Genomic DNA, 59126 nt, shown 5'->3' with positions numbered 1-59126 from the left:
GTGTTTTCTAGACTTCTCCAGAAGAAGTTCCTGAGAAATCACCTTAGTCTCCGAGAAGAAAGTGGTGAGCTTGCCCTGGTGAGGATGCCCGGGGCTTTAGAATTAGGGTAATGCAGCGAGTATATCTGATGAGAACAGTAACGGGTCCATGTTACACTAACAGTTGCACAGTCTAGAGCAGCAGCCCTTAGCCTGTGGAGAACCCTGGGCGGGAGTGGCGGTGGGGAGTGTTGAATGACCCTTGACCCTTTACAGGGTTTGCATACAGATACTTACATTGATTCATAACAGTAGCAAAATTACAGTTATGAAGTAGCAATGAAGTAATTTTATGGTGGAGGGTCACCACAGCGTGAGGTATTGTACTAAGGGGTCGCAGCATTAGGAAGGTTGAGAACCACTGATCTAGAGACTGGATTTTACCCTATTACAATTCTCCAGAGAAACAGCACCCCCTAAAAGCCAAGTACCCACCTTTTCATTACCCAGCTTAGGCTCACCTCTAACACCTTCCTTCTCTGCCAGCTTTGCTTGGAGGCTCCCCTAGACTGATAATAGTTCAAAGGGCGCAGAAAGTGAGGTCCCAGGGAAGGCCCCCTAGGTGATGACAGGCAGGACAGACAGGCAGAACACGTAATTTGAAGTATTTCTGGTTTTTATATACAGAATACAGGAAAGTTTCTGTAAAGTCTAAAACATTACAATTACTATGTACATTGGTACTAGTTGTGGAGAGGAGGAGGGAAGGAGCTGGGCTGAGCAGTGGCAAGAACAGAAAAGGACACACAACAGGCTTACGACAAAAACGCCTTCGCTACAATAGACATTTGAGAAAAACACTCTACCACATGTACTGTACAGCTTTAAAAACATTGAAAAAATGGCATCACTAGATGTATTTACACAAAATCCAATACACTTTTCCTTATTTGAAATAAAATAGATGGACAGCCAGAAAAGAAAGCATTTCTCATTTGTCCATATACACAGTAGCTACCTGTAGTGCAACCGCTGCAGAAAGGGGACTGGTAGGGTGGGAGCCGTGGAAGGGTGGGTAGCCATCTTTATATTAAATAAAACAATGATATTGTATAGATTTTGCTGTATGAAAACTGTATTTTTTCTTTTAATATAAAACTATTGTCACTGCCACAAAATAGAACAAGTTTCTGATTATTTTACAACAGCAGGCAGGTGGTCGAGGAGGAGGGAGCAGGAGGCGGGTGAGAGGTTGTGCTGGAAGTGTCCAGACCAGGGTCTTCCCCTCCCTGCCCATGCTGTTCCTCAGCTCGTGTCTGCCGCTTTCCCATGAAATGTTGAGTACAAATATATGTGCAAATGCCCCCTAGAACTTGAGAAAAGAAAAAAAGTCTTAAAAAACAGTCAAAAGGTTTTCTTCATTTCATGCAAAGATTGTAGTTGAAGGGTTTCTGGTATAGAAAACGCCCGGGCTTGGTTCGTGTACATTTTTGCATTGCAGGAGTCTTGGATGGGTGTCCAGGCCAATGGCCTAGGGAACGGAGTTGGAGCGCAGCACAGGGCCCTGATGGGGCTTGAGAGATAGCTTCTCGGCCAAAACCCCATCCTGCAGCAGGCTGGCATCGCCTTTGGGCTGTTTGGTCGCAAACTCAGTGATGCTGAAGACGAACTGCAGGCAGCCCAGCTTGATGTAGCTGCCATGGTGCAGTAAGGCTGTGCCCTCCCAGCCAGCCCCACTGCCCCCGATCAAGCTTGAGCTGCTGGCTTTGCAATTGCAGGGTCTCCGCTGTGGCCCCTGGGCCTGGGAACTCATCATGGCTGCCTCCTCACTTGGCTCTTCATCCTGTTTCTGGTGTCGGCGGCGCCCTGGGAAAAAGGGGGATGATCATAGGGGGGAACAGTGAACAGCTGGCCTATCTGGGCTGATTGGCAGGACTGGGCCCCTGCATCTCCCCATTCCATATGCTATATGATCAGGGATGAGGGATGCTCAGAATGGGCTGGTGGAGTCTCAAGTCCCCAGAAAGGTCTGATACATATGTGGGTGTTCAGCACTTGATTCTTGGTGACCTTTCCCAGGCCCACCAACAATGAGCTTGGCCAATGGGACTGGGAAGGCAAAGAACTGTAGGTCACTGACAGCATGGCAGAACCAAGGTGACCACGACCTTAGCTGTGTGGTCACAGGCCTCTGCTCCAACTTACTGATGACATTCTGCACTTTGGCAACAATACTGCTTGGGGGGGTTGGCGGGGTCTTCTCAGAGAAGTCACATGAATACAGCACATTGTCCACCGTTGTCCCGTGCTCACTGTAGTTTAACAGCTCATAATGTTTGGTATTCTGAGGAGGAGGGAGGGGGAGACAGGATGTGTAGTTGCTGTGTGAAGCCTTGGGCGAAGGAGAGAGGACATAGGGCTTGCTGCTCTACCTAGCAAGCTCTCATACTCTTCCTCAGTTACAGTGTGGCTTTCAGAATTCGTCAACTCACCTTTCTGTGAAAGCCTGCCCTACTGACTCCTGATCACCCCTCTCTGCCTCCTCAGCACTGTCCTGTTGATCTGATATTCACTGGCACATAATTATGATGAAACTCAGGGACACATCCTTCTATTTTGGTCCCCTCCCCCGCGTTGAGGCGGCAGCCTCCCTCAGCTGTTCCTATGGGCAACACTAGTTGCAATGACAGCCTGCTCCTGTAAGCAGCTTGTCATGGTGGAATGCCCTTACACAGTCTTTTCTCCAAAGGAAGGAGGACAGGAGAGGTCTCTCACTCTTGTCCCTGCCCCAGAGCCCACGCTAGGAAAGATCTCAGGTTGGGAAAGCTCCCTCCACCCATCTCTGCCCCTCACCTCATCGTAGAATATGCAGGCATGTTTCCCGGACACGTAGTTACAGTGACCATAGTTTGTAAGGCACACATCCATGTCAGCTCCTGCAAGGTGGCAGGAGTCAAGGAAAAGGCAGAGAACAGACTGTAAGGTGTATGTGTGGGGAAGTCAAAGAGAAGGGAGTTAGCTTCTGGGTGGCTGCTAGTAGCAACCTCAAGGTAGCTCAGAGCCCTTTTCTTTCATTTTTCCCCACTTTTTCTATTCTTTTCTTTTTGGTGATGGGGTAGCTTTGAACTCCTGGCCTCTTTGCCTCCGATTCATAAGTACTGGGATTACAGATGTGTGCCACATGTCCCACACTTTCCTTTGTTGTTCTAGAGTTAATCTGCTTTAGAATATGTGGCTGTTATCCAGATGGAGCAGTGAGTCACTGAAGAAGATGGTGCAGCTGAGCGGACACAATAGTGCAGGCTCTTTAAGACCTGTCACTTTAAAGGGCGATTTCCAGGATAAGGGGTGCTCTGGGGTGTGGTGGCCTACACCTGTAGTTTTAGTACTTGAGAGGCTGAGGCAAGAGTGCAGACGTGAATTCAAGGCCAGCCTGAACTAGAGGAGACCCTAACTTAAATCAGCTCAACTGGGTTATATATAAGCCTGTCACTCCCAGGGATAGAAGTGTCCTCTCCTTTTGAAGTCCTTCCCTACAGTGTTTCAGATGCTCCTGAGTAGCAGCAGTTAAAGCAAAAGGCCTGAGCCAAGGAAGTAGCCCACTGGACTCTCTAGGTTCTCAGTCTCTCCTGTCTGGACAACCACTGCTTAGACCCATCAACTCCTGAAAGGGCTTCTGTAAATGTCCGTCAGGCTGAAGATCCAGTGCCCTCCCAGTTTCCTGGCTGGCTCACCTGTCCCGATGTAGAGGGTTCGATAGCACATGTTCACAGCTCCTCCCAACCCTAAGAGGGGGTAGAACACAGCTCGGGCCTGTACCTCCTTTCTTTGCACTACAAGACAAACATAGGGATAGGATCATTCAGAAACTCCAAACCTGTGATCCCAACACACACCCGCAAAATCTGGATCTCTGGCTGGCGGCCTGGAAAAAACCCCACTGGGTGACTCATGTCCACGCCTGACGCAGAGCTGCTTGGGAGGGGGGGCCTTCACCCCACCCACAGTATCCCAACCTGGGTTAGGAAGGGCCTCCACTGGAGACAGTTAGGATATTAGTACTTTAAGTTTCTGGGCTCCTGGTAAGGAACTTAACAGGGATATTTCAACTGATGACAAAAACAGAACATGGAAAAATATAAGGCATAGGTCAGTGTTTCTCAAGCTTTAATGAGCACATCATCTGCCCATGGATTCCGTTAAAAGATATAATTTAGCTGTACAGTACTTGTCCAGTAAGTCAACGGATCTGATCCCTAGGACCACCACCACCACCACCACCACCCATTCACCCACCCACTCACCCACCCACTGATTTTGGATTTGGAATGGGAGGTTCTAGAATTTGCAAATTTGCATTTCATGTGTGCCCATCTACACACATGTGATCACGTATATATGGAAAAAAAACAACAACAAAATAAAACAACAACAACAAAAAAATCACCTTTGGTGTTGTTTCTCATATTCTTTTTTTTTGAGACAGAGTTCCTCACTGGCCTAGAATCTGAGAAGCAGACTAGGCTGGACAGCTAGCATGTCCCGGGGGTCTATCTGTCTCCACTTGCTCAGCTCTGATTATAAGCATGCACCACCATAACTGGCTTTTGTTTTTGTTTTTGTTTTCCAGAGCTGAGGACGAAACCCAGGGCCTAGCAAGCGCTCTACCACTGAGCTAAATCCCCAACCCCATAACTGGCTTTTTAAATGTGGGTTCTAGGAATCAAACTCAGACCTCTCTGCCAACTGAGCTATCCCCGTCTCTAGAATTTGTATTTTTAATAAGCTCTTGCGATTCCGATAATATTGGCATGGTATTTTAAGTTCCAAAGCTCTTAAGGGCTAAGAGCTCAGAGATAACAAAGTAGAATTAGTAGTTGAGAAGAATTTCCAGGAAGCTTACCTACTGTTTTTCTATTTCTCACCTTGAACCTTGCAAAGCCCTTCTAACTCAAATATTATAAAGTAATTGAACGGAAAGCATACAACATACACCCCAAGTACTGGCAGCTGTTCTGCCGTGAATCAAAGTGGACTCGTGTGAAAGGAAGTCCTGGCAAACTCCCCAAGTCTGATCAGAAAGTTGTTGTTCATCTTGTTCTTGCTGATAAAAAAAACATGGTGCTTTATTAAACCCACCAAAGGTACAAAGAGTTTGAGCTACTGAAAGCAGAGGTTCTCCATGGAGCAAGGTGGTCATTCACACACACATCAGACAGGAGATCTGATGGTGTGGTGGCAGGTATGTGCACGCGCACCTTCTGTGTGGTGCCCTCCGGAAGCCAGCGGATGTGTCCCAGCACTGCCCGGTGAAGCTTGGACCCGGGAGGGGAAAAGCTGATGTATTCTCTGCAAGGCCAGAAACTTGATCAACTTCTCATCCAACATATTTATCTCGATCTCTATCAACCAAAGAGAAAGATCACAAAAGCTGAGAAATGGAATGTGGAAGTAGATTAAGGGCTATAGGGCAAATCCAGCAAGTGACTTTTGCTCGAACAAAGATCTGAGAGTAGCCATCTTGTGTAAAAATGAGGGTTATTCACACATCAGACAGGGGGGCTGAGATTATAAGCATGCACCACTGTACCTGGCTTTTTAAATGTGGATTCTAGGCATGGAACTCAGGCTTGCCTGCCGCTCCCCCCCACCCCCACCCCAGGGTTTCTCTGTGTAGCTTTAGAGCCTGTCCTGAACTCACTCTGTTGACCAGGCTGGCCTCGAACTCACAAAGATTGGCCTGCCTCTGCCTCCCGAGTGCTGGGATTAAAGGCATGTGCCACCACTGCCCAGAGAACTCAGGCCTCTCTGCCAACTGAGCTATCCCTCTGTCTCTAGAATTTGTGTTTAAGGTGAGGGGGTGTCCAGTGCCTTGGTTTCTTGTAAGGCAGGCTAGTTTTAAGTAAATAAAGGGCAGAACCAACAACCCCAGTTGCCTGTGGGGCAAGGTATGGATGGACCTTTTCTACCCACTCTGTGTGCAGAAAAACCTATTGCTTTTCTCTTTGACTTTGGGGTTTTCCACAGATGGAAGCAAGCTCCTAGTTCTGTTCTGCTAACACCAAGTGATCTGCCTAATGCAATTCTGTTCTTTCCCACTGGTTCAACTTGGCTGTGTTCTCCTTTGATTATAGTTTGTGCAGACCAAAAGGCAGAGACGGGATAGAGCCTTCTTTCCCTCTCTTCTACCCAAATGGGTACGGTGCACCCCATCTCCTGATCCCTCTTAAAAAGGAACTGAACATTACTGGGACATCACTCACCTCCATTGACATCCATAAACGCTCGAAGTGAGTTGGTGAGGTCCACCATGGCAGTAGAGTTGGCTGGGAAAGAGGGTACGGTTAAAGCGCTTCCTATGGATAACGTGCCGGGGCTGACCTTGCCATCTGGGGACGGAGCAGGAAGACTGTTACTTACGTCGCCTGAGGGAAACCCACCGGTCCAATCCCCCATTGCTGAGACAGTTCTGGATTTCGGACCCAAGGTGATGTTCCCTTCTTGATTCTCAACCCATAGGCTCTGGAACTCCTAGAGCTAAAAACGTGTGGTGAGGAAGGGTAGATGGAACAGTAACACACCCAGGCCGCAGGAGTTTCCAGAGCACTGAGAACTGCTGCAATCTACCACCCTGGGGCAAGTGGTGAGGTTGCTTCACTCTTTCGGGCATCACCATCTAACTCCCTGCTACCTCTACTTGGCACCTGTCCCTGCATTCCCTGTCTGCTCAAGTACCACTGACAGTCCCAAAATTTATTCACACTGGCATTACAGAGGAGATAGGACCAGGGCTCACATGTAAAGGGGTTGAGGACTTAGCTCAGTGGTAGAGCACTTGCCTAGTAAGCGCAAGGCCCTGGGTTCAGTCCTCAGATCCATGGGGAAGAAAAAAAGAAAGGAATCCAAGGCAGCTGGTTGCTGAGCCTCCTAGCTGACTGGGAGGCTGACATCAGTTCATGTGGAAGAGCAGAGGTGAGAGCAGCATGTGAAGCCTGGGTCAGACTCTGGGGTCAGCAACCTTGAGGTCCAACAGATGCTAGGGACAGCTGAGGGAATAAGTCTATGCAGGGCCAAGAACAGACCTTAGGGATGTTCCTTAGGCATGTGGCTGAGAGCAAGCTCCTAGGCCAGACCAACACTGCTTTCTGCCCTTGATTCTTGAACATGAACATTCCTCAAATGAGTTGGCTTAGAATCTGTACCAGGTGTGGATTTAGTCTTGTATATGAATGCACACCCTGAACCTCAGACTGAGCCCAGTGGTTCCAAATAGCATGTGCCTTCTAAAATGATGAAACAGACATGCAGAAGATCAGGCCCAGAAGGCGAGGGGTCAGTGACCCAAGCTGCAGTTCTGTATTGCCATGGACCTGGCAGGCCACCCTAAGAGAAGTGACTTAAATTAATGAGCACAGCCCCATCTTATAGCTGGGACAAGCTAAGCTAACGCAGCCTTTCTCCTGCCATTAAAACAAAGGGAAGATGGACCACTGATACAGAGACCAAAGTCCTCTCAAGTATTCCTATGGATACTATGTTTTAGACTCTTAACTCAGTGTGCTAGAAAGAACACAAGATTGTTCCTGATCATTTGGGGCTAAGGGGCACTCACCTGATGATGGCGCTGGTGAGCAGAATCGTTGGTTGGCGCCTGTGGCCAAGATACTGTCTCCTGCAGCTTGTGGGGGAGTGAGCACCCGGGTGGCATTTGGGGGCGAGCCCAGAGGCCTCGAATCTGTCAACGAAGGTCCTATCTGTGATTGGACAGTCTTTCTATGCAAAGTGCTGGTGTTCTCGATGCTGGCACAAGAGCTGGGGATGGAAGGGGGCAGGCTTGGGACAGGTACCAAACTCCTCTGGGGACAAGAGCTGGGGCCAGTGGCATTTTCTGTCTTCACAATGATGCCGACGGTGTGGTTCTGAAGCCCCCCAGCCGATGGTGGCGTGAGGGGCCGGGGCCAGCCTTGTCGGTGTGTGGGACCTGGTAAGGGGGTGTTGGCGCCAGGAAGTCGCCGGGGATCCGTGGAATCAGTGGGGCTGCTGTAGAGGTGTGGGCCATTGGCTTTTCCCTCTGTGTTCACTGGCCCATTGGCAGTCCCACAAGGGGTTTTCTTGGACTTTTCCACACAACAACTGCAGCTGATGTCCTCTAGGGCTGGGGGTTGGTGGGGTGGAGAGCAGCCCAGGGAATTCTGGGTGCTAATTGCTGAGGGGCAGGACAAAGGGTAGTGGGAAGGTAGAGGTGCCTTGTCAGCGGTTTGCAGGGAGGTGGTGATTGAGCTGTCAGTCACAATAACAGGCTTAATATCAGCCTTCTCTGTCTGTTCAGAGTCCCAATGCGAAGGCATCTGCTTAGCAGATAAATGTTTCAATATGCTGCACTGGAGCGCAACAACACTACAGAGCCACTGCAACGGAAGCAGAGGAGAGGAGGTGAGAGGCCGGAGGTGCTGGTCTGTCCTGCCACAGGGTCCAGGGCTACAGCAGGGTCGACAAGCACTGTAACAAGTTTCCAACTGACCACAGAGGTCCCACTCTCATTCCCAAGCAAGACTTACTGGTGCACTTAGCAGTACTACCTTAGTCAGTGGAATGTGAGATTCCTGTTTTGGCTCTGCCCTGAAGTCTCCCCTTGTGATCAACAGTCAGCAAGTACCCCAGTGTGTCTGCTGTGTGTCTGGCCAGATCACCTAAACTCTCTGTGGATCTGCTCATCTTCTCCTACAGTACAGAGCTGCCCAGCTCGAAGATGGGGAACTGATGAGGGAACCTGTTTGTGACATTCTCTTGCCTTTGGCATTCTATGGTCACTCAACTTTTAGGGACTAGGGTGGAGAATAGGGTAGAGGTAGGAATGACAGGCAGTGGGGCTCTGGAGACACAGAAGAGACAGACTGGATTTGGGAATCCCAATTCTCCTTTCACTCACCTCTTGCTGCTCTGCTTGGGTGGCTAAGTGCTCAGAGTTCAGAAGGTGCATCTGTGATTCCTCAGGGATCCCATTGCAGATCAGCTCCCCATCCCGAATGGCCGCGGGTGCAATGAGAGGGGGTGGGAACTGGTACTGGGATTTGATAGCATCAGGAACCTGTTTAGGATAGGAGGAGAGATAGTGCCAATACGCCCAGATGAATTCTGCCCTCACTAGACACTGTTTCATCTGTAGTGCTGGTGCCCAAGGGACCTTCTACTCTGTGATCCACCAAGGACAAAGAGGCTCAGTGTGCTGCGACTGTTTGGGGTTGCCCTGTGACTCCAGCACAGGCATTCTGTCCTAAAAAAGCACAGACATAGAGACAATAGGTAGGGCTTTCATTCTTCATTAAGGTCCAAGGTCTTGCACAGGTCTTTTGTTTTGTTTTGTTTTCCCGAGACAGGGTTCTCTACACAATAGTCCTGCCTGTCCTGGAACTTGCTCTGTAGACCAGGCTGGCCTTGAACTCACAGTGATCCCCTGCCTCTGCCTCCCCATAGCATGTCCCACCACCACCCGGCCCCTTGCACAGTTCTAAGACCACCACATACTATCTTCCATTTTGTCCCAAATATGCAAGACTGACACTGTCCTGAGCTTCAATGTGGTCCAGGCTGTAGGTTTGTAGTTTCTAGTGCCAATGGGCAGGGGTGAACAGTAACTCAGAAATCAGGTAAATGGGGTTATTCATAGTCATGGTAGAAAGATTAAGCAGATGACTGACTGATATGAGCGCTTAATCAATGTTAGTTTTCATCATCCATTCATTCATGACTTATGCAAACAACTGAAGACTTCTTTGTTGCACCAAGAAAAGACACACTCTGACTTACATTATGTAAGAAAGAAAGAACCACACAAAAAGTCATTCATATAGCCAACCAACATTACTGAGTGTCTCATGAGTCTGGAACTGTTCCAAATCCTAGAGGTCCAGAGATGAATATAAAAATTAAGCCCTGCCCTCAAAGAACTCACAGTCTAGTGAGGGAAAAAAATAAATGTTATCACAATACAAGGAAATTCATTATAGAATACAGGTACAGCTGAAGTGCTATTAAAAAAGGGAAAATGAGCCAGGTGTGGTGGCACACGCCTTTAATCCCAGCACCAAGGAGGCAAGAGACTGGCAGATCTCAGTGAGTTCAAGGCCAGCCTGGTCTACAAAGTGAGTTCCAGGACAGCCAGGGCTACAGAGAGAAACCCTGTCCTGGAACTCCCCACCCAGTACATAATTTTAGCTTGGAATTGGGAAGATTTTCTAGGAAGTCAGTATTTGAACTGTGAATTGGAAGTTGAGAAGAACTTTTGAGTTGGTATATTTGGTAACCAGTTCCATGGGGTAAGGGAAGAGGATTGAAAAGGATTCCTAGAATTTTGTCAAGAGAATGTGAGTAGCGACTACAATTACTAATTGGAATAGAAAATACAAGGGAAAAGCAGATTTGGAGAGGCAGAAGACTTTTGGCCTCAGGGTGAGAATAAGGCACCTGGAGCCAGGCGTGGTGGTGTATGCCTTTAATCCCATCACCCAAGAGGCAGACAGGCAGATTTTGGTGAGTCTGAGGTCAGCCTGGAATACATAGTAAGTTCTAGGATAGCCAGGGCTATGTAGGAAGAAGACCCTGTCTTAAAAAAACAAAAATAAACCAACCAATAAAAAGAGGTATCTGTGAGAATCGTAGGTAAACATGAGCACAGAGGAAAGGATCCTGGAGTTGGGAATCACCACCTAGTGCTATGGGCTTTCTGAAGCAGCAGAGGACAGAGCAGTGGGCCAGACCACAGCTGCCCGCTGTGGATGAGTGCAAAGGCAGGTGACTCTGACACAGATATCAGGTTCTCAGCAGGTTTTTCTCTGCACTCCTAGTATCAAGCATATCACCGTCCTTCATTTCATACTTACTGTCCAAGAACAAACTATTCTTCAGGCAATTTATAACCCCAACTTCCTCCTCAACAATAAGGAAAATATTTAGGGGAAAGCTAATAAAAAAATCTAATCAAGGCCTTTAGCGTCCAGGCTATCTTTTTTTTTTTTTTTTTTTTTGAGGCAGGGTTTCTCTGTGTAGTTTTGGTGCCTGTCCTGAATCTCGCTCTGTAGACCAGGCTGACCTCGAACTCACAAAGATCCGTCTCACTCTGCCTCCAGAGTGCTGGGATCAAAGGCTTGCGCCACTACCACCTGGCCAGGCTATCTTCTGAATTTACATAGTAATGAATTACAATTCGGGTTACTTTTAGATCCCTTTAACTAGAGATATGAAGCATAGCACCTCATATGCTATTCCTGCAATGCGAAACGCTTTAATTTGAGAAAACCATCCTACTGAAAGTTAGTAGTTACCCAGTTAAGAGTATGCTGTACAATTTCTAATAGTTAAGCATCTCTGCTAGTTCTGGAATGATACCCACTAAAAGTGATGGGAGTAGTGTAATTGAGGTTAAAACATGGCTGCCACCAAGTGGCCATTTCTGAGAATTGCTAATGGAGATAGAGTGTGTTAAGCCTTCTAAATCAACTGAGTTAGGAGATTGAAAACTCTGAAAATAGCACATGTTTTTCAGTGAAGGAAATTCTCTCAGTTTCTTTGGTATAGTTTAGCAAGCATCAAGTACATAGAAATACTAGGTAGCAAGACTACAGTTGTCTTGGTGGTCATATTAGTCTAGAAACATAGATCCATAGGTAGACCTTCATTCGGACACATTTTTTCTTAAAATGTTCAGCTGAACATCGATTGCTCTTCATCTACATCTGCTTAATTGGTCACAACTTCACCTCAGCCGAGTTCTCAGAAGGGGACCATTTAACAGGGACAGACAATATAAGTGGCAGACAAGTATTATGCTGGTTAGTTTTATGTTAACTTGACATAAGTCAGAATCATTTGTGAAAACGGAACATCAACTGAGAAAATCTCTTTCCAGATTGGCCTGTGGGTGGTGGACCTGGGAGCGGTAAGAAAGTACTCAAAACAAACCATGAGGTCCAGGCTAGTAAGCCAGCATTCCTCCACGGCCTGGGCATCACTCCTGCCTTCAGGTTCCTGCCCCGATTCCCTCGGCAATGAAGGTGCCACCTGCCCCCAGCCCTAAGCTGACTGACTGAGGTCATGGTGTTTTATCCCAGCAATAGAAACCCGAAGACAAACATCATATGTGACAATGGGGCACAACAGGGCTTGGTGAGATGATCTGTATAAACAGATTTCAAAACCATACCTGGAATCATGCCTTTGTCATCCTGACCACCATCCTCAAGTATTACTACACATTTATTATTTGCTGAGACACCAAAGATGTATCTCTGGGGCTTCAGTCTCCCAATGTGTGATCCTGTGCCATGAAAGACACCAGAGCCTACCCTCTTGCCTGATCTGATTGGGCTGTGACTCACCTTCAAGCTTCTTCTTTTGACAGACTGGAGCACACGGCGGTTAGGAGGGTGCTTCTTATGGATTCGGTTCAGGAAGTCCACTTTGACAACATGCTGTGAAATGGTGTCCTGGAAACGATCAAACACCTGGCACCGATTGCTCAGTGTCAGATTCTTCTGGTTCAGCTGGGGACAAGCAGAAATACCACTGTGCTGAATTTCTAAGGGTGCTGCCCCTCCAGCTAGCCCCATTCTCTTAAAAAAAAAAAAAAAAAAAGAAAGAAACTCAGCTAAATGGGTTCCTTCTGTCTGGACAGAAGGCCTGTCATGGGGCAGGGAAACTCCTGCTCGCTAGAAAGGCTTTCAAGAGTTAGGAAAGAGCAAAGTAGCCTGGAAGGGCCTCTAATTCAGGCAGACAGTACTCTAGGTCAGGGCAACTCCTCAGGGTCCTTCCTAGCAGCACAGATTTTAAAGGAGATGCCAGCCTTGGTCCTCAAGAGAACCAAAGAACCAGACTCCCTACTCATCAAGGAACTCTACAGAAACAACTGTCCTACACAGAAGCCTTGCTGGGTCAAAATCTCATGCATCCTGTCCTCTTCTTATTCCAGGGTACCAGGAAGCATTACAGAACTTATCTCAGTTCAGATATTACATCGTCCCCTGTGGAAGGAGAAACCTCTGGCCTGCTCTTAAAGGTCAAAGGGAAAGAGAAAGGTTGCTGACAGAAGTTTCCAACCTCTTCTATTAGGTCTGACCCCTATACTTTAGTTCAAAAGACAGGATCTAGATGGTAAGCAATGGCTTGGGGCTAAGAGGTCTTTCTGTTCCTCTAGAGCAAACATGCTGAGTGGCTTACGATCACTTGTGCTCAGTTCCAGAGACTGATGCCCTCCTGTCCTCTAAGGTCACCAACACACATGCGGCGTTCACTCACACAAACATCCATGCACAGAAATAAAAAAATCTTAACTATTTTTAAAAACTTGTTACTTTTTGCTGGGTATGGTAGCACACACCTTTACTCTCAGCACTTGGGAGGTAGCTGAGACAGTCGAACCTATGTGAGTTCCAGAACAGTCTGATCCACAAATCTAGACCAGCTTGGGCTAGAGAGAGACCATCTCAAAAACAAATTATTTTTTTTCTTTACTTTATGTATATGAATCTTTTGCCTGCATGAATGTATGGTACCTGCAGAGGCCAGAAGAGGGTGTTGGATACTCTGGAATTGAAGTTACAGAAAGCTGGGTGCTGGGAATAGAACATAGGTCCTTAGCAAGAACAAGTGCTTTTTTTTTTTTTTTTGGAGCTGAGGATCGAACCCAGCGCTCTACCACTGAGCTAAATGCTAAATCCCCACCCCTACCCCTTTTAAAATGATTTTATTTTATTCTTTATTTTTGCTTTTTGAGACAGGGTTTCTCGGTATCACAGCTCTTGCTATCCTGGAACTTGCTTTGTACACCAAGCTGGCCTCAAACTCACAGAGATCTGCCTACTTATGCCTCCCAGGTGCTGGGATTAAAGGCACGTGCCACCACTGCCCAGTTGAACAAGTGCTCTTAACTGTCAACTCTCCAGCCCTGATAAAAATAAATCTTAGAGAGAAACTCAGCAGGATTGGTTCCTGCAGCTTCCTAGTTAGCAAACTAAGTGGCCAATGAAAGTAACCAACTAGAAATTTTCACCTGTTGGAGAGCTGCTCCTTAGGATGCATATCTAGGTGAACTGTTTATGGCTCTTTTATCTGTTTAAGCAGGAAGGAAATAGGACACAAAGCCCTAGAGAGAAGCTTCCTCCTAGGTCAATCTCTCTGAATGGTATGAATCCAAGAAAGAAAGTGGTTCTTCTGTATGTGCAAATTTTTCTTTTTTCTTTTCGTGTGTGTGTGTGTGTGTGTGTGTGTGTGTGTGTGTGTTAGGAGCAGTGCTAGGAATGAACCCAGAGCTTCATATGTACTAGGCAAACACTCTGCCCCTCTACCCTTTAGCCCTCTGCATGCACGTCGTTAACAGAGGACCCTCCAGTGCCCAGCACACTGGCATAATGAGGGCTAACAGTCACTCCATGGTTAGCACCACTGGGCACAGGATTCTCATTCTTTCTCCTCTGACTCTTTCTTCCTTTTGTCCCTTGTCTCAGGGATAAAACCTAGGGCCTCAAACTGCTCTACCACTGAGCTACACCTCTATTACCTTATGGTATGTCTTTTTTGGTTTTTATAGACGGGATTTCTGTGTAGCCCTGGCTGTCCTCGAACTCAGAGATCTTGCTGCTGGGATTAAAGGTGTGTACCACCACTGCCCAGCCCCCTCATAGTGTGTCTTACGGTTTATTTTTTTTTAAGATTTATTTATTTATTATGTATACAACGTTCTGCCTGCGTGTATGTCTGCAGGCCAGAAGAGGGCACCGGATCTCATTACAGATGGTTGTGAGCTACCATGTGGTTGCTGGGAATTGAACTCAGGACCTCTGGAAGAACAGCCAATGCTCTTCACCTCTGAGCCATCTCTCCAGGCCCTTATGGTTTAATTTAAAAAGGCTATTTTTAATGAAGTTGCCCCCATTCGGTGACTGCATAGGACTAACCCTCCTGGAGAGGTAGATGACAGTTCTGTTCTTTTACAAGAAGCTGTGTGGATAATGTCTAAAGAGGGCCATTGAGATGGCTCAGTGCATAAAGGTCACTGCCAAGCAAGCCTGGTGAACCCAACTGGAAAGAGGGGCTAGTAAGATGGCTGAGAGGGTAAGGGTACTTATCACCAAGCCTGGTGACTTTAGTTTCATCCCTAGTACCCACACAGGGGAAGAGAGAAATGACTTACAAACACTATCCTCTGGTGAGCACACAAGTGCACATAGACACAATAATAACAAAGTTGGGTGTGGTGACTCAGGCCTGCAACTCTTGGGAGGGACAACAGGAGTTCTTGGCTACATAGTGAGTTTGAGGCTCCCCAAAAATAAATAAATTATAAAAAGAAAAAAAAAGGGCTAGGGAAGGCTCAGTGGTATGCTCTTGCAGAGGATCCAGGTACAGTTCCCAGCATCTACATGGTAGCTTACAACCTCTTCAAAATCTAGCTCTAGGAGTTCCAGCAGCACCTTTTCCAGTCACCATAGGCACCAGACATGCAAATGGTGCACTTATATACACGCAGGCAATATACATATATAAAATAGTAATTAAAACAAGAAAAACCCATCCTCAAGTCAAAAAATGTGCGGGGGCTGTAACTCAATGGTAGAGCACTTGCCCAACCTACACAAGGTCCATGGGGAAGGCAAGATGCACAGGCGAGACCCATGCACAGGCGAGACCCATGCACAGGCGAGAACCAAGGGTGCTGTGCTTACCACCACATGCTCAATATGATTGGGACACATCCATCTGCCCAGGGGCATGGCAGTGAGCGGGGGCTCGAGGCAGTCCATGTGAAACAGGAGTGGGCAATAGTCACACTGGATGAGAGGGGCCACTCGGCAACTCCTGCAAAGGAATGAGATGTGACGGGTGACTTCTGTGACATGATGGGAAAATTCAAGACTAACTCTACTCTGTAAAAAGCCTTCCTCCTCAGTCCTCACAGCTTCTTCCATCCCCACCCCTGTCCAGGGTTCTGTCACATACCCAGTCAGTAAGGAAAATGGATCCTTCATTACATTATCTTCCAGGGAGAATGCGTCTTGTGAATGTAAATGTTTATTTGGAGTATGGCTAAAGTGGCTATCAGAGCAAGAATGACCAACGCTTAGTACCCAGCTCTGCTCTGTGAGCTTCCTATTTTTTTTAAAGAAATTCTCACTTAAAACAAAACAAAACTGGAAGCTGGTGAAATTGCAGTGATTAAGGCACCTGCCACCAAGCCTGACTACCCGAGTTCAATTCAGGGGACCCACTGATAAATGGGGAGCATCAACTCTTTCAGGTTGTCCTCTGATCTGCACACATATGTTGTGGCATATATGTATCCCCCCAACACAAACATACAAACAAAAACCTGAATGTCTTTCTGGAGCTGAGTCCTGACACAACAAAAGATTTCCCTTCTGTGTGAAAAGACTGATAACCAGTACTGAAAAAAATGGAGATGGAGGCGAGAAAATGATTTTCTATGTATTTATGTAAGCGTGCTTCAAGGAGAGGTTGTAAGCAAAGACAAACAGTCCCAAAGATATACAGAGCCACAGCTGTTCTGGCACTGAGGTCTATAGTTCTTTTTTTCCTGAGACAGGGTTTCTGTTGTACAATAGTCTTGGCTGTCCTGGAACTTTGTAGATCAGGCTGGCCTTGAACTCACAGATCATAGAGATCCATCCACTTGCCTTGCCTCCCAAGTGCTAGGATTAAAGGTGCACACCACCACCACTGCCAAGTTCTATAGTTCTAACTGACTACCATCTAGTTTCCCATAGCTGCTGCTGCTGCTGTTGTTGAGGGTGTGGTTGTGAAACAGTCTCATGTTGTCTGAACTCACTATGTAGTTAAGAATGATCCTGGATTCTTGTTCCCCCTGCATCTAACTCCCGAGTGCTGAGATAAGTATGCACCACCATCCTGGGTGTCTGTGATGCTGGGTATCCAACCATGCCAGGTAAACACTGTACCAACTGTGCTATATCCTCAGCCCCAAGCATCCTTTGTGATAGCCATTTTCTCCTGCTATCCTGCTCCAATCATAATACAGTTTTTCTGACATACGCAAGCCAACAAATCCAGCTTCAGAACATCTGTTTCCTGTAACTGAGGAGAGCTTCTCTGAAGGAAACCAGTGTCCTAGGTCTACTACGTAACTTAGATAGCCAAAAGTCTTTTTCAAGTTGTCTAGTCCAAAGCACACCAACTATCATGGCTAGATACCCATATGACTTTTAAATTTATCTTTAACAACTTGCTAGCTAGTCTAAACAGCTTGTTTGGTTAAAAAAAAAAGTAATAATCATTTTATGTGCATTGGAAGGAAAGCCCATGTGCCAGAATGTTTGTTCAAGGACTGAATCTCTCTTTCCATCATGTAGGCACTTAGGATTAATCTCAGGCACCAGGCTTGGCAGCAAGTACCTTAACCCACTGAGTCACCTCATCGGCCTCTCATTCTCCAGTTTGTTTAATTCTAACTAGTCTTACTGCAGTTGCTATCAACTTAAGTTAACACTACTTCTGTAATATGATCTGTGATTTTTCTTTTTTGAGACAGGGTTTCATTATATAGCTCTGGCTAGCCTGGAACTCACTATGTAGACGAGTCTGGCCTTGAACTCATAGTAACCTGCCTGCCTGGGGTTAAAGATGTGTGCTACCACAGTTGCTTTTTTTAATTGTCTAGTCTTTGACAGTTTCACAATAAATTTTAATTATGTTCCCCTCCCACTTCCCAAGTCCCTCTGTGTTTCATCTCTTTTATGGGTGTGGCCCAGAGTTTAAACTTAAATTTTTTTTAAAACATTTATTTATTGCACGTGTGAGAGTGTGCATTTGTGTGCGTATGTGTGTGCATGTTCATGCATGTGCCACCGCTCCCAAAGTTGCTTTTGTCCTTCCAAGATGTGGTTCTTGGAGGTGAGCTCAGGCTGTTATGATAAGAGCTATCTTATCAGTTCTGACCTACTGCGTTTAATCACTGTTGATCATGTGAGCTGTGTAGGGGGTACTTAGTGAATATGGACTTTACAATGGCTATACCATTAAAGAAAGTGACACTCCCACTCCATCAACCAATAAAGAGTGGGCTTTGTGAGCCTAGGCTAGCTTTGAACTCCCCAAACTGCCTCTACTTCCTAAATGCTGGGACTATAGGCATTTATCATACATCTGGCGCTGTACCTTGATTCCTCAGGTCATTTGTTACTGACATATTCAAGGAAGTGGCTCATTAGTTCTGTGTGCTTATACCATCAAAACATGGGCTGTCTACATTTAACACACAGGACATACAAGGGTAAGAAGGAAAAAACAACTCTATTTGCTAAATATAGGCAAAGAAAGAAAATACCTGTTACACGTGAAGCAGACTTTGACCGGCAAGGGCACGAGACCATTATGATCTAACTCATGCTGTGTTCTTTTAACATTCTTCCCTGTGGTTTCCTCCTTTCTTCTCCGTTTGCTAGAACCTAGAAAAGAAGCTGGTGGTGCTGAACTGTCCTTGGCATCCAATTCCTTGTTAGAATATGAAAACATTAAGTGAAAGGAACAGATCTAAGCAAAAGCATGTGCTATGGCTGGGGCAGATTTCTTTCTGAGGACCCTAGGGCTGGTTTCAAGTAACAGAAGAGTAAGAAAGGGGGAAAAAGTGGGGTTGGGGAGGCAGAGACAAGGCGACCAGGAACAGATATTACCTGCTTTGTGGCAGAAACACACTCATTTTACCAATACGAAATAATAAGAAACCTGTGACAGTAGCAACCTAAGTATATTTATGTCCAAGTTACATGTTCAACAAAGACTAGTCTGTGATAATAACTGAGCAAAAGACTGCAATTTAATCATGTTTCTATAGAAACCAGAAAAGCAGATTCCATATGCAGCCCTTACTCCCAATTTGACACAGGGTTTTCTCTGTGTAGCTCTGACTGACTTGGAACTTGCTCTGTGGACCAGGCTGGCCTAGAATTCAGATAGCCATTTGTCTCCCAAGTGCTGAGATTAAAGATATGCACCATAAGCACAGTTCTATGTACCCTTTAAAAAAATCGTATTTGAGGGAACACATGCCATATACATGTGTAAAGGCCAGAGGATAACTTTTCCCTACTTGTGCTTTTATATGGATTCCAGAGATCAAACTCAGGTCATCAGGCTTGCATGGCAAGTGCCTTACCATCTTAGCTATCTTGCTAGTAGCCCAACAGGCATATATATTCATTCATTCATTCATTCATTCATTCATTCATATCCTCTCCCCCCCCCCCCCCATACATGGTCTGTCTACATAGCCCTAGCTGGCCTCAATCTCACAGACATCCATCTTCCTCTATGTTTCCATACTGAGATTAAAGGGATGTGCCACATTTGGCTCATGTGTACTTCCTGGTACTCACTTTGTATACGAGGCTGGCCTAGAACTCAGAGATCCACCTGCCTCTGCCTCCCAAGCGCTGGGATTAAACCACACCGCCAGGCTTCATGTGTACTTTTTAAGCCTTCCAATTTTCTTGTTTTTGCATATGCGTGCGTGTGTGCGTGTGTGTAGGCATAAGGTTGATGTCAGATGTTTTCTTTCATTGCAACTCTACTTTATAGACTTGAGGCGGGCAGGCTCTTCCTGTGAAGTTTACAGTTTCAGCTTATTTACTCCATCTCTGCCTCCCACAATCTGAGGTTATAGGAACACTGTCTGTCATGCCCACCTGGATCTGAAGAGATGAGCTCCAGTTCTCACATTTGTCTTTATTCCCTAAGCCATCTTCCCAGCCTGCTTCTGTCTTTTGAGACAGGGTCTCACTTTGTAGCCCAGGCTGGTGAAGAACTCACTGCATAGCTCAAGCTGGCTTTGAATTTCTGACAATTCTGCTTCTGCCTCTTACAAAGGCAGGAATTGCAGGCATTTAAGACACCATGCCTAGCCAATCACATTTTTTGTAGGAAAAACAATTTAAGATCTAGAAGCATCGTGGTATCGAACAGAAGCCATGACTTGATTTTCTTTGTAAAAGGGACAATTTGATAATAGCTATCAAACATGCCAGTGGAAACTGTGAACTAGCAATTTTAATATTAGGAATCTATTCTACAGATATCCACATCTTACATGTGCAAGGTGATGCATTTACAAAGTTATGTGCTGAAGCACTACCTTTGTAACAAAATATCTGGAAGGGCTAGAGAGATAGTTCAGTGGTTAAGGGGACTGGCTGTTCGTTCCAAAGACCTAAGTTCAATTCCCAGCACATGGTGGTCTACAACCATCTATAACTCCAGTCCCGGTGGAAGTCACCCTCTTCTGGTGACTGTGTGTACTGGTCACACACTTGGTGCACAAGACATACTTGCAGGCAAAATAGCCATACACATAAAAATAAATAAATTAGAAAATATATTAGGAACAATTTAAATGGCAATGAATAGAAAACTGTTTAAGTTAATTATAGTAAATTTGTATAATGAACTATTATGGAGCCATAACAAAAACCTAATGAAATGCCACAGTAATGTTAAAACCACTGGACTGCATTATCAGAAGAATAAAGAGCAAACTGCAAAAGTTTGTACAGTATGTTACTTAAGAAGAAAATACAAGCGCTCTCTCGCTTGCTTGCTTTCTCTCTCTCTCTCTCTCTCTCTCTCTCTCTCTCTCTCTCCCAGAATGACAACAGGAACTAATCAATAAGTAGTTATCTGCAAGGGGGAGGAGATGCTGGGGATCAAATCCAAGACTTTGTGCATGGGAGTTTATCACCCATGGTAGCTCTGTCACCCAACTATATTCCTAAACTTTGTTTTTTCATTTATTTATTTAAGAATTGAAAAAAATTCAATTATGTGCATCTATGTATCTACATGTGGGTTTGTGCATGTGAGTGCAGGCACCCACGGCCTGATACGGGTGCTGGGGGTGGAACTCAGGTCCACTGGAGAAGGGGCAAGTACTCTTAACTGCTGAGCCATCTCTCTGACTCCTCTTTTAATTTTTATTTATTTATTTATGTATTTATTTATTTATTCCTTTATGCATATGAATGTTTGCCCACCTGTATATGTGGGCCATATGCATGCCTGGTGCCTGTAAAGGCCAGAAGAGGGCATCAGATCCCTTGAAACTGGTGTTACTGATGGCTGTGAGTCACTATGTAAGTGATGGGAACCAAACCTCAGTCCTCTGCAGAAGCAGCCAGTACACTGAACCACTGAGCATCTTCTTGAGCCCTTTTTTATGTTTTGAGACAGTCCCAATATGTAGCTCAGGCTGGCCTCAAATTCATAATACTCTTGCCTTATCCTCTCAAGTGTTGAGATTACTAGTGTGTGTCACCATACTTGGCTTATTATGTAAAATAAAAAAAAAAAAAAAAAAAAAGAATGCAGGTAAATAATAGGACAGGAGACAGAATGCTCAGAAAACGAACAATCGAGTAAGTACTGTAACAACTAAAACCTTTGACGCTATCTACCTCCAGGCAGACTGAGGAACAAGAACAAAAGACCTTGCAGGCAGCACTGTTCTTTGGGCTAAATGATAATCCGCTGGGAAGCCAGGGTAAGAGAAGGGATATGATGATGATGATGATGTCGCTAACCTGGTAGTGCAGTGGTACAAGTCAGTTCATTGGGCAACTGAAATTGGGTAGGGTTCCGCTCCATGGCGGCAGCAATCAGCAGCTCAAAAGGCCGCCGAAGCTGAGGCTGCACATAGTCCGGCTCTGTTGCTACTGGCTCCTCGTCCACGTCAATGATGTCCTCATCGACGTCATTATGCTCAGAAGTGGGGGTCTCTGTGCTGGCGTTGGAGGTGGGGGTGCCAGGCCGGCTGGCTCTCCTTTCCAGGATCCGGGCATGGGCAATGGCCTTGAGTTCAGTTTTGCTAGCTGATCTGTCCAACAAGTCAGTGTCACTGCTGGGGGATGTAGTCCGTTTACTGGATTTGTCCACCAGTCCATTGACGTGGCCCAGCTCCTTTTTCTGCTCTCGTTTCTGTGCAAATGAATAGGTGGGCCCATCATGAAAAGAACAAAATAGAGATGGGTATACAGTGTCCTGCTAGACCACTTATGAATTACAAAGTCCTTACACATCACAGAATCATCCATCTCAGGACCTGGAACAGCAGCCTTTTAAAGTTGAGATTTATATTTTACATTTTAATTTTGTGTGTATTAGTATTTTGCCTACACATATGCTTGTGTACCAGGCATGTGCCTGATACCCATAAATGTTAAAAGGCGGCCTCAGATCATCTGAAACTGGAGTTGAGAGCTGCCATGTAGGTGTTGGGAATTGAACCCAGGTCCTCTGGAAGAACGGGCAATACTCTATTGCTGAGCCATCACTCCAGCCCTAGGTACAGCTAGAACTGACGAAAATGGAGAAAACATGGCAGTAGGGAATCACCAAAAACAGTCTGGAAAGTTTGGAATAATTGCAATTCATTGTATGATACTTAACATCTATATACACAAGGCAAGCAGTTAACCAACTAAACATGGTGAGAACAAATTCAGCTAGACTAAGGTAAGAACACTATAATGCAAACAAAGGTCACTGTCACTTACTTGCCTGTGACAAGTGCATCCTGACCTACTGAAAGGTTTGGAAAACAGCTCAAAACAGAGAAAGTCTGTAAAGGTAAAACAGGCTGGGAGAGCTCCCTTTTCAGTGGGGATGGCACAAAAGGGAGCCACCTGCCGAGAACCAACGCAGCAAGCAGGTTCCAAGAACTGTGGCTTTCCATCTTAACTAGAAACTCTCAGAGTGACACTGCTAGAAGGTACGAAGTAGACAAGGGCTGCAAGGAGCTTAGTAGGGCTGGAAGCGGTCGATGCATTTTCCTAAGCTCCAAATCAAAGGAGTGTCTCACTAATCTCCATTTAGTCGGACCCTAGGCAGTTAAGAAATTTCTCCCTCTGCAAAAGGAAAGCTCTAAATCTTTTTTCTATTAGGAATATGGTGGCGATAAAGGACTGCATATATGAAAGACATGGATGGCTCTGAGCTGGAAAAAGACCTAGCTTCCACTAGGAATCATAACAGGAGTTCTTGAGGCCCAAAGGGTGTGTGTGTGTGTGTGTGTGTGTGTGTGTGTGTGTGTGTGTGTGTGTTTTTCAATCCATTTTACTGTGGACACTAGAGGTCAAAGGGGAGTGGTAGATAGTGGCTAAGGCAGACTTGGAACTGTTAGGTAGAGAGGTCCATGTGACAGTGAGTCAGAGCAGCATCTAAGGAGGAACACACTATGCTAGAAAAGATCACATTATTCCCACAAGCAGCACTGATTCCAGAGAACTCAAGAGCTTTAGAATGAGATAAAATTTGGTTCTAATCTTGGCTCTTTCCATTCCTTTGAGTCCTCGGGAAAATCATCTCTATTTCGTAGCCTCAGTTTCTTCCCTCCATAATTAAGATTGACTACCCGCACTCTTGGACAGCTGCATAGATGAAGTGGAGGAATAGTAGAACACCTGAAACAGCACCAGCAAGTTCTCACCTTTCCTCTGGCCAAGCCAACTCTTTCAAGCCTAGCTTCTTTGCACAGCAAGTTTCTGAACAGACAGGACACACTCTGTGGGATGCACAGGAAAGGGCTTTGGAGGCTAGGTAGCCTGACAGACAGCCTGGTTTTTTTACAGGTTCAAAACTACATACAGTTCTGGTTAGTGGCTGAATGAGCTCTGGCTTGCTTTCTAATGGGAACTATTGTGCATACAATGGAAAACTAATTCCTGCTTGTTTACCTTCTTAAATGTTGAAAACAGATTCATAAACCACAATCTCTGAATCAGCTCATTCTGTTTCTGTAACTGAGGAAGTCATCACTGACCATGACATCATGTTGTGACCAAGAAAACAGTAGTGATGTCACAAGAACAGAAATTCTCTGGTTATACAATTAGTGTAGGAAGAAGGCAGGGTAGCCTACAGACAAACCCTAATTTACAGCCTTTAATGTGAGGGTGGGATCACATATAATCTGGTGGAACAGACCTACTTCATTGTTTTTAATAAAGGAAAGTTTAGCTCATGCTCTCCATTAAAAATTTCAAAGTAGCCAGGTAGTGGCAGTGCACTTGATCCCAGCACTCAGGAGGCAGAGACAGGTAGATCTGTGAATTTGAGGCCAGCCTGGTCTACAGATGGAGCTCCAGGGCAGCCAGGGCTACACAGAGAAATCCTGTCTTGAAAAACCAAATAAGCCAGGCGGTGGTGGCGCACACCTTTAATGCCAAGCACTGAGGAGACAGAGGCAGGTGGGTAGATCTCTGTGAGTTCAAGGCCAGCCTGGTCTACAGAGTGAGTTCCAGGACAGTGTCACAGAGAAATCCTGTCTTAAAAAACCAAAAAGGAAAAACAAAACAAAACACAAATAACTAATTAAATTAAAAAATTTCAAAGTAGAAAATAATGAGCCGTGCTCACAATTCAGTTAGTACGGAACTAACAGAAGAGGGAATGGGACGACAGAGCGTTCAAAATCCACCTCTAATACGACTGACGAAGCCTCTGGAGACCCCATGGAACTGAGAAGCAGCCTTCTTTTTTGGAGCCACAGAGAGGACACCACATTCAGGCTATTTCCTAGGAGGTCAACAAGATCAGACTAAGCCTGTCACTAGTGACTACACATGGCTCTCTGACTTAACACAACCCTCTTTCACACACGTCTGCAATTTTAGCTTTTACAGTCAACATGGAGAGAGTGTAGTGAGTCCAGCTAAGTTAGGAACGACAAAGGATGGAATGCCCTTAGGACCAGGCCCCTTCACTCTGCAGTCTCACTGCTCTAGACCTGGCCTTTGGAGGGAGGAGGCCTTCGGAAAGCAGCATTATTACCTTTCGGCGAACAGTGCACCGGTGACACATCCACTCCCCAGGAGGCAACATCTCTTCACTCAGTGGAGGGTTACTGTGGGGAAAAGACAAGGGCAAGACTAAGTAACTAACCCTTGGATGCAGCTGAAAATAGATCTGGCACAAGCTGCATGTCCCTAAACTACTACTGTGGCCAGTTCTGGAGCCCTGACAGAGCTCTCCTGTCCTTCAAAATGCTATTTAACAATCGTTATAATCACCTCAAGGGTGAAATTCCTTTCACATCTTAGAAAGAGAAGCAAATCCATAGCTATTGACCCTAGGCTTACAGGAAAAGGCAAGTACTAGTTGAGAGCCTGAAGAGTCATTCCCAAATTCCGTACTCTGCCGTACCAAGAGTCTTCCACACTGTTTTAAAAGTCTGAGTTTAAACCCAACCTCTTCTCTGTGGTTCAGAATCTTGTCATACAGTCCACTCCAACCTGGCAGGCCTCCTCAGGCCCCCAGGCCCACCGGTGAACACTTGCCACTTAGTCTTTTGTGACACTCTTCTGCCAGGAAAGCTGTACCTCCCCAACTATCCATTCGTAAAGCTTGCTCTAGCTCCATGAATTGTCTCCCATCCACAAGCAGGCCTTTGCCCTCCTCTTGAATTAGGCTTGTCTTGTGACTTGCTTTGACAAACAGAATGTAACAACGTGACATGCTGTAACTTCCAAGTCTGAGCCTTAAGCAATCTGTAGATTCCAACCTTATATTTGGAATGTTCTGTCTCAGAGGTCTGCTGTCATGCTAAGAAAGCCACATGGAGGAGGTCTGAAGTACTCCAATCAACGGCTTTAGCTGAACTCCAACAGGTCATACCAACTACTGCTATGAATCATCTTGGACATATCAGAACAGATAAACTTCCAAATAACTGTGGTCCTGGCCAACTACATGTACAACAGAAAACCACCCAGCTGACTCCAGTTCAAGCCTCAGAATTTTGGGAGTTTGTTATACACTGTTAGGTTACCAGATATGGCTTCTCCATCAGTACTTTCTAGACCTCCCATAAGTCTTATTGTCCCTACTAAATAACTGAGCCCTTCTTCTCTGTGTGTAGGTGTGTGCGTGGGGTGTAAGTGACTTCAGTCTCCAGAGGAGGGTGCTGGATCCTCTGGAGCGAGCCACCTGATATGAATTCTGGGAGCCAAACTCAGGTCCTCTAAAAGAACAGTATGCACTCTCAACGTTGGAGCCATCTTTCTAGCCCGCCTCCTTGTACTTTTAATAAATGAAGACTGAATTAAAATCAGAGCTACATCAGGCATGACATGTGCCCAGAATTTGGGAGGCTAAGGCAGAAAGATTTTTAGTTTGATGCCAGCTTGGGCTACACAGTAAAGTTATAGGCTGGCCAAGGCTGCATGAAACTCTGCCTCAAAACAGAGCAAAACTCAAAGCAAACAAAACTCAAGATGTGTAGGGCTGGACTTCACAGACCATTAGATCACTGATTTCCATTACAATTACATGAAGTCTTTTTTACCAGTTTCTCAGGAGAGTCACATTTATATTGCTCTCACAACAGGCATTTGGTTCTAGCAGTTCAGCAGCAGCAGCAGCAGCATCTGGAAATGCACTGAAATGTAAATTCTGAACTGGGAACATCGCTCAGTTGGCAGAGTACTTGTCTAGCACGGATAACTCAGTTGTGGGGCGCACACCTACAATCCCAGGACTCCCAAGGCAGAAGCAGAGGATCAAGTGTTCAAAGTTCATCCTTGGCACAAGTTCAACCCTGGTATTGCTTTTGTGTTTTTTCCAGAAAGAGAAGAAAAAAAGAAATGCCAACTCTAGGACTTAGTCACCTGTGCCACAGGCATGCCTTTAAAGTGACTCTGCTGAACAGAGTTTGAAAATCATGCTGTACAGAACAAGGCTACATCCATGCTCATGCTGAAAAAATCCCTGCCTCTGGTTCTGACGAGTCACCTAGTTGGAATGCTAAGGAGATATGAGAAATATGGAAAGAGAGGAGGGGGAGGAACATTTTATATATACTACGACTGGTCTTAATTTCCCAGTGCTTAATGCTCTGCTGCTTCTCCCTCAAAGAACATTTGGCCTTATGTTTTCTGTGTTCCTGCTTTGCCATGTTTCCCTGGAGCTCTGGGTACACATGTCAAACACCCACCATCGCTTTATAGCTCACTGCTTCCCTCCTTCCTGTTTTCTTAGCAGAAACTAGTGACAGAGTGGCCTGTTGGGACAGATCTCCAAGCCCTAGAGGATCACAGCTGAACATCACCTGTAAATTCTTCCCTAATTCTCTCCACCATATTTCTCTCTCTCTCTCTCTCTCTCTCTCTCTCTCTCTCTCTCTCTCTCTCTTTCAAGATTTATTTATTTATTATGTATACAATATTCTGCCTGCATGTGTCCCTGCAGGCCAGAAGAGGGCACCAGATCTCATGTGGGTGCTGGGAATTGAACTCAGGACCTCTGGAAGAACAGTCAGTGCTCTTAACCACTGAGCCATCTCTCCAGCCCCATCTCCACCATATTTCTAAACAGATCATTAAGTAATGAAATAAAGACATGTCATTTGTGAAGGCCTACAGACTTTCCAATGCTTCAATAGCTATCATAGTAAAATTACCCCTGAAGCCTGTTACTTCCAAGTCTGTTTTCATCTGTCTGCTGGCACTGTACCAAGCTACCCTATATCAAATATGGAGAGCAGGTGGTTTGGGCTTAGATTTTTTGCCAAAATGTCAATGTTCGTTGGGTACCCTTTGTGATTCAGTTGATCCTCAATGTTGCTGGCAGGAAGATCTAAAAACTCTGCAGCAGGCATTTGTGTTGGCATATGCCTACAATTATTCATTAAACTGAGGCAGGAGCACAGTAAGTTGAGAAGTGCCAAGGCTACAAAGCAAGACCCTGTTTCAAAAAGCCCCCCCCCCCCCCCAATCATATCACTCTTCAGACTAAAAAGCCCTTCACACCAGGCATGGTGGCTCACACCTATAATTCCAGCATGAAGGAGGCTGGGGGCAGGAGGATCACTGTGAGTTTGAGGTCTACTTGGACCTCTGCCCCCTAACACCACCCCAATAAACTGGGCCAATGAGATGACTCGACCAGTAAAGACACTTGTTGCCTCTGAGCCTGAGGCCTCCTTCAGAACCCACATGCTGGAAAGGGAGCAAACTCCTGCAAGTTGTTCTTTCATATGCAGGCTCGCTCGCGCGCGCGCGCGCTCTCTCTCTCTCTCTGTCTCTCACACACACACACACACACACACACACACACACACACAGCCCACAGATTACAATAAATAAAAGGTACCTTCAACAGTACCATTTCTCATCTATCAGAACAGTGGTTCTCAACCTGTGGGTCACAATCCCTTTGAGGCTCATATATCAGATATTCTACATATCAGATATTTACTAATGATTCATAACAGTAGCAAAATGAGTTATGAAATAATGAAAATAATTTCATGGTTGGGGGTCACTACAACATTAAAGGGTCACACCATTAGGAAGGTTGAGAACTACTGCATCAGAACATAAATTTTGGTGGCACACGCCTTTAATCCCAGCACTTGGGAGGCATAGGCAGGCAGATCTCTGTGAGTTTGAGGCTAGCCTGGTCTACAGAGCAAGTTCCAGGATAGCCAAGGCTACACAAAGAAACCCTGCTTTGAAAAAACAAAATTGCAAGCTCCTCACTACTGTAAGACCCCTGTGGCCAGAACCTCATCCTTTAATCCGGCCCTACCAGTCTGCTGCCTTTTTACACAGCCTACACTGTCTCTCTCTTCTTGTCTCTACTCACTGAATGCCACAAGCCACACCACACAGGCCTTTTCCCAGTCCTTCAGCCAGACTTCCTTATCTATCAGGTGAGGTATTATTTCTAGAAAGTTTTCTCTGAGAGCTCTGGTTCCTCACAGCACAGTGTCTAAAAATGGGCAGAGACACATACAGAAAGAATAAGCTTATAGGAAGTGAGCCCAGCCCCTTAGAAGTCAGGAGACAAGGTCATGCATTTTGGCAGGCACTTGTTTTGGTGGTCAAATCACATATGAAATTATCTGTTTTCTAAGTCACAAAACAATGAGAAGATATGGGTGTCAGAGGCCACACTTCAAACTATCTCACCCCTATATTTCTCCTCATTTCTGCTGTGCTGGACAGCAAACTCAGGGCCCTGTGCATGCTAGATCAGTAGCTCCTTGTTGGTTTTCAAAAGATCACTTTTTTTTTTTGTTGTTTTGTTTTGTTTTTTTGTTTTTCGAGACAGGGTCTCTCTGTGTAGCTTTGTGCCTTTCCTGGAACTCGCTTTGGAGACCAGGCTGGCCTCGAACTCACAAAGATCTGCCTGGCTCTGCCTCCGAGTGCTGGGATTAAGGGCACGCGCCGCCGCCACCAGGCTCAAAAGATCACTTTTATAGATACTAAGCTTACAAACAACATACACTTGAATAATAAACAAAAAAATAAGAGTTTTAAAAAGAAAAAAGAATGGTGTTTCTACGAGTTTAGTGTACAACTCTGAAAACTGTAAATATGCATGCTGGTCTTTATGATGTGCCTGTTGGGAAAAACGAGGTTCTGTTCTACCCCCACTTCTGCGCATACCAATGAAGATAGGGTGCTGGAGGCCACCCTTCATAAAAGGAAATTACTAGCCGGGCGGTGGTGGCACACGCCTTTAATCCCAGCACTCGGGAGGCAGAGCCAGGCGGATCTCTGTGAGTTCGAAGCCAGCCTGGGCTACAGAGTGAGTTCCAGGAAAGGTGCAAAGCTACACAGGGAAACCCTGTCTGGAAAAACGAAACAAAACAAAAACCAAACCAAACCAAACCAAACAGGAAATTACTACGCTGAGTTTATTTCTACCCATGTCAATTGTGCAGCAGTGAAACACTAGCAGTGATGCCTAAGATATCAATACGTCTCCTAATCACTGAAGCCCAGAAATGGCAGAATGATGATTTCATGTCATGCCGGGTGTATTACAGTTCACAAAGTATTTTAGAAGATCTCTCTTCCTCTCCTTCCCTCCCTTCTTTCTGAGACAGGGTCTCACTACATAGCACTGGCTGGCCTCCAACTGGGAGATGCATCTGGGTTAAAGGCACAAGCTACCACATCTGCTGCAGATGCTCCATCTGATCTTCACAACATGGAATACTTTCACTTTCAACGCACAGATGAGGGCTGAGATGTCTGAGACTACGGAGCCAGTCTGTAGTAGAGCTAGAACCTAAATCAGTGTCTAGGCTCTCAGATCTTGAAATGGAGCTGTTTTTCAAGACAGTCTCCTGAAGTTTCACCACATTAACTTCAGATCCTCCCATCTCACCTCTCAAGAGCTAATGTTACAGGAAGAAACACATCTGGTTTAAGACCAAGTGGTTTTGTGTTTGTTATTTACAGAGCTACCTCAAGTTTGTTCCTGAAAGGAACAAAGCCATCGATGGAGGGTGTGGAGGGTTATACCTGTCTATCTTCACACTGGCAGACAGATCCTTTTTATGGGGCATTCATAGGTGCCTGAACTGGAACTAGCTACTGTGTTGGCCTTGGTTTAGGCTTTAGCCTTTGGTGGCAGAGTCTGTGGCCCTTGGCTCTTTTCAAGCTCGGGGTGAGCAATGAAAGAGCTTAAGTTGGGGTCCCCTGGCACCCTGGCTCCCTGATGCTGCACAGGACCTGGACGGAGTGCATGCATACACACTGCTTCTGCTCTGCTTGACCATCGTCGTTGTCTTGTGCCTCTCGGCAGGCCGTGTTCCTCAGGAACTTGGGGTCTATTTCTTTAGAGATTCCTATCTTGGTGATCGGAGATTCGTGTGCCTCTTTTGGGCCTGGTTGTGTGTGGTGTGATTCTTCGACTTGGCCATGTCTGCACAGTAACCTGAGCTCCTGAACGATGCTCTTGGGATTGGAAGGACCAAATTGTTTTTTTTTAAGAACCTTTAGTACACCTCCTATTTCTGAGGACACAGTGGAACGCCTAGCAGAGTCCTTAACCTCCACCCTGAGTGTTTCCAAACAGATCCGGGGAGGGGATCAGACCAGTCTATTTGTCCACTCAAACACTGACTGGGTACTTCTGCCAGGGAATGTGCTGTTGGGGTTTCAGACAGGGTCTTTTTTTTCAGAGATCACAGGCAAAGGAAAAAGGGTTCCCAGTAACAATACCACATCTACTCAACAACAAATCAGTTCTTACAGATAGACCTATACCAGTCATTTGGTATTTCAGTGGATAGCACATGCTTGCTCTCTATTCAGGAAAGGTAATTCAGCCAGTGACCCTTTAAAGATGGTGAAGTTAAGAAACATAAGGATTCTAGAGGAAGCCAGAGGTTTGTTTGTTTTGTTTTTTTGAGACAGAGTTTCCCTGTGTAGCTTTGCGCCTTTTCCTGGAATTCACTTGGTAGCCCAGGCTGGCCTCAAACTCACAGAGATCCACCTGGCTCTGCCTCCCGAGTGCTGGGATTAAAGGTGTGCGCTGCCGCCGCTGCCGCCGCCGCCGCCGCCGCCACCACCACCCAGCCTAGCCAGAGTTTTAGAAGTATTTATTTCTGCAGTTTGGCAGCAATGATCTAACAAAGAAAAGGCTCTGGGAGTAGGGACATATTTTCTAGATGGGTGCTTAGATACATAAAAGTACTGTAGCATCTTAACTTTTGGATTCCAAGAACATCCATGTTCTAGGAAGGTTGAAGTCCTGTAACAGCTGTCTTCTGTACCTGGGTTGTCTTGTCTTGTCTTGGAAAACCAGCAACTTTTTAGCCAATAGAGCAAGGACCTCTACTTCCTTTTCTGGCTTTAATAATGTTGGGAGTTTGTGGGATGGCTCTGTTGGTAAAGCACCTCCTGAACAAGCTTGAGGAGCCGAGTTAACCTGGCACCCAGGTAAAGACCGATCTGGGTGTGATGGTGCACACATGGGACCTTAACACTGGAAGGCCACACAGGTGGATTCTCTGGGGATGTACCTGCCAGCCAGCTTAGCCTAATAGATAAGCCTTAGGCCAATGACAGCCCTGTCTCAAACACCAAGATGGATAGCTCCTGAGGAATAAAAACCAGAGGCTGACCTCTAACCTCCACAAGTGTGTGCATATATTAAAGGTCTGAGTATTCATAGATTGCATATACAACTAACGATAGGCCTTTTGATCTTGGTGTGGCTTTCTGTTAGGCCAGAGAAGCCCTATAGATTGCTATTATTTATACATCAACCAATTAGAAAGTTAGTTATGGATATTTTTCAAAACTAAAACTTCTTTCTTTCTTTCTTTCTTTCCTTCCTTCCTTCCTCCTTCCTTCCTTCCTTCCTTCCTTCCTTCCTTCCTTCCTTTCTTTCTTTCGAACTCACTAGGTAGATCAGGTTGGCCTTGAACTTACACAGATCTACCTGCCTCTGCCTACTAAGTGTTGTGATTAAAAGACATGTGCCATAACACCTGGCCAAAACGAATACTCCTTTTAAAGCCAACCTCTGTTGTGCGACTCCAACATAGCTAGATTCCCATGAACAAATTCAAATGACCCAAATGATTCTACTACTGATGACAACGTCTAGAGTCATACAGAAAAAACTACAGACATCCCTCACTGGGTCACTGCAATGCCTACATTGACAGACTTCTTTGTCTAAGATTCAAAGTCCAGAACCAGATGATCCCAACTCACAGTCCAGTTCTAATTTAGAATGCCTTTCCTTCTCTAATGAGGCTGTAGCTCACCACCACAAATGGGAGATGTTAGCAGTTGTCATGGTTCTTGGCTCTCTAATTAAGAACATCTATTTCAAGTCCTATACCAGTGCCATTGATCAGAGTCTAACTGCACACATTTCCCTGGCCTACTCATTCATGTGAACCTGGACAACACTAACATTTACTTGAGACTAGTCACCACCAGTGGGACCTGTTGCTCCACAGCACTATCTTCATTATCCACCCAGCACAAGCAGTTTTCCAAGATGGAACTGGAAGGGAGGGGGAGGGGAACACAAGAACAAAGGGAGGAGAGAGACAGAGAAGCACAAAGACTGCCTTCTACTTCAGAGACCCTTTCTTTGTACTACAACAGGCAGATTGAAAAATACAAAATAAACTGGCGTTGAACGCTAGACATTAAAAAAAAAGAAAGGAAAGTGAGATCACTGATGTGTGGCTGACAACTATCCATTCATCTAAGCAACAATAACACAAAACTGGAGTCAATGGCAGCCTGAAAAACAATGAAAAATCTCAAAGGTGTTGGTAGATATTATAGAACAAAAGGGGAAAAAATGGATGAAAATACTAAAAAACAAAAACAAAAACAAAAAAAATAACTCCATTTTCTCTGTGGACCGACAGAATATTTAATACAATACTTAACAGGGACACTATACAAACACCATCTTAACACAACAGACCAAGAACCTCTCTCTGCTGAGCTTGTAAAAGAGGTCAGTCACATGAGCTGGTAGGGTCCCTTCTGTCAGAAACCATCAATCTCCAAGATTTAAGCTTTCTAAGCCATTTATAGCAGTTTCAGTTGAAATAAAGTGGCAGACTCAGAAAAGACTTAACGGCCCCTTCCTCCCCAATGGATGTACACCCGTCTTGTTTTGCTGTCGATGTGGTATTCACCATGTAAAAACTAAGCAGCTTTGAGTTTTAATTTCATAGTTCACGGGTCTTTTCTATCCACTTGAGGTCTATTACTACATTAAAGTCTCCCAATTATATTTAGCAGCATCATAAAGACCAATAGAAAAGACAACACAGGTTTAGAATTACTCTCTCAGATTGTTGCTGCTGACCTAGGCTGGCTTAGAAATTGGTGTGTGTGTGTGTGTGTGTGTGTGTGTGTGTGTGTGTGTGTGTGTACACATGCAAACTGACGCTAGCCATAAGGGGGTAAGGTGATGGCTTACAGAACCACAATCATTTCAACTTCACAGCAGCCATCTTGATCTATAAGAGGACCCCTGGGTCCTTCGAAAATAAGCCTTTTGGGACTGGAAAGGTGGCTCAGAGGTAACAGTACTTACTACCCCCTCAGAAGACCCTGGTTTGGTTTCCAACACCTATATGGCGGCTTACAACTGTCTATAACTCTAATTTCAGGGGATCTGACACCTTCTTCTGGTCTCCACAGGTGCCAGACACACATATGGCACACATACATACACACAGGCAAAACACTCATACACATAAAATAAAAATAAACCTATTTTTTTTTCATCTAAAAAAAAGGGGGGGGGGGAGCCAGACAGTGGTGGTGTACACCTTTAATCCCAGCACTTACGAGGCAGAGCCAGGCGGACCTCTGTGAGTTTAAGACCAGCCTGGTCTACAGAGTGAGATCCAGGACAGGCAACAAAACTACACAGAGAAACCTTGACTCCAAACATAAAAAAAAAAAGGGGGGGGGGGTATGCCTTTTCAGAAATATGCTGAAACCAGATATATTCTGGAAAAGCTAAGAGGCAGTAGGTAACGGTTAACTTAAAAATAAATAAATGAATGAATAAATATAGATGGATAAGTATATGTAAGATCTATATCTGAGCCTGTGGGACAGCTCGGAATAAAAGCACTTGTAATAGCGACATTCTGAGTTTCAGTCTCCTCCAGAACCCTTGATGGAAAGAGAGAAACCAGCTATTCAAAGTTGTCTTCTAGTCTCTACTAACATTTTCTCTTTCCTTTTTGAGATAGGATTTCACTATGTAGACCAGGCTGGTGTTCAACTCACAGAGATACGTCTGCCTTTGCTTCCTGAGTGCTGGGATGAAAAGTATGTGCCGCTATACCCAGGTAGCCTCCTCACCCCCCCAGTTTCTCTGTGTAGCCCTGGCTGTCCTCGACTTACTATGCAGACCAGGTTTGCCTCAAACCTGAGAGATCTGCATGCCTCTGCCTCCCCAGTCAGCTAAACTATTTTAAAAAATTAACAACAACAACAACAACAACAACAACAAAACATTCTTCAGGTTAGAAATATAGCTTAGTTGGTAAGTACTTGCCCAGCAGGCACAAGGCTGTGGTTTCAATCACCAGCATTGCACAGATCAGACTCAGCAATGCATGCCTGTTATCCTAGCTCTTGGGAGGCAGAGGCAGAAAGATGAAGATTTCAAGACTACCCTTGGCCATATAATGAGTTCTAGGCCCTGCTGGCTTACATGAGACCCTGCCTTGTGTACGAAAGGAAAAGAAAACATTCATTCATGTAGCCCAGGGCTTTTCATTCCCATTTTCACCCTCCCACTGCTTGAGTGGTGCCTTGGGAGTGCTAGGCAAGTGCTCTACTACTGAGGTATGTGTCAGCCTTGAGGCTGTTCATGAACTCATGATAGTCCTTCTTTAGGAGTGCACTAATTTAAAAATACTGAATAAAAATTTCTAGCAACATATCAAATGTAATACTTTAAGGGAATGAATTTAAGTGTCAGCAAAACCAGCAAGCTTCTTCTGGACACCTGTGTGTATACTAGCTGTTACCTTTAGGTATGGCCTACCTCTCAAAGGCAAATAAAATGGCCACATTGAAGGATACTGAGAGGAAAGTGTCTTGGGGTGCCTGAGTGAATTCTTTACTAGTCTAACCTCTCATTCAAACACAGCTAAGGCCACAAAGTACATCAAAGTGCAAGGACTAGGGGTTTTTCATGCAAAGCCTCAGTGGCAGTGCTAACAAGGAAACCAAGCAAGTGCCAGGCAACTACAAATGCCCCATTGAGAAATGTGGCTATCTGCGTCACTTCCACAGACACACAATGCTGTCAGACCAGCTGACGGTGCCCCAAGTTTTACTGCCTTCTATGTAGAACTGGCTTTGGCATCCTCCTAGCAAAGGGCACTGGAGAAAAGCATGGCAAGGTAGTGCAGGGAGGGAGGAGGCAGGGAGAGTACTAGAGCTCTGCCAGTGTTTGCCTCCACCACCTTTGCTACAAGATAGGCCCAGTGCCACAGTCACCTAGCCGTTCTCAGAAGTCTCTGTAATGGACGGTCGGCTTTACTCTTTCACCTCCTGGGAGACACTACAGCCACGTGACTTTGGGAAAGGTCAACATTCTGGCCTCAACAGTGATTTTCTCTCTTCTTCTCTCTCTTTTTTTTTTTTTTTTTTTGGTTTTTTCAAGACAGGGTTGCTCTTTATAGCCCTGGCTGGCCTAGAATCCTGGAATGCACAGGGATCTGCCTGCCTCTACCTCCTGAGTGCTGAGATTAAAGGCGTGCGCCACCTCACCTGGCAACAGTAACTTTCTAATACTCCTGGAGAATATGTTAATGTCAGGAAGAACAACTGTATATTTCATAAGGTTATGAGAGGTATGGAAAAACTAAAACCAAGTACTGTTCTGATGTCAAAATTGTTGTTTGGTTTGAGACAGTCTCACTGTGGCCCAGGTCGGCCTTGAATGTGTGATGATCCTCTCACCTCCGCTTCCTAAGTCCTGAGGTGAGCCATTACACCTAACTTCTGTCACCAAATTTTAGAGAATGACCAAGGAAAAGGCAACAGCCAGACCACACTCATATTATAGAAACAACTCAGTAATCTGGGCCAGTTATTAATATTGTGCACACCTGTAATCCCAGCAGTTAGGGGGCAGAGCCAGGCGGATCTCTGTGAGTTTGAGGCCAGCCTGTTCTACAGAGCGAGTTCCAGGACAGGCACCAAAACTACACAGAGAAACCCTGTCTCAAACAAAACAAAACAAAACAAAAAGTTAAAGAGACTTCTGCTTCATTTGCTACCCTCTGACAGAGGGGAGAGATGATTACTGGGGCCCTACAGCATCAGGCTTGTTCCCCACCCCCAATTCTACTCATAAGCCTCAAAGCTCCCTGTCCTTTATGACTGAAGGGATCTGGACACGCTGTCAGGCTGTGCTCTTGTGGTCTGATGCACAGCTAAGTGGTGACTCGGGCTTCCAGACCCCGCAGTTATACCTCTAGTGACCTATTTAGAAGTTGAGCACACTTCTCAGAGAACCCTGAATTTTCCCTTTGGCCCACTTTGGGATATCTGTGCATATACAAACTGAAGTAATACAACAAGCACACGAGCCCTGGATGTGAGTTATTTACCTTAACTGCACACACTTTGCTAACATACACCTATTTCAGCAGCAAAAACCCACAGCCTACAAAGAGGTTCGATAGTAACAGAATTAGCCAGGTCCATTTATTGGCTAGGTGAAAAATAGCTTTTCTTCACCTAGGGCAAACCAGGAGGACCACAGGGGAGGAGTAAGTCATCACAAATGACAGAGCAAAGCAAGTATCAAACAGCTTAGTCGACGACAGAATTCCCCTTAAAATGATTTAAGAGGATACTCTTTCAAAAAAGATGGCGGTGGGGGCGCACACCTTTAATCCCAGCACCAAGGAGGCAGAGGCAGATGAATCTCTGTGAATTCGAAGTCAGTCTGATCTACAGAGTGGGTTCCAGGACAGTCAAGGCTACACAGAGAAACCCTGTCTTGAAAAAAGAAAAAACAAAAACAAAAACAAAAAAACAAAAGACCACGGTAGTGGAAAGAAAAGCAAGAATGGATGGGTCCCTGTCACCTGATTCATAATGTGGGGCCTCATTCCAACTCATCCCAAGTTCTCTGTGTTGCACAAAGAAGACAGGTGTGGGGTTGGGGATTTAGCTCAGTGGTAGAGTGCTTGCCTAGCAAGCGCAAGGCCCTGGGTTTGGTCCTCAGCTCCAAAAAACAAAACAAAACAAAACAAAAAGAAGACAGAAGAAAAATAATATCCAACATCTCTGTATGGGTCAGAACAGAGTGAAAACCTCTAATTCAGGTGTGCTGATGTTGCTACAGGTTGGGTTTTACCTGGAACTCAAGCTTGTTAGTAATTTTGAGAGGTTCCCTGCCTGGCCTGGAATTAGAAGTAAGGTCTTCATCAGGCTGTGGTTAAAAATCAAACCTATGGAGAGTTCTCTCTTGTTCATTCATGCTGGTTTCAGGAGGAGCCTCACACAGAGCAGATCAGGGAAAGACTAGTGTTAGGTTCTGGCACTCCCCAACTTGCTGGCACTCCACTGGTGTTTTGTCCTGTCAAAACTAGGAAACATTTTTGGAAGATATCCCATATTTATATAATTTTTCAGAAAAAAAGAAGGAATTAAATACCAAAATGATTAACATATAGGAAAGCAAATATTATTACTGGAGGAAAGGAGTAGCCACATTTTGTATTAACTAAAGTATCATCCCATAGAATAACCCATGTAGCATCTGTTCCCTAGCCAGTGTTTATTTTGCACGCCTCTCACTTGTAATCACGCGGGAAGAGCAGGAGGCAAAGCCAGTGGCTTTCAAGTCCTTCAGTGAATGTTCATTCAGTGCAACAGCAAATGGAAGGCGAACTCGGAAGGAGTGGACGCAGTTTTTCATTACTTGGGAAACTGCGTCAGTCTGCAAGATATACTTACTAATTTACTTATTATGAATGTAACAGCTGTTCTATGTAGTAGTGACGTTGGTTCCTTCTTACTGATGGATTTAAATCAGTAACTTCTATCTCATTCAGCTTTTCCTACCACAGAGATGTGCTAAAACCTCATCTTAGTTTTCACTTGCTGAAATAACCTTAGGCTTCAAAGCATGAGGATTCTGATAGCCTGAAATCACAGACAGGAAAACCAGTCATAATCTTATTCTCCTTAACTGCTTGCAAGTCATGGGAAAAGTAGTTAACAAGTGACCTGTGCATGTGTCCTGGGCATGGTGACAAACAGCAGCACCACAGTGGCTTTCTGAAATGTGGTTTAGGACTTGTACTGAATACAATGTCCTCCTCTTTCAGGAAACTGGCAAGGGGACAGCTGTACTCCTGTCCTGTGTCTCTTGGGAGGCTAGCATTATGTAGAGGTGTTCTTCTAAGTGACACCGTGTGAATGCCAATGCAGCTGATCATGCTGTATTCCCTGAGGCCCTAAGTCAAAGGAGGAACTCAGTGCTGGGGGGGGGGGGGGATTGAGAAATGAGATGGGAGAAATTGTTGATTTTAATCTGTCTTCAAATCTATTGATTTGGAATTCTGGCACCTTAAAGCAAGACTACTGGGGCTGGAGAAGTGGCTTAGTAGGCAAAGGCTCTGGCCATGAAGCCTGATGACATGAGTTTGATCCCTGGGACCTCCATGGTAGACACAAAGACCTGACTCCTACAAGTTGTATCCTGACTTCCACACAGGTGGTGAAAGTGCCCACCCCACCCCTAATTAAACAAAACAAAACAAAAACCCAACACTGGTTTTAAGAAGCTTGTACTAGGGGCTGGAGAGATAGCCCAGTGATTAAGAACATGTATTGAGTTCGATTCCTAGCACCCACATCAGGCAGCTTACAACTGCTTGTTAACTCCAGCTCCAGGGGATGGCCCTAACCTCAGGTACACGAACATCTAAAGATATATACACATGTACAAATAAATAAATAATAAAATATATATATATAATTTTTTTTTTTTTTAAAGAAGCGGGCTGGAAGGATGGCTCAGCGGTTGTGAGCACTGGCTGTTCTTCTGGAGGTCCTGAGTTCAATTCCTGGCAACCACATGATAGCTCCCAACCATCTGTATTGAGATCTGGCGCCCTCTTCTGGCATGCAGGCAGAACATTGTATACATAATAAATCTTAAAAAAAAAATAAAGTTTGTACTAATTATAAGAGCCACTAGAAGCCTAAGGAGAATGTCACATTGAGTGGCCCATTTAACCACACACTCAAGTAAGTGTATGTGTGTGCATTAGAGATTAAAGACAAATGCAGAGATGGATTCCCACTCTTACCCATAACCAAAGCACACATTTACTGTTTTCTATTTTGTCAATTGTAAAAGAAAAAGATATAACTCACTCTCTCAAAATGATATCTGCATGTCGAAGCAGAAAAAATTCTCTTGGTTCTATGAGCTACATAAAATCTGGAGGCAAATATTCTCTGCATTCTGACTCCGTATTTGCTATCCCTTTTGTTTGTCTTTTATCTTTTTCAGGACAAGGTAAACTTGACCGGATCCTCCTGCCTCTGCCTCCCAAGTGCTGAGATTACAAGGAACCACTACCACATCTGGTCCTATTTACTACTACCCAAGTTTACATAAAGATATGCACAGACAAGTGAGTATGCTACAGGGCACAAAAGACTGATCTCGTTAGCCAGTTCAAAAAGCTTGAAATTGATTGACGTGGAGCTATTTCCACCCCAAGCTTTTAACAATCAAACTAAGGCAATTAAAAACTTTATACTTGGAGTTAGAGAGATGGCTCAGTGGTTGAGGACACAGACTGCTCTTCCAAAAGACTTGAGTTCAATCCTAGCACATATATGGTAGTTTACCACTCTAACTCCAGAACGGGAGGATCTGTCCCCTGGTCTCGTGAGTGTCACACACAAGGTACATAGACACACTTGTAGGAAAAACAGCCATGCATACATAAAAGTAAAATAAATAATTAAAAACTACAAAAAGGGGGGAAAAAACCCCACAAAACCCTTCCTTTTTGGGAACTGGAGAGATGATTCAGTGGTTAAGCATATCTACTGCTTTTCCACAAGATTACAGTTTGGTTCCCAACACCCATTCCAGTAACCCAATTGGGTGCTCACAATCACCTATAACTCCAGTTGCAGGAAATTTGATGCCCTCTTTTGGCCTCCATACAGTACCTGATATGCACTCATATAGACACACATGTATACATGAATTATAAAATAATAATAAGCCTTAAAGAGGACCTGGGTTCAATTCCAAACAGCCACACGGGCAGCTCATGATGGTCTGTAACTAACAGTCCCAAGGGATGCAATACCTTCTTCGGCCTCCATGGGTACTACACACACGTGGCATGGACATGCATGCAGTCAAAACACTCATACACAAAAACAAGAACAAGGCAGCCAGGCGTGGTGACACACACCTTTAACACCAGCACTCGGGAGGCAGAAAACATTTTTAAACTTAAACTCCAAGAGAAGTACTCATATATTCTGCCTAAAAGTAGGCAGTGGGTTTTTGTTGTTTTTCTTTTTCACATTTTTATGCTTTTTAAATTTATGGGTGGGAGGGTAGGGAATAAACACATGCCATTTCCTGGATGTGAATGTCCAAGCAAAGCTTGCAGGAGTTGGTTCTCTCCTTTTGACATGCAGCTCTTGGGATCACACTCAGGTCATCAAGCTGGGCAGCAAATGCCTTTACTCACTTTTTTTTTTTTTTTTTTTTTAAGAGTTTCATGTATCTAAGGCTGGCCTCACACCCCCCGCCCCCTGATCTTCCTGTTTGAGCACTGGGACCACAGGTGTGTACAAACCATGCCTGCTTTATATAGTGCATTCAGTGCTGGGGACTGAACGCAAAGCTTCCTGGATGCCAGCCAGGCAAGCAGTCTGAGCTATAGCTCCAAATACTTCTTCCAGTCTAACTCCTAGCCTTAGGTTTTTTTGCTAGGAGTCATCCAGAAATGTTGAAACTATTAAATCAAACCACATAGTAAGTAAGGTTCTCTTCACTGAGATGTATTACTTAAAAAATAAAACAAACACACACACACACACATTTATTTATGGTGTGTGTGTGTGTGTGTGTGTGTGTGTCTGTGTGTGTGTCTGTGTGTGTGTGTGTGTGTATTTGCGTGGGCATGTACATGATGTACATGGAGGTCAGAAGAAAAACCAGTACAAATTGGTTCTCTGAGCTGGGTGTGGTGGTGCAGGCTTTTAATCCCAGAACTCAGGAGGCAAAGGCAGGCCAATTTCTAAGTTAAAGGCTAGCCTGGTCTACAGAGTGAGTTCTAGGACAGCCAGGGCTACACAGAGAAACCCTGTCTCAAAAAGACAAACACTAAAAGCACTGGTTCTCTACCTCACATGTGGTTTACAGGGACAGAACTCAACTGTGGAGAGAGAGTGAAGCTCTGAAGGACTGTGTGCTATTGACACAGGCAGAGCCATGTCAAGGGCCCCAGCCTCAGGCATGGGAAGGACCTCGTCTTCCCAGGGCAAACCTCAGAGGGATGGCAAAACCTGCCTCTGGCTCAAGCGCTAAAGTCAATAGTGGATGTTTACAGCCTGAAGACTGTTCTACTGAGACTAGCTGAGCCTGCCTGCCTGTTCAGCTGTACAAAATACTCTGCCTTCTTCACATCTATATGTAATAATCCCACCCTCTTATTCAGCTGAGAGTAATAACCCTACCTCCCTGTTCAGATATATATATGTTAAACATGCTAACTCCAGCTCCAAAGGACCCAACATCCTCTCTGACCTCCTTTGGCACTAGGGTTATTTGAAAACACAAACACACACACACAAAGAGACACCCAACAGAATGAGAGAACATCTATAAATCATACACCTAACAAGGGATTTGTATCAGAATCTCTTATAATCCAATAACAACAATAGTAATAACAACAATAAACAACTGGGATATAGCTCAGTAGTAGAATGTAAGGTTTTGAGTTTGATTCCCAGTAATGCCAAGTTTCAGTTAAAAATGGTGGTGGTAGTGTACGCCTTTAATCCCAGCACTTGGAAGGCAGAGGCAGGCAGATCTCTGTGAGTTCAAGGCCAGCCTGGGCTACAGAGTGAGTTCAAGGTCAGGCACCAAAACTTACAAACAAACGAACAAAAACAAAGGCAGCTAAATGGTGGTGGTGCATGTTTTCAATCCCAGCACTCAGGAGGCAGAAACAGGTGGATCTCTGAGTTCGAGGCCAGCCTGGTCTACAGAGCGAGTTCCAGGACAGGCTCCAAAACTACACAGAGAAACCCTGTTTTTAAAAAAAAGAAAAAGAAAACAGACAAAGACAAAAACAAAACAAAGCTAAACTAACCACCTGGCTGGGCTATAGTTAGGTGATAAAGCACTTGACTAGCATGTGAAAACTAACCACCTGGCTGGGCTATAGTTAGGTGATAAAGCACTTGACTAGCATGTGAAAACTAACCACCTGGCTGGGCTATAGTTAGGTGATAAAGCACTTGACTAGCATGTGAAAACTAACCACCTGGCTGGGCTATAGTTAGGTGATAAAGCACTTGACCAGCATGTGAAAGGTCCTTAGATGGATCCCAGCACCAGCAAAACAACAAAACAAAACCTATCATTTCACAGAAAACTTACCTTCTTTCCTACCTTTTTTTTTTTTTTTTTTTTTTTTGGTTTTTCGAGACAGGGTTTCTCTGTAGTTTTGGAGGCTATCCTGGTACTCACTTTGTAGACCAGGCTGGCCTCGAACTCAGAGATCCACCTGCCTCTGCCTCCCAAGTGCTGGGATTACAGGCATGCGCCACCACTGCTCAGCTTTTCCTACTTTTAATATATCTGCTATTTCCTTTTTAAACTCAAACCATTTGGGCCACAAATATACCAAAATTATACCTCATTTTTCTTTAATTAAAAAAAAAAAATAGCTGGGCGGTGGTGGTGCATACTATTAAAACTAAAAACAGTTCAGTCATATGACAACATACAAAAATATGTAAGAGGGCCAGGCAGCAGTGGCACATACCTTTAATTCCCAGCACTTGGGAGGCGGAGCCTGGTGGATCTCTGTGAGTTCAAGGCCAGCCTGGTCTACAGAGTGAGATCCAGGACAGGCACCAAAACTACAAAGAAACCTTGTCTCAAAAAAAAAAAAAAAAAAGTGTTTGGGATTAGACAGCATATATGTTTGGGTACCATGTGCATGCTTGATGCCAAAGAAAAGAGTAGTGTAGTCTCTGGAGTTACATACTGATGTCAGATGCTATGAGGGTGCTGGGAATTAAACCCAGGTCCTATGAAGAAGAGCCAGTGTTCTTAATCTTTACCCCACCCCTAACTCCTTTGGGACAGGGTCTCACTATGTATCCCTTGCTGGTCTAGAACTCATTTGTAAGATTAGGCTAGCCTTAAACTTGTGATAATTTCCCTGCCTCTGCCTTATTCAAAGTCTACATCTGTGTGCAGACGAGTGTGCATGTGGAAACTGGAGGTGGATGTTGGGAATTTTCCTTGATTCTTCTACCTTATTCTCTGAGGCAGGGTCTTCTATCAAATCCAGAGCTCACCAGTATGACTAGTCTGGCTTTCCTAGGATGCTCTTCCAGATAGCCTGCCACACACATCTGGCATTTGTATGAGTTTGTGGGTCAAACTTCAGTCCTCTTGCTAGCACAGCAAATGTTTTAACTGCTGTCTCCCCTCCCACCTGGCCTATTCTAGTTTTTTCTTTTAAACGTGCATTGGTGTTCCCCATGGGTGTCAGGTCCCCTGGAACTGACGTTACAGACAGTTGTGAGCTGCCATGTGGGGGGGTTCAGAATCGAACCACAGTCCACTGGAAGAGCAGTCAGTGCTCTTAAGCACTGAGCCATCTCTCCAGCCCCTAGTCTAGTATTTTTAAACAATGAGTATCCTTTATCTTTGTACTAACCACTTATCTAAGACTAACAGCCAAGCCCCACATTAAAAAAAAAGCATGCATTATGAATCTGAGCTCAAGCTGAACACTCCTTTTTCAAGTGGACTGTTATAAACACATCTAGATCCCAATTGATCACAGTAAAGACAAAGTAAGTAAGTAAATAAAGTAAACATAAAACCAACTTAGGTTTGTTTACTGCAGGATAATATTAGTTCGTGGGATAGAGTGAGGGAAAGGAATCCAAGACACTGTCACCTGCAGTTCCTCAGGACCAGATTTCTAAGTACTTAGAAAGCAGATTCATGAGATTAAACAAAAAACAACAACAAAAACTACCTATTTTTTGTTGTTTGTTTGTTTGGAGACAGGGTTTCTCTGTGTAGTTTTGGTGCCTGTCCTGGATCTCGCTCTCTACAGAGCTGGCCTCGAACTCACAGGGATCCACCTGCCTCTGCCTCCCAAGTGCTGGGATTAAAAATGTGCACCACCACCCGGCTAAACCTACATATTTTAATTCACTGGTTACCTATTAGTCCAATGAACCAAACACAACATAATCAGAACATTCTTAAAAGTTTAGAGGGAAAGATTTTTCAAGGCAGAAAACTTGTAGATGCCATTGTATGTATGAAACCTTTGTTATGACTCACTGGCAATTAAACATGCAAAACTCCAAGTTGAGCTTAGTTTTGCCTGCACACAGAGACCTTTTCACTCTTATTCTTCGAAAACCTCATTTCGGATCTTGCTGCCAACACCAGAGAGAGGAAAGCCAGCCAACAATTCCAAATATAACAGGCGGAGGCAAACGCTACAGAAATCTGTCTGACGGGAAGGGACCACGCTGAGATCTGCTCAAGTGGATGCACTTCTCAATCAGACCATTTTGGTTCCTGTCGGTTTGGAGCAAAATTCCACAAGCCGTTTTAAGAGGAAACCACCCACTTTGCAGTGGCCTCATTCCTGCTGCTGCTCTGTGGCAGTCACTCTATCAGCAACAGTAACCCTCCCAACACAAACACAAAGACTGATCTCAACGAGAGTTCCACTGTCAGCCCACTTTTTTAAGATTAAAATGAAGCTAGGTGGTGGCAGTGGTGCACATGTTTGATACCAGCCCTGGAAAGGCAGAGGCAGGTGAATCTCTGAGTTAGAAGTCAACCTAATCTAGAGTGAGTTCCAGGACAGGCAGGGCCCAGGACCACACAGAGAAACCCTGTCTTGAGAGAAAAAAAAAGTAAAAATTATTTTATGTGTACAGGTGTTTTGTCTACATATATGTCTACTTGTGTGCCTGGTATCCACAAAGGCCAGAAGAGGGCATCAGACGAACCAGAGTTACAGATGGTTGTGAGCCACTGTGGGTGCCCAACTTGAACTTGGGTCCTCTGGAAGAGCAGCCAGTGCTTTTATCTGCTGAGCCATCTCTCCAGCCCAGCTATCCACTTTTTAACAGATTTTTAGGGATCTGTCTATGTAGATCAGATTTTCAGAAGGCTCAACTTACACACAAGTATGACAACGAAGGTCAGGATCACCAGGGGACACATGAAAACCTTCTAGTTTTCCAGGGGCAGGTATAGTAACTCCTATTATTACTCCAAGGTTATTAATACCAAGCACAGAACAATTCATTTCCTAACCCAGAGGATCATCACAGAAAACCCAGAACAATGCAACTGGAATGACTTTGCACAGTGGATGAATCCCTGATAGAAAGGCAGCACAAAGCAAGTTGTGACCAGTCCTTTCCTCCAGTGAGGGGACTAATCTCAGAAAAATCTGTAGTTTAGTGCTGTGTATTAAGTCCAAGAGATAAATAAGGTTTGCCTAGGCATCACTTCTGTCTAGGCTTGGTAATTCAGGTTGACAATCTTGGCTACATGGGAAACTGTGGAAGGAGAGTTACCAGGCCCTAGCTGGGTTCAACCCCCAGTATCATCCTACCAAAAGGACGTACTTCTGGGACATTTTAATATATACTGATTACTATAAGCATACTGACAAAAACAGTCACACAGAGGACTTGTCTCACAGAGCTTTTTCTTTTCTTTTCTTTTCTTTTCTCTGCTTGTTTTCTTCAGACAGGGTCTTTCTATATAGCCCAGGCAGGCTTGGAATTCTCAATACTCTAGCCTCATCCTTTAGAATGCTGGGATTAAAGGCAAGCAGACCCTTACCTAATTGTCTCATAGAGCTTTCAATGAAGAGAACACAGCAGCACTGGAATTGTGATCCAGAGCATTAATAAAACCCCAACCTCACTCTCGCACACTCTGTCCACAAGGGGCACTGTCATTACTATGCTTACCTAAGTGAACAGCCTCGGCCAGTTCAAAGGGAAAACAGGAGAAAATACAGTTATATCTGACCTCACCCCCACACAAATAAGCAATAACAGGAAAACTACTGAAAACACACTCGAACTGCCTGACTTCACAACTCTGGCTGAATTAGTACTTCAATTTTGTTGGAGAATGTGGCTTAAAACACAGAAAAGTGGGGGCTGGAGAGATGGCTCAGAGGTTAAGAACACCGGCTGCTCTTCCAGGAGCCCTGAGTTCAATTCCCAGCACCTACATGGTGGCTCACAACCATCTGTAATGAGATCTGGCAAGCCTCTTCTGTACACATAATAAATAGATAAATCTTTGGGGGAAAAAAAAAACACGGAAAAGTAGGGAAACTCTCACTTAGGAAGTGAAAGCACCCAGGGCATTCTATGAGATGGCTTCCTCCTCCTTCACTCATACTTAGATTCTGTTCTGTGATTTAGAGAGTAACTCAGATAAGTCAATGGTACATTCATCCAGTACTGACACCTTCCAAGGGAGCACTGAAGATGTGAAACAAATCCTACCCCATTCACTACCATTTTCAAACCTCTGATTACCAGTTCTGATTCATGGTCTCGGAAAGAAAGGGAGGAAGTAGTCAATGAAATGCATAGCCTGAGCAAGCCTGAGTCTCATCAACAACTAAGGTCCCTCCTTCCTCCTTCCAGCTAAAGCAGAAATGGCAGTTAAAACTTGACAAGATTTACACTCATCTATTAAAAGATTCAGACTTCAGCTTTTAAGAGTTTAAAAGCCCAACCTTAGGCAAAAAGATAGCACACTTTTTCCATGCCTCAATTTTTTTTTTTTTTTTAATTAAAGGGTATTTATTTTAGGAGCCAGCAAGATGTCTCAGGAGGTAAAGGTACTTGCTGCCAAACATGGCGACCTGACATCCTGAGTCCAATCCCTTGGACCACACTGGTGGAGAGAACTGACTCCTGAAAGCTGTGCCCTGGCTTCTGCCTCTACTCAACGGCACCCCACAGATAACAAGGGTTTTGTTTTGTTTGAGACAGGGTTTCTCTGTGTAACAGCCCTGGCTGTTCTGGAACCAGGCAAGCCTTGGGCTAACAGAGATCCATCTGCCTCTGCCTCCCAAGTGCTGGGATTAAAGGCTTATGCTACCACATTCTGGCAATAAATGTAATTTTTAAGAAACTAAAACTAATGTGTGTCTGTATATGTAATGAGTGAAGGTACATGTGTCCAAGTGCATACTCCTAAGCAGGGAGGTCAGAGGGCACTGGGTGTCCTCCATTAGTCTCTGCCTATTCCTTTGAGAATTCTAGGTGTTTTCTCAGCTAAGCTATGACCTGGACCAACCTGGCTCCCAGCAAGGCCAATAATCCCTTGTCTCTGCCCACTGCCCCCCACACACCCAAAACTGGAGCTAATGGCATATGTAAGACCCCCCAGTTTGCTGTGTGGGTGCTGGGATCTGAATTCTGTTCCTCATGATTGTGAAGCAAATGCTATTAAGATGCTTCAGATTCTTAATAAGGAATCACCAATCTTAGTTAACACCCACTTCACCCTAGAGGCAATAAATATTAGCCCAAACCTTAAATAAACAAACAAATAAATAAAAACAGCTGGACATGGTGGTGCACACCTGTAATCCCAGTATTCAGGAGACTGATACAGGATGATTGGCATAGGTTGGAAGTCATCCTGGGCTATATAGTAAGTACCAAGGCAAGCCAAACTAAACAGGGCTACACAGCAAGATTGTCTCAAAAATCATAGAAAAAGGAAGAAAAAGAAAAGAAATGTAAAGCACAGCTTAGTAATATATCAAATAAGGACAATAAAAACCATAAGCAACACAGATTCAGGTACAAATTTCTCCTGTGCTCAAGAACAGCAAAGGAGAGCCAGGCACGATGATGTACACTTTGGAGGATGACTGAGTTCAAGACCAAGCTGGGCTAGAGTGAGGCTAACCTAACTCACACCCCAAACTAAAGACTAGCAAGAGAAACTGGATCAGAGATATTTTCTGCAGGTGGATTACATTTGCAAGGAAGTAAAGGCTAAAAACAAAACCCACAGGCATTACTCACTTCATAATAAAAATGTAAAGGCCAATAGCAAAGCTTCCTCCAGGATAATATTTTTTGTCCCTGGAACATTACAAGCCAAGATGGGGTGCCCTCCTAGGCAAAAGTGTCTTGGAATTAGTAATGGGAATGTCGCACATAACTCCTGACCACAGTCTTAATTAGCTCAGTATCAGTCACCTAATAAAACCTGCAATTAGTACAAATACAGCAGGGATTATTCCACAAGAGATGGTCTTGGATAGAACTGGGGAGAGAGACCTTAAACATTTTTTTTTTTTTATAAAACAAGAGGCTTTAAAATGGGCAACACCAGCTAAAAAGAGCAGCACAAAAAGAAAAAAGAAAAAAAAAAAAAAAAAAACCAAATCAAAAGAAAACAAAAAACCAGGACCCCCTCCCTCCCAATCTAAGTGGGAACAAACAGAACAGCCCCTATCCGCCCCAGGAACCTCTCCTCCCAGACACTAGCCTCAGTCAACTGTTGCTGAACAGAACAAGAGGCCATTTGGGTTCCAAGTGCAGATGTGGGATTTCTGCACAGGGCAGAAAGGTAATCTTCTGGCAGAAGACAGTGCAAGCTATCTTTTTTGCCGGATTGTTCTGCAATGAGAAGATCAAGCACCGGCGGTCAACCCCTCCCCTCCCCCATTCAGTTGGGTTGAGAGAACGAACAGCTTTCCAGCTCTCAGCTCCTTAAAACTGCCTTTCCGGGGCCACCAAATACAATCCTGCCCCAGCAGCAAAGAATTTTGTGGGGAAGGGCTCGTTGATCCAGAGCAGGGAAGAGAAATCGGCGCCCAAGGGCAATTTTAATTGTCTAACTGGGCCCGATTTCCTAAGAGGCAGCCGAGCAAGGAGGGAGGAGGGAAGAGGGAGGAGGGAGGCAGCTCTGGAGTGGCAACAGGGGGCAAGCTGCAGAGAAAGGGATCAAGCCGGCGAGATCCTAGCCCTGGCCCTAGAGGAGCTGCTGTAAAAGGGCTCAAGGGCTACCCCCACCGTTCTCCCAGAGACGTTTGCAAATCATATATGCAGCCAAAATGGCGCTGAGAATAAAAATAAAATTTAAAGGCAGGTCGCCATATTGTAAACAGAAAGGCAGAGAAGTGGACTCGAGAGACACCCTCCATGATTTCCTACACCGGCGCAAGTACCCGCTCGCCTGGGTCTGAACCGGGGCGAACTGGGTGGCCGAGGGCTCCGTGCACCAACCCCAAGGAGAGCTCAGGCAGGCAGGAGCCCTGAGGGCGGCGGGAGCGCGCGGCCGCCAAGCGGCACTGGACCTGGAGCTCCTCCCCTTCCTCCCCCGCCGCCGGCGCCGGCCGCACTCGGCCCCATCAGTCCCAGCTCCCTATCTACTTCCAATCTCTGATGGGGCTCACCTCGCTCCTCCCAACCCCCATCCCGGGGTCACGCCGCTGCTCCTTCCCGCAAATCGTCCGGATCCCGGCAAAAGCCGGGATCGCAGAGGCGCTCGCCCCAGCGGCTGCAGAGTCAGCTAGCGGCTGCGAGCGCCCGTTATTTCTGCAGGCCTGGTGAAGGAATGTGCCGAGAAGGGTCTGCCAGCGGGCTCCAAAGGGGTCCCCAGCCCTTACCAGCACTGGAGGTGGAAGGCGGCAGGGCAGTGATCGCAGCACAAGAGGTCCCCACCTTCCTTGCAGCTGTCGCAGCTGTCGTGGTTGGTGGCCCTGCCGCTTCTCCGGGACTCTTTCTCCGGCTTCCGACTCCGCTTTTCTGCCTCGTCCGTCTTGGGGGGAGCCAGCAGAGCTTGGATTTGCTGCACACACATACAAACGGCATGTGTGCACATTCGGAGCTCCCGGGCGGCCCGCAGTCCCCGAGGCGCGGCTTCTCCGTCACCCACCCCTCTTCCCCCTTTTGTCCTTCTTCCTCCCATCCAGGCTGCTCCCAGAACCTCTGGGTCCCCGGAACCAGGGGGAGCCCACCCTAACTGCGTTCCTGCAGCACAACAACGAGAAAAGCTCCTTCCGAATGGGGAGGATCAGGGTAGGGGGATGGGGAGAGGGTGCGCGGTTCCCTTCTCGCCACTTCCTTGTATGGACAGTGGGGGACTCCAAAGCCCGGCTCCGAGAGGCCCGAAGCTTGGTACCCGGACGTGCAGGGGGAAGCACAAAGGGGCCGACAAGAAGGGGGTGGGGAGGCCTGCGGGTGCAATGAAATGGAGTGGGCTGAAGCCTCAGGAGAGCAAATCGAGGGCGGCGGGTAGGTGCAACTGCTGCAAACATCCTCGGAAGCTCAGGCTCAGTCCCCCAAATTGCAAAGATGGGAGGGAGAGACTGGATGAGGAAGAAACACCCCCCCCCTTCCCCGGCCCTCTGGCGCTTCGAGCTTAGGGCCGGCTTTGTGGGGCGGAGGTTCCCTCCCAGCACTGGGGGAAGGGGATGAGGGCCACTCTTACCTCCATCAGCCCCCCCGACGTGTCCAAGTCGTAGACGATCGTCTTGGTCTCCATTTTCTCCCACATTCATCCACCTCCCGGGCTGGGCGCTCTCTGCTCCGGCCCCCCCAGCCCCGGGGGGAGGGGGGAGGCGGGGGAAGGGGGCACTCCTGACCCCCGACCCCCTTCTCTCTTCCCAACACAGGTTCCGACTTCCTCGCCCTGGCTCCCCCCCACCCCCCGGCCCCCAGTCCCTGGGACGGCAGCGTCCTCCCCAAGGGCCGTGAGAGGGGAGCAACCCCTCAGCCCCGGCCCGGCGGCTGGCTGCACAGTGGGTCCCGGCTTGGGGGGGTCAGGCCTCGGCGGGGCCTAGGCCCACAGGCTAAAGCTGGCGCTGGCGACCGCTGGTCCGGCCGGGAAGGCTGGAGGGCACTGCCATCCCGGGATTGGGGGACCGGAGGGGGGGTGAGAGGTTAGGTGAGGTTGTGAGACGTGAGGTGACTCGGGGGAGGATGATGGGGGGTGGTCCCCGGGCTCCGCCTCTCGCCGCTGCCGCCGTCTGCGTCCCGGCTGCCGCGCACTTGGCGCAAACTTACCGCGAGCGCCCGCAAAGCCACCCGCGCAGGCGCCCCGGGATCGCCGCTCGCCGCGCGCAACCGCAGTGACAGCCGGCGGCCTGGCTCCCGCGCAGCCGCGGTGATGGGGTACCCCCCTGCGCGCAGCCGCGCTGGCATTCGTCTGGAGCCCAGAAGCACCGCCTTTCTGCCGTGCGCCAGCGTACTGAGATAAAAGGGCGGGACCTGAGGCCTCGCTCAGGCGCCTGGGAAAGCGCGTAGGGGTCATGGCGCAGCCGCAGGAACCTGGGGACGCTTCGCCCATTGGTGTTTGTGTGCAGACCGTGGTCTGTGTTCCCGCGCAGGCGTGTTGGGTTGCCACCCTCCTGTCCCTTAACAACGCACCCGCCTCACGCGCAGGCGTATTGTCACCTGGCGGCCTGCACAAGAAAGCTTCTCCTTTCGCCATTTTGGCCATGGGATTTGGGCTACCATGCCTTTGGAGTCCTCAGTCACCAAGATGTGATGTTGTATGGAGCTGGTATGCTGTCGGCGGTAGTAGTACTCATAGGGATGTTGTAGTGGATTGTTTGCCTCCAGCATCAGGTGTGGCTGGAGCGGGCCGCCATATTGGTAAAGGAAAAAAAAAAAAAAAAGCCATTGCGACAAAAAACGACGCTTTGGGTGGCGGTTTGGATGGCTGCTGTTTCCACTTAACTCCCACTCTCGACACTTAATTTTAGCACGAACATCGCTGCCTTGCATCGCGATGGAACCAAGGATAGCTCAAGCTGTCTCTTACTACCCTCTGTTAACCACTGTCCCAGAGAACCACTCTTAAAGAGGAAGTCAAAAGCCCAAACAGACCGTAATCCTGACAACGCCCAGCTACCTGCCTACAGCTGACTTCAATCCCCAACTTGCAACGCGCAGTATTCAAGGGTGAACGGGAACGCATTGCACCCTGGGAGTAAGAATCGCGATGGGTCTGATGAGTTGTGGGAGTTGTAGTTTCATATGCAGACGCTGCACTGTACCGTAGGATGTATGGGGCCGGGGGATGGGAAGACTGCTGGGAAGGGTACTGGGATTTGTAGTTTGATCCCCTCACCTCAAATTCTGGGTAGAGAGACATATTTCTCTTTGGGTGTGCGCTGTTATCCCCTTATTACCGCTTTCCGATATGGACAGATACTTCTGCCGAACTGCGGATGAAGCAGTTGAGAAGGGAACTGGATGAATAAACTCTGCTAGACGTTAATTAATATTAGTGAAACACAACTGTGCCCAGCCTTTCTTCTTTTTTCTCCCTTCTTCTCCCCCCCCCCCCCCCCCGCTTTCTTCTCCAAAGACAGTCTTACTCTAAAGCCCTAACTGGCCTAGGACTCGCTATGTAGACCAGGTTGGCCATGAACTCACAGAAATCCTACTGCCTCTGCTTTCGGTTTCATTTCTGGGATTAACGTGTGCTACTATTGCTACTATGCCTGGCTGTTCATAAACTCTTTTTCCTTCTCCTTCTCCTTCTCCTTCTCCTTCTCCTTCTCCTTCTCCTTCTCCTTCTCCTTCCTCCTTTCCCTTCCTCCTCCTCCCCTCCTCCCCCCTCCTCCTCCTCCCCTCCTCCCCCTCCTCCTCCTTCTTCTCCTTCTCCTTCTCTTCTTCTTCTTCGTTTTTTTGAAATAAGGTTTCTCTGTGTAACAGCTCTGGCTGTCCTGGAATTTGTTCTGTAGACCAGGCTGGCCTCAGACTCAGGGAGATCCTCCTGCCTCTACCTCCCGATTGGTGGGATCAAAGGTGTGCACATCACCACCCAACATCTAAACTCATTTTTTTCCCCCCTGAGGATCGAACCCAGGGCCTTGTGCTTGCTAACTCACACTGAGCTAAATCCCCAACCCCCCTAAACTCATTTTTAAAAAAGATTTATTATTTTTATGTGCATTGGTGTTTTGCCTGCATGTATGTCTGTGTGAGGGTCCCAGATTCCCTGGAACTGAGTTAACAGACGGTTGTGAGCTGCCGTGTGGGTGCTGGGAATGGAACCCAGGTCCTTTGGGAGAGCAGCCAGTGCCCTTAACCATTAAGCCATCTCTCCACTCCCCACCTAAACTCATTTTTATGTTACTGCACACATCATTCTCAGAGTCCTAAAACTAGAAAGGACAAGGAGACTATTTGATTTAAACTCTTCATTTCCAGATACACAGAGTGGAGCAGTGATTTGCTTAGGTTTTGTAGTGCATTTATAGCAAACCTAAAAAGGAAACATTTCTTGATTCATAGGGCAGAATGTGTCCACTACACCATGTTTACTGTCTCTGAGGAACTGTTGTCCTTTTAGGACAGTCAGAACTATAGGTCAAAACGGATATGGATAACTGTGTGAAGTTTTAGGTGTGTGTGTATGACTTTGTACTTCTCAGAGGGCCTTGTGGTGGTGCCTGGAAAGAATAAGGCCACACAGAAATGGAGAATGTCATGCAAATTGGCAGCTCTCTGACTTCCATCGTCACCATGGCCAACAATAGATTAGTAACTATAGGCCTGAGATGTGACTCTCAGAGGAGAGGGCTGCGATGTGTTCCTTGAACGAAGAGGCCAGGCTTTATGCCACATGACCTCAGAAATTGAAACCTCATATGCCCTCTCTCATTGGCTTCCTTCCTACTACCCAGAGCACAGCTGTGCTGCTGTGTCAGCCTGAAGGTATTACTGGACGGAGAAGTGAGCTGCTGGCACATGCCCAGTGAGCAAGGCTTCTCTTTGAGCAACACAGTCATTGCAGCTAAAGACAGGAGTGGGCAATGGGCTAATGAGGAAAATGGGAGTTGGCTCTGTTGACAGGTGCCAGAGGAACAAATCACTCCACACTCCTTTCTTTTGGAGCCTGAAGGATGAGGTCAGCCCAGTGGGGGCAGGACTTGGTGCCACCTTGGAGAGCTCCAGCTCAGGGTTTTCAAGGGGACTCCAGGAAAGAGAGCAGGTGGGATGCAGAAGCCTTTGGAAGCGACCTCTTGTGGTCAACCTAGGTATTGCATGGTGAATGAACTGGAAACCCCAGACGTGTGCGTGCGGCATAGAAGCAGAGGCTGGGAGGAATTTCTGGTCTACATCTTCCCGTTGAAGATTGTAGGAACAGAAGGTGCTAGTGGATGCTGGCCTTCCTTTCAAGGATTTTTGTCTTTTATCTTCCGATTGCCCATAATTCTCTGTTGCCTCCCTCCTGGGAAGATACTTTCATCTCTGAAGGCTTTAGGGGCCATAGAGAAGGGGCAAGCCACCACTTCTTAAATTTTATTTATTTATTTATTTTTGGTTTTTTGAAACAGGGATTCTCTGTGTAAAAGCCCTGGCTGTCCTGGAACTCGCTTTGTAGCCCTCAAACTCACAGAGATCCACCTGCCTTGGCCTCCCAAGTGCTGGGTACCACCATGTCCAGTCTTTATTTTTAGTTTCTGACTTTTACTAGATAGGATTTTGTGTGTGTGTGTGTGGCCCGCTGTCCTATAGACCAGATAGGCCTTGAATTCAGAGATCTGTCTACTTCTGCCTCCCAAGTGCTGGGATTAAAGGCACGGGCCACCACCACCCACCTTTTATTTTTTGAGATTATAATTACATCATTCCTCCCTTCCATTTCCTCCTTCCAACTCCCCTTATATACCCCTTCTTGCTCTTTTTCAAATTCATGACATATTTTAAAATTAATTGTTGTCATATACATATGTGACTACACACACACACACACACACACACACACACACACACACATTTCTAAATATATAAGTAAACCTGCTCAGTCTGTATAATGTTACTTGTATGTATATTTCCAGCAGCCACTTTACACTTGATCTTAGCCAAAAGGCTGAGAAGCGATTTCCACAGCCACTTTAAAGAGCCGATGGGGAGGGCTTGCCTGTGCCCCCAGGGTGCCCTGTCCCCCTGCTCACAGTCTGGATGTTTTCTGAGGCCAAGCCAAGCTAGCCAGTTTGTGTACAAGGGTTCCATCTGACTCCAGGCTCTCAAGCTTCACTTGATAGGAAGAAGCAGAAGGAAAGTTGCACCAGACTTGGGGCCTTGTCAGCAGTCCAGCTGTTCTAAAGGGGTTTGGGACTGGGCCAATCTATAGTTCTAAGCCACAACAAAGAGGAGGAAAGGAAGCATTGGGGTGGATGAGCACTTGAGGTAGCGAGCCCCCACACCCCTGTGGTATTAACCATAGGGACTCTCACTGGAGCAGCCATCTGTGACACTAATGTCTTGGGGCAGTGTTGCCTAATGAACTATATATAACACTTTTTCTCATAAAATCTAGGGGTGATTGATTGGTGGGTCCAGCAGGTCTTCGAATGCCAAGATCCACATCACATTCATCTACCACCTCTCTTCCCTCCAAGAAAGCACCGTTCACACTGCTTAATAGTTTTTTTTTTCCAAAAAACGCCATTTTAATAAGGAAACAACAGAAATAAAAGATTGTTCTCTGGCTGGAGCCCAGATCCCATATAATACATCGTATGTACAAAGTGGCCTTCGGTCTGGACTGGGCTTCCTCCTGGGATTTCTGACTTTAGTTCTGGGCCACATTCCTGGGTCCTTGGACTTCCGCTCCTCTCCAGAATGTACCTGCCCTCTCCTGGTGTGCCATAACACAGTGGCAGGAAGGAGGTGCATGGTGCGTGGCTCAAAAGAGGGACTCGTGGGAAAGGGGGGCATTTGTGACAGCCAGATAAACATCAAGGAAGGTCTGTCCCTCCTCAGAGTAGAGGGATGCTGGGGAGCAGTAGGGTGTCCTGCTTTGGTGTGGAGCATGAGTGTCCAGTGAAGCCCAACCTGAGCTTGGGACAGAGTCCCTGAACCTTTTAAGATTCCTTAAAATCCTCACCTCCCTGGGACAGGGCAGAAGGCATAACTCCAATTCTGAGCCGTTAGAGAAGACTAGACATCGCCCCGAGGGGCTGGTGGTGGCATGCCAGGACTACCAAGAGGTCACCGTTGAGAATCATTTTGGCCACTGGTGATAGCCCTGTGGGGGACACTCTGGTCCCATTTCCACTGCTACAAATCAGCTCTTCCGGAGTCCCCACATGCCAGGGCCGGATGATGGCAATGTGTAGAAAGTGCCTCTGCTCTGCCTGAGGTCCAGGATAAGAGAAGCAGGAGAATGCCGGCTGGTGGTAATGTGCTCCAGCTCTGTTCTGTCAAGGGGCACCTGACTCGGACCCAAAGAAAGGCCCGAAGTGGGCAGTGGCGCCAAGAAAATAGGCCACCGTGGGCATTGCAGGCAGGGAAGGGTACAACTTCTTGAGGGATTGGTGGTGTCTCTTCCCAGGTGGTATGTACAGGAGGTGAAGGGACAGCAGAGAGCCGGCAGCCCTGCCACTGGCCTGTGGTGCAGGCCTGCGTGTGCATCCACGGGCTGCTCCCACCTAGATGGAAACTTCATATTCTCTCGTCTCCTGCAAAGGAAAGAGACTGCGGGAAGTTGGACACTTGTAGATTGCTGGGGCCAGAATCCACCTTCCCAAGGCCAAGGAGGGGCAAAGAACTGAGTCCTGATGAGGTTTCTAGGCCAACATGGATACTTACTCCAGTCTCATAAGTTGGGTTGTCAAACGCTGACTCCACCGTGATGCGGTTATAGGGGCGAGGATGAGTTCGGGGAAGTTGCAGGGGACTTTTCCCCTGGAGCCTGTAAGAACAGAGGAGCCTGGGAGGCAGGAGCGCAGGGCAGGAGTGAGTTGGGTATGTAGAACAGGAAGAGACGCCAGACTCACCTGGAGAAGTAGAGGTACACACCTCCCACCAGCAGCACCATGGCCACCAGCGGTAGGAAGATGGCAGCCGCCATGTGGGCAGCATCCAGGGCACTGGAGGTGGCAGGTGCTTTGGCAACTGAAAGCAAAGGGTGGGTGGGATTGGAGCTGATGTCCCTGTCCCTTAGAACCTATGTCCCCTCCCTTCTCAAGGGCATTCAGAGACCAGCTCCCATTAGCTGGCTAGGGTAGGCAAGAAGAAGCGTTATGCTCTTCTAGGCCCAAACTGCTCTCTCTCTGCCTTCCATCTGTGGGAACCCACAGCCTGGGAGCTGTGAGAACCAAGTGCAGGGGACCACCATATCTGGCTCCCAAGCATGGGGACTCACCATCCAGGCTACGGCCGTTGTAGAACCCATCCAGAGAGGCTGGAACAAGAGGGGAGGGCCAAGGGCAGTGGGTGAGCCCGATGGACCAAGCCACCAATGTAAGGTGCACAGAAGTGGGCTGGTCACGGGGGAGGAACTGACCAGGGAGAGCCCATGCCTGCATGGTGTTAGATCAGAGACGGGCAGAGACTGGGGGACAGGAAGGGGCATGGGCAGGTGCTTCTGATTCTCCACATGGAATTGTTTTACTACAATGGTTGATCTATGGTCCAGACAGGGTTTTAAGGGAGCAGCAGCACTCACCAGCCCTGCAGATGGGTGGGGGGTCACTCCAATGTGAGGGGTGTCCAGGCACACATTTGATGCTGGCCTGGCCCTTCAGCACATAGCCAGGGGCACAGGAGAAGTGGATGGTGGCCCCCGCTGGGTGAAGCCGCTTCTCAGGACTGCGGGCACCATTCTCAGGGGCACTGAGGCCATGGCATGGCTTGAACTGTTCCACTGCAAGGCAGGCAGAGTCAGGTGAAGGTGTCAGGTCCCCCTCTTTCTAAAGGGCATCCCTCCCACACACTCCACACTTACAGAGACATTTGGGGGCCCTGTCACTCCACTTGGGGCTGCCAGCCTGACGATCATGGCAGGTGAGGATGGCACTCCCCGTCAGCACAAAACCCTGGTCACAGATGTACTGCACAGTTGCCCCCACAGGAAACTTGGGGCTAGATACTAGACGTCGGCTGTGTTCCACATCCCCTGGGTCACGGCAGGATGTCACTGTGACAGAGGGGAAGGAAAAGCAGGGGAGGCTCAGCATCTGGGGCCACAGCTCAGTTGGGAAGAGTGCTTTGGAAGCACGTATGAAACCCCGGATTTAACAGACAGCACTACATGACCCCGGGCTGGTGGTGCAGGCCTGTAATCCCAGCACTCCAGATGGTGGATGTAATCCCAGTGTTAAGAAAGTGGAGGCAGGAGGATCAGAAATTCAAAGTAATCCTCAGTTTCATAGAAGCTCGAGGCCAGTCTAGGCTAGAGACACTATCAGGACAGGACAAAAGAAAGGCCTGTTCACCCTGGTTTTCTTCAGCGTGGCACAGGCCAGCTAATACCAGGCTATATGGCTCTACTCTCATTTAAATGTCCACATCTTTCTTTTTTTGGTGTTAGAGCCCAGGATGGCATGCATGCCAGGTGATACTCTACCATTGAGCTATATCCCCAGCCTTTTGTCTCCTTCCTTCCTTCCTTCCTTCCTTCCTTCCTTCCTTCCTTCCTTCCTCTCTCTCTCTCTCTCTCTCTCTCTCTCTCTCTCTCTCTCTCTCTCTCTCTCTCTTTCTAATTATTTACTTTTATTTCATGTGAACTCATGTTTTGCC

The 59126-nt window shown here is 46.4% G+C and overlaps 2 protein-coding genes across 4 annotated transcripts in view; both read right to left on the bottom strand.

Moving 5' to 3' along the window:
• Positions 1-634: 634 nt before the first annotated feature.
• Phf12 (PHD finger protein 12) lies at positions 635-51694 on the bottom strand. Of its 3 annotated transcripts, XM_036195939.1 has the most exons (15): positions 51073-51694; positions 50249-50430; positions 24823-24895; positions 21576-21969; positions 18332-18452; positions 15696-15828; positions 12354-12518; positions 8909-9067; positions 7592-8387; positions 6243-6368; positions 5238-5381; positions 3714-3812; positions 2833-2915; positions 2185-2323; positions 635-1845 (listed from the first exon to the last, which is right to left on the bottom strand). In XM_036195939.1, the coding sequence occupies exons 1-15, from the start codon at positions 51136-51138 to the stop codon at positions 1511-1513; spliced, it is 3015 nt and encodes a 1004-aa protein (XP_036051832.1). In that variant the 5' UTR covers positions 51139-51694; the 3' UTR covers positions 635-1510. The 3 variants fall into 3 exon arrangements, with proteins under 3 accessions (XP_036051832.1, XP_036051833.1, XP_036051834.1); XM_036195940.1 differs by lacking the exon at positions 24823-24895 and having other exon boundaries at positions 51073-51670; XM_036195941.1 differs by lacking the exons at positions 635-1845; positions 2185-2323; positions 2833-2915; ... (1 more) ...; positions 5238-5381; positions 6243-6368 and adding an exon at positions 6375-6516 and having other exon boundaries at positions 51073-51677.
• A 4318-nt stretch (positions 51695-56012) lies between these two features.
• Sez6 (seizure related 6 homolog) overlaps positions 56013-59126 on the bottom strand; it is a 42100-nt gene continuing 38986 nt past the window's right edge. The window contains exons 6-11 of the mRNA XM_036195258.1: positions 58333-58524; positions 58054-58251; positions 57751-57789; positions 57383-57500; positions 57195-57297; positions 56013-57064 (exon numbers count right to left, since the gene is read on the bottom strand). Coding sequence (XP_036051151.1) covers positions 57035-57064; positions 57195-57297; positions 57383-57500; positions 57751-57789; positions 58054-58251; positions 58333-58524 — 680 coding nt within the window. The 3' untranslated portion in view covers positions 56013-57034. The remainder of the gene's footprint in view (positions 57065-57194; positions 57298-57382; positions 57501-57750; positions 57790-58053; positions 58252-58332; positions 58525-59126) is intronic.

The sequence above is a fragment of the Onychomys torridus genome, chromosome 8 (assembly GCF_903995425.1).
Source record: "Onychomys torridus chromosome 8, mOncTor1.1, whole genome shotgun sequence".
Taxonomy (NCBI): domain Eukaryota; kingdom Metazoa; phylum Chordata; class Mammalia; order Rodentia; family Cricetidae; genus Onychomys; species Onychomys torridus.
Note: the sequence above shows the minus strand (reverse complement) of the source record. Positions and strands in the feature narration are given on the sequence as shown.

Coding starts and splice junctions, on each gene's coding strand:
- Phf12 (XM_036195939.1), bottom strand. CDS start 51,138: ATGTGGGAGAAAATGGAGACCAAGACGATCGTCTACGACTTGGACACG. Junction 6,369..7,591: donor CTCACCAGCGCCATCATCAG/GTGAGTGCCCCT, acceptor CTCCGTCCCCAG/ATGGCAAGGTCAGCCCCGGC. Junction 3,813..5,237: donor CGGAGGGCACCACACAGAAG/GTGCGCGTGCAC, acceptor TTTGTCTTGTAG/TGCAAAGAAAGGAGGTACAG.